This window comes from Oryctolagus cuniculus, chromosome 7 (genome assembly GCF_964237555.1).
Source record: "Oryctolagus cuniculus chromosome 7, mOryCun1.1, whole genome shotgun sequence".
NCBI classification, from domain to species: domain Eukaryota; kingdom Metazoa; phylum Chordata; class Mammalia; order Lagomorpha; family Leporidae; genus Oryctolagus; species Oryctolagus cuniculus.
In genome coordinates this window covers 14,126,724-14,197,269 of record NC_091438.1, presented here as the reverse complement: position 1 = coordinate 14,197,269, position 70,546 = coordinate 14,126,724, and the positions used below count along the sequence as shown (strand labels likewise).

Genomic DNA, 70,546 nt, shown 5'->3' with positions numbered 1-70,546 from the left:
CTGCCACATTCCCCACTTCCGTGGGGGAGCGGCACACCGCCGGCCGGCTCTCTCGGGGGCTGCTCAGATGTTCCCCTTAGATGTTCCTCGTGCATGTTGTCTCTCTCCTCCTTTATAGTCCTCTTCCACCAATCCCAACTCTGCTACCCACACGCCGAGTACGCTGCTCTCCTCCAATCAGGAACAGGTCCCACAGTTTATTGGTTGAACTGGAGGCAGCTGTGTAGAAGCTGTTTCCCTTCTCAGCGCCATATTGTGGGAAAGCAGATGCATAGAATAAGTCTTAATTGCAGTAACTTAGTCTAGTCCGAGATGCTCCCCACAGGGACACACTACTAAAGGAATGACAGAATATTCTGTATGTGTGGTAGGTGAAATGATGCCAACTTTGAAGGGACAGACAACGTGGTTGGGTTCAATGAAACAGGGGGAGTATCTTGACTGCAATGGAGACGAGCATGCTGCTGGCTCTGACAGGAAACAATGTCACATGACAGGGATGGGGGATGGCACATGTGATCAACACTGCAGGGGGCAGACGGGTCTGCTTCATTAGGAACGGATGGCAGAGACAAGCATGAGATGTGCTGCTTAGGTTGGTGTGCATCTGTGACATTCTTCTGGCAATGACTGAGCACTGGAATCTGAGTGACAAAGCCACACAAGGAATGGGAGGACAGCAAGGCTGGATGGGCCAACCACACCTGTGCAACAGACTGGTTGAAAAAGAACAGATGCTGAGAACGTCTCAGACCATCCCATGTCCAGGAGCCCTCTCAGTCAGGTGGGAGTGATGAGTGCAAGGATAGTGCGGGCTCCTTGGCAAGCAGAGGGGTTTGTATCACCTCACAGTGGGGGACTCACCATTTGCATCTGGAGCAGAGAGCATGTCCTGCTGCTCCAGGGAGCACCAGCTGCTCCACGTGGAATGGTCAAGCTCAGAAACGACTGGAGAAATCGAGGGAGTGAGGTAGCACTCGTCCAGTGAGTCATCTGGGTCTTCCTGCTCTTGCTCCTCTGGGAGCTCCCTGCTGAGATGGGAGGGCAGAGACACTGAAGACACGCATCACAGGTACAGAAGTGACTTTGTCATCAGACTACAGGTAAAAATATGTGAGGGATTTTCAAAGGGGGAATATAGAGGGAAACAATACAAAAGGGAACGTTAGGAACAGAGCCATTTCATCATTGGCTGAATGTTTCAACTGGCTGTAGTCACCAGTTTCTCCAGCATTTCGATTCCCTAGTAGTCCATGCTACAGTGTCTGCTCTGCCTCCGAGTTACCTGGAAGTGTATGTGACAACTTGCTCTTGTACCTCCACTTCATGATATTGATTTTCTGCAAACAAATTCAGAGAGAATGACCAGGTTAAGCAGGTTTTGGGTCAGATATTGGTATCCAATGGCCACTACTACCAAGAGGACAGATTGTGAGAACAGGAGACTGTGACAGAAATCCTCCAGGAGGACTAAGTCAACATCAGGAGATGGGCTTGGTGAGCCATCCTGGGCAAGGGGTCAAATCTCCCTGTTCACAGTTGGATCACCATCTCAATAGCCTCTGTCCAGAACCCTTAGAAACTGCCTGCAATGGTCCTCAGGGATTCTAAGCTCACAGCCCAAGAACTTCCTAGGAGGCAAACTGCAGTCATCAGGCTGCTCTCATTAAAGGACCCAGGTTGCTGACTGTGGAGAGGAGGTAGAACACTGGGAGAGAGCTATGCATGGAGTCTGCATTTCCTGGAATTGAAACCTGTTTGATGCCACACAGAATCTTGGCTATTCTAAGAGTTGCTCATGAATAATCTCCCTCTTGTCTATGGGAACAATACAAGCAATTCAAGAGCTCTCTCCCCAGGCCCTTTAGGATTTATGTATCTAAAATCTAGGAGTGTTGCTATAGTACTGACTCATCCTATCACACTGATCATGGTGAATAAGTGTAGAGGAGTTTCTATAGAAGGCTGAATGAACTCTATAACACCTCATATAAATAAATCTATGCAGTTATAGAGAAACATTGAACACTGATTTTGTAGGGAAATTGCTGGATTCAGCTATGTTTTTTGAACTGTACAGGAAGTACAGTATAAAAGACTTTGTGTCCTGGTTTTGAGATGATTGCATAGCTAAGATAAGCTGTCTTAAAGGAGATAGAGACTAGGGATGGAAGTAGGGAAACTAGGATCACAACTTGGCCCACACATGGGAAGTGTTACCCAAAGCCTGCATGGGGATAGAACTCCAGGGATACAGTAGCAGAACAGAATGATATCACGGCAGGTGACAGCAGGCATTATTTCTAAGTTAGAGTGTCTGAAAGGCACTTCCTACACAGGGCCTCTGTATGTTCCCTTAGGCTAGGGTGCAGTGAGACAAACTGCATCTGAGGGGAGGGAAGCTCCTTGACTCTCCTGATGTCTATGTTCAGTGCCACAACCTGGACCCTGACTGAAACCAACTTGCGTCTGCAGGGCCTGTGCTCAAAAGCAACCCTCCACCTGAGAGTCATTGTGTACAAAGAATGGAGAGGCTACCTGGGAGAACGGTGACAGGTTCTTCTTTCTTGTGTGAACAAGCGTGTTCCCCATCTACACCTAGCACATCGTGGGTGTCCTCAGCATCACGAGACAGTTGCACAGTGCCCTCAGGCAGGCAGGAGTCACTCGGCAGGTGGTCAACAGCACCAGTGATAGATGTTTCCTGCTGTGAACTTTGTGGGGTTTCCATTTCATCCACTTCCAAGAGCTCCCTGAGAAGCCAGGTGGGATAAGGATGACAGAGATTAAACCAAGAAGGAAGAGACACCAGGGAGTTGGCTGGTTTGGATGGGGTGCATAAGGGATCAGTCACAGACAGCATAGAGGTGGTTCCCTCCACTCTGGACACTGTGTGGCTGCCTAGGGGGAGAGGGCCTGGGAAGAGATCAGCCTCTGCTCATCACACTCAATACACAGCAGCTAATGAGGAAGCAGCCTCCACTGTCGCTGCATGGCACAGTCACAGCACAAGCACACATTGACAGCCACGCGGGCTGACACCCTGTGCTCAGGTTGGGTTGTTGCAGTGTCCTGCAGCCATGTGATCAAGGTCCCAGGGGCTTGGCAGATTCTAGAGATGTGCTACCTTCTGGGCCTTCTCTTAACCATGTCACAGGACAGCAAACATGGTTTTGTAGAGGTGCTTTTCTGCAGTTGAACCTGGCTGGATTCTTCCTAACTGCTCCCTTTGCCCATTGATTCTTTGCTAGTTTTCTCTGATGAGAACTTCAGCTAACTCTGTAGAAAGCAGATTCGCATCTTCCTCCCTTTTCCAGAAAGCAGAGAACAGAGGTTCCCTTTGTGTGCAGGCAACACCTAAGGCTGTGAGTTCATGATGGATCCTATCAGCAACTAGGACTAGGACAACAGACAACTACTTTAACAGGTGGATTTCCTAGTTGGCAAGGAAGGACTCAACACAATCTGCAGCTGTGTTTCTGCATGCATCTCAACTCCATGACTTCTCGGCCCCTTTTCTGTTCCTTAGGAGACCCTGCGCATCCTTCACCCATTTGTTGCCAGCTCCTAATCATTCACTATTACCTGTCAGCAACAGGTCCTTGTGCTGGTGTTTCCTCCTCTTCAATATTTTCTGTAAACAAATTCAGAAATGTCCAATCAGATATTATAACCCCCCACCCCACTACAATCAAGGTGGCCTCTGTGTGCATATGAATATCTACACATGTGCCAATAGCGTGTTTAGAGAAACACCTTGCCATTCTCTTGTGGTCCACCAGGCTTTGTGTCTCTGCACTTGGAGATCAGAACCATGGCAGATTCTGCCTGAAACTAGGCCAACATCCTTTGCTCCCATATCACTAGAAGTTTCTCAAGCTTCCCTGGGACTTCTGCCTGTTATCCCTCATCCTGCCACTAGTGGGAGTCCAAGGCATGGGTTCTATGTTCCCATGGGTCTCACAGAGAACCTCCATCTGTCATGAAGAAGCAAAGAACCCGACTTCCATCCCTCCCTCACAAGCCCTCCACGTTTTCTCTGCTGTATCATTAAAGGAAATTCTCTCTGTGTTATGAGTTCCCTTCTCAACAGCTTTCCTCACGGAAGTTCTACTAACTCTAGTGCCTGGTCTGGCACTCCCAGGGAGAGGAGGGCCTTTGTCCTATTGGGAAACATACAAAAAACAGCTCCCACCTTTGATGGTTACATCTGCTCTGCCCCAGATTTTTGGTCCATCTAGTGAATGAGGAGAGAGAAATCTTGGATGGAGAAAGCAATCAGCTGTCTACCATTTGAAAACCACACTGATCACAGAGCTGGAGGCTTCCATTCAACTTAGCTCAGTGACTTTGTTCAGCCTAACAGCGGCCTCACTTCACAAGGTCTTTCTGGTCTTGATATGAGGATGGACTCTGCCTCTTGCCCCAAAGGCCAACCACAATCAGGAAGGGAGGAGAGCTTTGGGATACTGCAAACTTGAAAGACTTCTCTGCCCCTATCTGTTTTTCCCAAGCAGAGCTGACCTTGTCATGGCACACATGTTCAGTACCAAGAAGAGCTGAGGCAAATGCCCATGGCAGAGGGATGAATGCATCTGAACCCCTGAGGCTTCTCACATGACAGCCTGTGCCCAGCTTACCTGCTCCAAGCAGGTCCTCAAGGCTCGCTGACAGCCGGACAGCCTCAGTGAGCAGTCGTCGGAAGCCCTGCCCCGTACAGGTCTCAGGGTCATGCACGGTGAGCACGTCCTTCAGGTACTGCTGCAGGATGTGGGCTAGATTTCTCCCCCTTTGGACCTTTGGACGTAACTGGGAAAGTTCTTGGTCCTGATCTTCAAGGATGCCACGGCAATGCCTAAGGTGCAAGCGTGGAGAAAGTTCTAGATGGGAAGGGATGAGTGTTAGATTCTCTGTGTTTCCACAGATTTTCATAACAATGCCTTATAGAGCCCTCCACCAGCATCACCACTCAGGTTTGGAGAAATACTTGTGCCAGGAAAAGCAAAGGGCAACACAAGGCCTTGCTCCCAGTTTTAGAGAAAGATCTTGTCACAATTCCTGAGATTCCATTCAGGTCATGTTCTATCAAGAGTGCAAGGATTCTTCCTTCCTCGCCTTCATAAAGGTGCTAATTCATTTCCTCCTTCCAGCCACAGGCATTTCCATGTAGGAAGACACACAGTGTACAGTGCAGTGACTGGGAATCATGGTGCACACAGGGGTTACATGGCAAGAAACAAGAATGAAGATCTGGCAGGGCCAAGCTGAGCATCAGTCTTCTATATCAGGAGGTGATGGTGACTAAGGGTAAATGAGGATTGATTGCAAGATGACCAAACAGAGGAGCCCAGCATCCCCTGCTCCTTCGAGAAGACCCAATGCAGCTCCATCTCGAGGTGAGTGCCCACAGAAAAACACCTCCACACTAAGGGAACCATGAGAATACGGGAGGAAGAGAGAACAGGCATAGTGCCACTGACAGAGGACCAAAGCTAACTGGTGACTGGATTCCCAGAAACACAGCCACAGGGATTTCCTGTTGCAGAAGAGAGAGTAAACAGGAGGGCCCCATGGGAGCCCATCCACCTGGACACCTTACTTACAGACTCTCCGCACTTGCAGCTCTGAATTCAGATTCCTCTGCTCCCTCCTTGTTTCATAACATCTGAGACATGGGGCTTTGCTGTAACTCTCTGCCCTTGTTTGGCACAGGCTGGCTCAGTTTTTGATTTGGGCTGCCCACTAGTGACACACATCCCCACCTGCCTGCCCTACACAGAGAGCCTTACCTGAACAGCTCAGCAGACCTGGGCTGCTTTGGCAGGGGCCTCCCCGTGTAGCTTCTTGGTCAACATGGACTCCATGATGTCTTTTTTTATTATTATTATCTATGCATACCATTTCATTTGGGAAATAAACAGTAATTGAAGAGGGAAAAATGTATTTTCATTTTAATTTCTCCTGAAGGGAGAATTTTTTCAAAGTCCCTATTCACTTTTACTTTCATTGTAAAATTGATTTTTAACATTTCTTTTAAAAAATTTATTCATTCATTTATTTTAAGGAATATACATTTCATGAGACAACTTTAGGAATATAGTTATTCTTCTCCCCATACCCAGGGTACCACCCACACTCCCAGCCCAGCTCCTCTTCCCTCTCTACTTCTCAATCTCATTCTCCTTTAAGATGCATTTTCAATGAACTTTGTACACAGAAGACCAACTCTATATTAAGTAACAATTTCAACAATGCGCACACACACCCACACAAGAATAAAAACTGTTTGAGAAATGTTTCACTGTAACTCTCTCTTAATACAACTCATTGAGAACAGAGGTCCTGCATGGGGAGTCAGTGCACAGTGACTCCTGCTGTTAATTGAACAATTAGCACTCCTCTGTATGTTGTCAGTGACCACACAAGGCTCATGACATGAGCTGACTAGGCTATGGAAGCATTTTGAAAACTCTGTCTGTATTTAGACAAGGCCATCAGCAAAGTGGAAGTTCTCTCCTCCCTTAGAGAAAAGTGCATCCTCCTTTGATGGCCACTTCTGTCTGGGGTCCCACAGTGATCCTACATGGAGAACATTGTTTGCCACAGTGCCTTGGTTTTCCATGCCTGAGATGCCTCAGTTCTCCCTTCTGAGCTGCCCCACCAGAGACACCCACACACCTTCCCACCTATCTGCCCCACACAGAGACCCTTACCTGAGCAGCTCTGGGACCGTGGGCTTCTCTGCCAGCGGCTCCTCCAAGTGGAGCTTTTTGGTCAGTATGGACTCAATGATGTTTTTAAACTTCTCACAATCTGGGGAAAGACAGACACGCAGAAATCAGGGAGGTGCTTTTGTAGTCAGTGCCTGCTGAAGACCAAAAGAACTCCAGGGCCAGGCTCCAGATTGAGAGTTTCACATCTGTATTTCATCACCTCACTACATAGCATCTGAAATTTCCTATTTTTAAAAGATTTATTTATTTATTTGAATGGCAGAGTTACAGAGAGACATAGGCAGAGAGAGAGAGAGAGAGAGAGAGAGACTCCATCAGCTGGTTCACTCCCCAAATGGCTGCAAGGTTGGAGCTGTGCCAGTCTGAAGCCAGGAGCCAAGAGCTGTTTCTAGGTCTCCCATGTGGATGCAGGGGCCTAGCCACATTGGTTATCTTCTACTGTTTTTTAGGCCATAGCAGAGAGCTGGATTGGTAGTGGACCAGCCAGAATTGAACTAGTACCCATATAGGATGCCAGTACTGCAGGCAGTGGCTTTACCTGCTGAACCACAGCACTGACCCTGCTATTTCCCAATAAAATGGGAAAAAAGGACTTCAAAGATACAGAAGATGACTTGACAATGTGATTCCACTGGTGTTTACAGAATCAGAGTTCCCAGCCCCTGAGCTCAGACTGAATCATGAGCCACTGGACTCAGCAAGTCTTGCAGCCTCTCAGGTCAAACAGGAACCTGGGGCATGAAGTCGTCACCTTTTGTATGTTTGGGAGCTTGATAAGGGTATAGGACTGTTTCCTTGCATTGGGAAAGATTTCAAGTGTTTGTTATTTCAGACTTAAGGGACCATCTTTCATGGAACTGTGTAGAGTACAATGTATAACAAAGTAAGGCCCTGAGGCAATATGGCCCAATAAAAAGTATAGTTCCTGCTAAATTAGAAACAGCACAATAAGGGCCTCATGGATTCTGTTGATCTTGAGCGATGAATCATACTTGGAGTTGTATAGGAAAGAAGGAGCACATTTTATTGTGACAATCTACAGAGGCACCCAGATAGAACCTATGAATGGGAGAGAAATCAAAGTTACAGAGAAGGTGGGCAATGGGGGCACCCAGGCGAGTGGCCCTGATTCCCCCCCTACACCCTGTGCTCCCACTCCCAGGTCTCAGGCAGCATCTTCCTCTTCTGGAAGAAGAACTTGTGCTCCAGGAGCAGGACTTTTCTCCCAGTGGGGAGGCTGTGTTGTGAGGGTGTTCCCATGGATACCAGAGTTCCAGTGCACAGGAGACTCTCTGTCTCTCTGGAAGCCCATCCTGCTCACTCTGAACACATGTCCACTTCTGGACCTAGGACAGTGCTTTGCCAATGGGAAGTCAACAGAAGCTTGAATTGAGTTAGCCCCAGAAATGAGGCCCACAGTGATGGTATAAGGCTGCAGGAGCTGACACAGACAGGATGATCATAAACATGCACTCAATATGGTGGAGCCTGACCCTGAGGACAACAGGCAGCTCTATGCCTCATCAGGACTCCATGACAGATTCAGCACTCCTGTCACCCTACACCTCACTGCTACCTTGGAAAACTTGCGAACCCTGTGTGTCAGCTTGGGAGTGTGGTCAGGAGGAAATTAAGGTCAGCAAATAGAAGACAAAAATCACGTAGTGAGGGAAACCATTTAGTTCCTCAGGAGAAGATACAGGACAATCAGCACTGTGGTGAAATGACCCGAGAGAACTTACTGTATTTTTTCAGCTCCATGGCCAGGGCAAAGTTTGTAGCCTCAGCTATGAGAAACTTCTCCTGGAGCTCCCAGCAGTCCTGTTGGCTCTTTGCCAGCTGGGATCGCAATTGCTGGCATTCGAGGTCATTCAGTTCTGCCTTGGGATCTGATGCAGAGCTGTGGGATCCTGCCATGCTGATGGTGTGTCACAGCAGGACAACAGGGACTGGGGAGAGGAAACCCAAACACAGGCGAGGGTCAAACAAATGACATCCAAGAGTTTCAGGTAGGCTTGAGGGGTGACAATAACTGTCCAGCTTCACTTACTGATGTGAAACTCCTGATCCACAGCCCGACAACACTGGGAAGTTCTTCACTGGACAAACAAGGATAAAACTGCCAAAGCCTAGATTGAAGGCACTGCCTGTAGCTCAGTCTCTGCTAGGACTGGCTGTTGTGTGGCAGCTAACGGTCTGCCGTTGCCATCGCAGAATTAGAAGGTGGAGCATGTCATGGAATCTTTGGAACTCTGCCTTCCAGGGGCCTAAGCTAGGTTGAGGCACAAGACCCCCACTGCTGGGGACAACCTACCCATCTGCCAGTCTCATAGTTATAGATCCTGCACTGATACCACAGACCGTGTCCCCAAATCACCTAAGCATGTATCGCTTGTATAGTCATGTATGTGTATGAAAATACCAAGACAGAAAATGTGTCCCAACAAGCCTTCCTTTCTCAGGGCTGTTAGGAAGTCACCCCACCTGCTGTTTAAAGAAATCTCAAGGCTTTTCTAACTGTTTGAAATGGTGAATTTTAAGCTTCCCTGATAAATGGGCCATTTTATTTTCTTAGAAAGGAATTTTGAGAGCTCTTTTGGTACTCTGAAAAGAATTGTTATATCAGGTATGCAATTTCAAAATGTTTTCTCCCTATGTTGGCCTGTGTATTCATTTTCTTATCAATGACTTTGAACAGGAAATTTGAACATATTGGGACATTTATGAATTTATTCTTTTATTACGTACAGTTTGGGTATCTTACCTAAAAGATGTAGTAAATTCAAGTTGAAAATACTTTGTACTATTTTTTCTTCTAAGAGGTTGAAATTGGCACAAGCATTTGGCACAGCAGTTAAGATGCCACCTGGGATGCCCACACCTGAATCAGAGTGCCTGGGTGTCGCTCCCCCTCTTCACGGAGGAACGACACTAGACCCTGTGCTGTTCTTTTGTCTGCTCGGCCCTTCCCAGGTTTGCTGCTGGTTCTTCCCGGGTTGGCTACCGACCCTCCACCTCCGTGGAGGGGTGGTTCCCCCTGCCACTTTCCCCACTTCCTCGGGGGAGCGGCACACTGCCGGCCGGCTCTCTCAGGGGCTGCTCAGATGTTATCCGGATGTTCCCTTTAGATGTTCCCTGGTGCATGTTGTCTCTCTCCTCCTTTATAGTCCTCTTCCACCAATCCCAACTCTGCTGCCCACACGCCAAGCACGCTGCTCTCCTCCAATCAGGAGCAGGATCAGCTCTTGCAGGATGTCAAACTGATGAGGCAGCTGCGTAGAGGTTGTTTGGTCTCTTTCTCTCAGCGCCATATTGTGGGAGAGCAGATGCATAGAATAAGTCTTAATTCCAGTAACTTAGTCTAGTCCGAGTTGCTCCCCACACCTGGGACCGAGTCCTTGCTTTGCTCTCCCCTCCAGCTTCCTGGAAGTACACACACGGTGAGGCAGCAGTGACGGCTCCAGTACTTGTGTCACTGCAGTCTATGTGGGAGATCCTGATGGATGCAGTCCAAGTTTCAGCCTGGCCAGGCCCAGGTTAGCTCAGGCCTCCTAGGTGCACACCAGTCAATAGGAGATCTCTTTTCTCTGTCCTTTTGCCCTTTGGATGAAACAAGTAATTTATAAGATGAAACATTTTATGAAAATGAAAATGTTTTTTGTTTAATTATAATTATTTGAGATGTAGAGATCCATATGTAGAGAGACATACACACATACACAACCAAGGCTATGTGTACCATCACTGTATCATTCCCCAAATGCATGCAACAGTCAGACTTGGCTAGGGTGACATTTTTTGTCCAGAACTCCAATTTATTCTGCCAATGTGTGGGAAGAACCTAATCCTTTTTATTTTTTTTATTTTTTTAACAGGCTGAGTTAGACAGAGAGAGAGAGAGAGAGGGAGGGAGAAAAGTCTTCCTTTTTCTGTTGGTTCACCCCCCCAGGTGGCTGCTATGGCCAGCACATTGAAGTCAGTGTGCTACGCTGATCCAAAGCCAGGAGCCAGGTGATTCTTCCTGGTCTCCCATGCGGGTGCAGGGCACAAGCATTTGAACCATCCTCCACTGCACTCCCGGGCCACAGCAGAGAGCTGGACTGGAAGAGGAGCAACCAGGACAGAAATGGTGCCCCAACCAGGACTAGAACCCTGGGTGCCGGTGCCGCAGGCAGAGGGTTAGCCTAGTGAGCCACAGCACTGGCCTGCCTTTTAATAATATATTTATATATAATTATTCAACTATTTATATAATGATGACATACTTATTTTGAGGAATATGTGTGTTACATATTTGAAGGAGTTTTTTTAAATTAACTTCTTTATTTAATGTTGTATGTATATCATAAATGCAACATTAAGAACATAGTCCTTCTTCCCACCTACCTACCCTCCCACCTATTCTCCCCCTCTTCCTCCTCCAACTCTCCTGTTTAGTCTGAGAAAGAAAAAAAGACAGAATGGAATAAGAAAACTAAGAGAACTGTTACTCAGCAGCCTAGCAAAGGGCTGTCCAAGGTTACTGCTTCTCAAAGGGGATTTCACTTTTTGCCCCCTTCTGCTATTCCCTTCCTTCTTCCTGCCTCTTTCCTTTTAGAAACTTAATTGTCTTCAAAGAAGAACCTATGGATGATACATCTGCTGTGAGCTCTTAGACAGAACTATAACCTATGAGACATAAGAATATCCTCCATTTAATGCACTAAAAGGAAGTGATTCTGGAGAACAGTTCTACTATTAGGTCCCTTGATGCAGCTTTGAGGACAGAGGGCAGTGCACAGTGGCTCTCACTGTGTCTTTAACAAATCACACTCTTATGTCTGACCTCAGTGCTCACCCAGGGCACTTGACATGAGCTGCCTCGGCTACAGAAGCCTTCTGGATCCACCTAGGTCGACAAGGCCATGAGCAAAGAGGAAGCTCTCTCCTCCCTTCAGGGAATGTGCATCCTTCATAGTGGCCACTTCTTTCCACTTCATTCTCACCCACAGGTGTCCTATGTGTAGGGCATTTTTTGCCAAAGGGTCTTAGATTTCCATGCCTGAAATGCTCTCTTGGGCTTTCCAGCCAGACTGGAATGACTTATGGGGATATTCTGAGTTCACAGTGCTACTCATTTGATGAGTCTGCTGCATGACCACTTTTCTTATTACAGCCTTCACTTTTGAATTCTATTATTGTTTCCATTTATTTATTTATTTTTTATTTACAAACACTTTGTCCTATTTATATGATCACTTTAACACTTGATCCTGTCGATATGTTCTCTTTACCACTGAATCCTATGCATTTACTCTATAACACTGAAGCCGCTCTTTTTATCAGGCAGCTTAAGGGATTTTAAGGTCCTATGGCAAGTTGTTAAACTGTACCCTTAGAACTAAGAGATCTAATACTTGTTCCATCATATGCTGCCTCCTAGGGTGCACATTAGCAGGAATCTGGACAGGAAACCCTTTGGTGACTCAAACCCCGCCACTCAAATATAGGATGTGAACATTGCAAAAGCCACTTAACTGCTGAATGAAATGCCAGTGCCAAAAGCTGCAAATTTTAAGGTTTCCATTTGAGTGGATGATCATAACTGGGATTTTTTTGAAATTTTAAAATCTGATGCCTAAATAGATGTAGGAGTCGCCACTGTGGCATAGTGGGTTAAGCCACCACTTGAGACACTGGCCTCCTCTATGAGTGTTGGTGGAGTCCCAGTGGCTCCACTTTCAGCTGATCCTGCTCCCTGTTGATGTGCCAGGGAAAACAGTGGAAGACGGCTCAAGTTCTTGGGCCCTTGAGCTCCTGTGAAGATGTGTATTCAGTTCCAGATTTGAGAGGAAACACAGAGGAGGGACTAGGTCAGCTCTCAGCCTCAGTTCCCAGGGCACGTGTGGTTCCCCAGGGACTCAGAGGAACCTAAGCAGCAGGACCTCAGAGAGGAACAATACACACTTTACCTCACTGATGAGGAACCTGGGGTCCATAGAGACTAAGAGGTTGTCTCAGCACCACAGCACCTGATGGTAGGAGGGCCGCCCCATGAGCTTTGACCTCCAACTTCCCTGTCCTGAGCATGGCTCTTGTCTTCCAAGAATGCATTGTTGGGTTTTGTGGACTTCGGATAAAGCACTGCTATTTCTGCTGCTAAAAACAAACAAAAGTATGAGGGTCATTCCTTGGACACAGCTTTTCCCACATTTCTATTGTCCCATTATGTATTCTCTGTCTGTTTTCAATCACTGGGTGATAGAATGGGAGCAGAGAACACACAAGGTGAGTGAGTATTTAACACAGCCCTGCCTGTCCTGTGTGGTCCCTTACCTCTGGGATTCTCCCTCAAGCTTTCTCCTCGGCTGCAATGCTGGAGAGTGTCAGACCTCATGGAGGTCATTTCTGTGTGGAGATCCATGTTCTTACTTTTATCTCCTGGAGCCAGACAGCATAGAGATTCATTCTGGACCTCTGTGGACCCAGCTTTTTTGCTAGGCAATGCTGCTAGTTGCAAAGATAAAAAATTAAAAACCACAATGACCAACAGAAATCAGGTCAATAAAGATTTTCCTGAGGTGCCTGAGATCGTGAGAACAGCCCCTGGTAGAAAGTGGTCAGAGCCAAGCATGGGGCATTGGCAGACTGACTCAGGTAAGGTGTATGTGCAAAACAACCAAGAGAAGGCTGCTGACACCAGGAAGAGGACACACATCAGAGGAGTGTGAGAAGAAAGGATGGTTACTGGATCAAATGACGATGGAAGTATCACAGGCTGAGACCCAGAGGCAAGGCCCCACGTCACAGAGGATTAGTCCTCGGCCTTGAAACCTATCCCAGGAAGTCCAGTTGGATTTGCCCATCTCAACTTGAAAACTTGGAATCATGACTTCCTTGTAGGCTCCATTTTTGCCCTTGCTGAATTAGAGTCACTGTCATTATCACCCTATGTCCCCTGCACACTGGGGACAGATAAGCAGTGTGTTTAATGTCAGAGTAGCACAGATGGAAGGGAATCATACAAAGCATCTACACTTAACAAATGCCTTCAACACCTCATTTACATCTCACTTTCCTGATCCAGGGAAAGTCCAAATTTCCAAATTTGAGGCATCTACCTGACATGTGAAGCTTTTTCCATTCCTTATATGTTCTGGATTATTAATTCTTTATTAGCTACACAGTTTGGAATTCCAAAATCAATGATCTTATTATATACTCACAACCATCTTGATGAGAATTGATAAGTGCTATCCAATTCTATACAGATACAAAAACTTAATTACCTTGTGATAAGTTCAACCAGGATGTGAAAGTCCTCCTCAATGAAAATTCAAACACCTTGAATCTAATGAAAGAAAATGAAGCAGACACAAAATTATGGAATTCCTGCATATGTTCTTGATTTAGAAGAATTAATATTATTAAAATATCAAAACTACCCAAAACAATTTAGAGATTCACTGTAGTCCCCATCAAAATACTGATGACATCCTCACAGAATTAGAAAAAAATCTTAAAATTCTTATGAAAACACAAAAGGCTCTGAATACTCAAAATAGTCTTAACACAATGAAGCCAAACCTGAAGGCACCACAGTTCAAAATTAAAGATATGCCACAAGGCTACTGAGACCAAAACAGTATGGTACCAACATAACAATAGACACATAGGACAATGGAACAAAAGGGAACCCCTAGAAATTCATGTAGCTACATCCCACTTACTTTTGACAAAGGTGTGAAAAACACTCCCTGGAGAAATACACATCTATTTTAATGGGACTGGGAAAATTGGATTTTAATTTACAAAAATCGACTGAAAATGGATCCAAGATCTAAATGTAAGATCTGAAACTATGAAACTAACAGGGGAAAACATGGCACAAGTGCTCTAAGAAATGGGCAGAGTCAACACAGTTTTTGGGCTAAGACCAAAAGAACATGGATAGCAAAATAAATTGGAAAAATCGGATGTTATCAAACCAAGAAGTTTCTGCACAGGTAGAAACACTTTTACTGGTTGGGTAAGCGTATCTGATGCTGTGACATCCAAGGAACTGAGGAATTCTCATTTGTTATTCAGGGACATCATTTGGCCATTTGGAGAATATGCTTCCCCCATGAGTCACTTTGGTACTAAGATCTATCATTTATATTCAGTCAGTTTGATCCCTGGGTGACACAGCAGGACTGAAGAACACTGAAAGGATCAAGTAGTGATCCCAGTCAGACACAGAATGAGTTTCTCTGATCACCTCTAGACCATCAGGCTCCTATGCCAGAAAAGGGTCTTCCTGAGACAGGAGCACTGTCTGCCTTGTGCAGTGCCTGTCCCAGAGCCTCTGCAAGTGACTCAGAGTAAGGAGTCACTGCCACCATCAAGACGCATGACAGAAAACCCACTGGAAAAAGAACATAGGGTACTCACAAGAAAATGATGAAATTTTTAAAAATAAAGCTCTAAGCCATCCCTTATCCATAATAACTGTGAATGTCAACAGACAACATTACCCAGTTACAAGATACAGACAGGATGACTGGATGAAAACCAAGACCCAACCACAAGTCGCCTACAAGAAACACACCAGTAAAGACAGAGACTGAAAGGGTAAGGATGGGAAAAGATGCTTCATGCTAATGGATATCAGATGTGAGCAAGAGTACCTATGGTTGGATCAGATAAAATAGGTTTGATGATAAAAACTGGAACAAGAGATGATGGTTGCTATATGAGTATCAAGGGTTTGATTCAACAAGAGTATGTGACAATGGTAAGTACATATGCACCTATTGCTGCAGCACCCTAATTTTAAAACAAAATTATTCCATCTAAAGGACACATGAATTCTAATGCAGTAATAGTGGGGGACTTCAACACTCACCTTTCATCAACAGAAAGAGATCACCTGGAAAAAAAAATTAACAAACATCAGAGAGAAGCTACTACAGACCAAATGGCCATAACAGATGACTACAGAATATTTCACTCCACAGCTGCAGAATATACATTCTTTTCATCTGCACATGGGACATTCATTAAGACAGATCCATAAAGCAAATCTTACAAATTCAAAAAAATTATAATGTATGCTATAATAGTAGAAATCAACAACAAAAGAACCTCCAAAGATATACAAATACATAAAGGCTGGATAAGAAATCAAGAGGGAAATTTAAAAATTCCCTGAAACCAATTAAAATGGAAGCACAACACACTGAATCTGATGGGAAATTCTAAAAGTAGTATGCAGAGGAAAGGTTATGGGATTAAGTTCCTACATCAAATAATTAGAAAGACTTCCAATAACCTATTGAAGTATCTCAAAATCCTAGTAAAACAGGAGCAGACCAATCCCGAGGTCAGTGGGAAGAAAGAATAAGGAAGCAAGCAGAGAGAAAGGAAAGAGCAACAGAGAAACGAGGGCCTCAGACACAAAATCCAGAACACTGCAGGAACCCAACATGCAGTGGCGTCCACCATGCAAGACTCGTGTGCTCGCATTGCTGTAGTCTGATTATCTCAGAGCAGAGCAGTCATCAAATACAAGAGAACACAGACCATCCCATTGATCGCAGCCTTTCCAGGCCTATTGAGTGTAATCTGAGTTGATAAAATCTCACAACAAAGAGTTAAGTGCTGATAAAAGTTAACAGAAGGTAACAGGGGCTGTCTAGTTTCTGCAAGGGGGTATAGAAAAGAACATTCCCATCAGTGGCTGTGAATGTGAATGGGAAAATCTTCTTGCCAGGAAATGGGGCCAGAACAGCACCATCAGGAATGTACCAGAACTTTGATCTTGCAAGTCCCTTTACAGGATACGACCTGGAGAAGTACCTTCACAATTAATAACGGACATACCAAATATATGTAGATGATGCCCCTTGAGACATTAATAATACTAAACATTTGAATCATTAGAAGAACATTAACATATGTGAGCAGAATAGTCCATTACACCATGAACAGCTATCCATGTTTCTAAGACAAGGAGGAAGATTCTGAAAGAGCAGATGGTGATGGACTGATAAGAACTAATGTGACTGAGTAGTTACTGTGTACTAGACACAGACAGGCCTTGATGCTTTGCTCCCACATCTCATTAAAACATGTGCCAAGCCATGTAGAAAGCACTCCTGCTTGTCCATTTCTTAATGTTTTCTCTACCATGACTATTACAAGACACCAATGAAAGACATTGAAGCAGAAACAAAAACTAGAAAGACATCCATGTTCGTGGATTACATGAATTAACATGATGAAAATTTCCACTCCATCCAAAGCAAATTACAAATTCAAGGCAATCCCCACCAAAATATTAGGCACATTGTTCACTGAACTAGAAAAACCACCTAAGAATTTATGTGGAAAAAGCACAAAGACACAGATTTTGTTTTCACCCCTATTGGAGGAAAGATTCTTTTCCACACATCCCTACAATCTCATTAATGTGAGCACGGGGTTCAGGCAGGATTTCTCCACATCTGATTTAAAGTAGAAGGAGATGCGGCCTGGCTGTGGCTTCATAGGGGAAGCCTCTGTCAGCAGGGCCAGGATCCCATGTGGGAGTCAGTTCATGTCCTGGCTGCTCCTCTTCCAATTCAGCTCTCTGCTCATTGTTTAGGAGAGCAGTGGGAGATGGCCCAAGGGCTTGGGCCCCTGCACCCATGTGGGAGGCCTGGATAAACTCCTGGTTTTAGATCAGCCCAGGTCTAGCCACTGTAGGCATTTGGTGGGTGAATCAACAGATGAAGACCTTTTTCTGTCTCTCACTCTCTCTGTAGTGCTAACTCTAAAATAAATAAATAAAAAATCACACACACACACAATGAGAAGAGAGGATAAGGATAGAGAGAAAAGGTGCAAAACAAACTGAATGACTCAAACCCCAGGGTTCTCAGCTGCCTTGGGCGCATCAACCTTTCAGGGAAGAGATGAGTGAACAAATGGAGGCCCCAGGGACACAGACACTGTACTTCTTTTATTTTTTTAATAATTATTTTATTTTATGTGAAAGAGTTACAGAGAGAGGTGGAGCCAGAGAGAGTCTTCTATTCCGTTAGTTCACTCACAAAATGGCCAATGGCCAGAGTTGTGCCGATCCAAAGCCAGGAGCCAGGAGCTTCTTCCAAGTCTCCCATGTGGGTGCAGGGGCCCAAGGACTTGGTCCATCCTCTACTGCTTTCCCAGGTCCCAGCAGAGAGCTGCATAGCCAGTGGAGCAGGCCCCATGGAGGCGGGCTCTGCAGGCTGGGGATCTAACCCGCTGTGCCACCGCGCTGCCCAACCCTGACCTTCTGTGCATGCCCTGTCACCCCCACGCTGCAGCTCCTGGGCTCCTCTCCTTAGTGTGACTGCACCAGCTCCAGAGCCTCTGAGCCCAAGACAGTGCGGGATGACCTGCAGCCACCTTAACCTCACTTCCTTAACTGCACTTTAACCCTCAGAGACTTCTGCCTGCAACAAAGTTATAAACTACAAGCCCGCACGCAGGAGGCAAGGCCTCCCCTCTCTAAGAGAAAAGACAGCAGGATTCTAGCTCCTGGAGTCTGCTAAGTTTCAAGTCAGTTTCTCTGCACAGCACCGGAAACGCCATGGACCAGGCCTGTGCTGTGTCCTGGTGGGCTAAGCCTCTGGCTGCAGGGCCGGCTTCCCCCATGGGCGCTGGTTCCTGTCCCGGCGGCTCCTCTTCCGTTCTGGCTCTCTCCTAATGGGCTGGGGAAGCCATGCAAGATGGCCCGAGGGCTTGGGGCCCTGCTCCTGCCTGGGAGACCCCTTGTAGTGGCCATCTGGAGAGCGAACCAGAGCATGGAAGACCTTTCTCTCTGCCTCTCCCCTCGCTGTAATTCTCTCTCTCCAATGAATAAACACCACAGTAAGAATGAAAGGCCTGGAGTTACAAACACCAGGAGGCTGTGGTCCCGGAGAGCGCCCCCTGCCGCCCGGGCTCCGCAGCCCCGCGGCCTCCTCCAGGGGGCCGGCCCTTCCCGCCCTCCCGGGAGCTGTGGGCGCGGCTCCCGCATCCTCCTCCCGAGGAGCGGCGTCCTGAGCCTGGGGCCGGCGCCCGTCCTCCTGGAACCCTGTCCCTCGGCGCGGGGTCCGCCCCGCGTCCATGGTTCCCTGTCTTCTCCTCTGACTCCGGTTCTGGAAGGCGGCCCTCAAGTGACCCCGCACCGCTGTCCCCGTTCCGGAGCCCTGGCGCGGTGTCCTCCATGTCCACAGCTCTGTTTTCTGAAGCGGGGTCCGCATCCGGGTTCCCCAGGGGGGCGGCAGCCCCCAGGGCCCTCGGCGGCCTGCAGGCCGGGCTGGGGGTCATGGATGGCGCCCTCGGGGCGCAGGGGCCTGGGCTGTGGGAGGGGCTGAGGGCAACGGGCGGGTGGGCGGGGCTTGCGGAGGGCGGGAAAGCGCCGGGCCGCGCGGCGGTGGGCGTGGCCTTGGGAGCGTGGCGGCTCCGGAGGCTGAGGGCCACAGTGAGGCCCTGGGGTGGGGCTCTGGGCGCTCTGGGGCCCTGGGAGGAGCGCGCGGTGCGGGCTGAATGCAGCACGGAGGGGTGCTTGGCGGAGGGCCTGTGACTCGGGGGAGGGTGCCGGGCGCCCTGGGTGTGGAAGGGGAGGAAGGCGGGGCTGTGCCGGGCACGCGGTGACTTCTGTGCTCATGCGCAAGGACGGACTCTGAGAAGTGCAGGCCGCTGCCCCAAGGTCCCGCTGCGGGGTTGTCCCGCGTGTCCGTGTCCCCGCCCTTCCCAGCTGTGTGGGAGCTGACGGAGGAGCGGGTGCGTGGCGCTGTGGCCTGTGGGGTTTCCCCTCTGTGGATTTAATGATCGCTCTGCCACCTCGAGCTCCGGCTTCCGTTCTCTCTGGGGATCCCGACCCTTCCTCCCTTGCCCGTGGACCGCTCTTCCCGGGGTCTCTCTGGCCCGGATCCTGAGGGAGCAGCAGAGTCCGGAGGAGAACCCAGCGCTGCCCTGGGGGAGCTCTTTGTGTCCCCTCTGCCCTGGCCCCTCGCTGAGCTGCTGTTGCTGTCAGGCTGTGGTGCCCTGAACTCCTCACAGAAATGTATTGATTAAGAAGTCATTAGTGAAAAAAAAAAAAAAAGAAAGAAAGGCCGACGCCGTGGCTCACTAGGCTAATCCTCCACCTGCGGCACTGGCACCCCGGGTTCTAGTCCTGCTTGGGCCTTGGGTTCTGTCCTGGTTGCTCCTCTTCCAGTCCAGCTCTCTGCTGTGGCCCAGGAGTGCAGTGGAGGATGGCCCAAGTGCTTGGGCCCTGCACCCCATGGGAGACCAGGAGAAGCTCCTGGCTTCGTATCGGCGCAGCACCAACCATAATGGCCACTTGGGGATGAACCAACGGAAGGAAGACCTTTCTCTCTGTCTCTCTCTAACTCTGCCTGTCCAAAAATAAATAAATAAATAAATCCGGTCCTAAATCACACCATGTGTCGCGTTACTTCATTGTTACAAGTATTAATTTGTTGAGCTGGGATCACGCCTGGGGGCTTAACCCACTGCACCGCCCTGCCGGCTCAGTAATAAATGTTGTTAAAGACGCAGGTACAGAACACAGTGCAGAGCCAGGGTGGAGCCATTAATGAGGAACCTGCTGGAGGTTGTATTTAAAAGCCTACTGCCTGGGTCGGGTGCTTTGAAAATGCAACATAGTGTGCTTTTCCTGTTGTTTTCCTGTGGCCTCCAGGACTGGGTTAGACCTGGAGGCTGGAGAGGGATGGGGGAGGGATAGCAGGCATGGAGTCAGTGTGCCTCTGTGGCTGTCCTGGAGTGCAGAGGGGGAGGAAGGGGATACTCATCAGAATAATGGAGGGGGTGCTAATGGAATCTGCACTTGTGGACCGGTGGCTCCCAAGGGCATCATGGGCTAAGGCACTGTGTCATGTGGTCTTGTAGGCTAGGAAGTCCCAAGACCTGCTGGCACATGGCTGGACTTCTAAGACAGACACTTTGATTCTGGCCTGGAGTCCAAAGTACAGGAAAGGAAAATATTCAGGGGCCGGTGCTGTGGCACAGCAGGTTAATATACCCTGGCCTACAGCACTGGCATCCCATATAGGTGTCAGTTCTAATCCCGGCTGCTCCTCTTCCAATCCAGCTTTCTACTATGGCCTGGGAAAGCAGTAGAAGATGGGCCAAGCCCTTGGACCGCTGCACCCATGTGGGAGACCTGGTAGAAGCTCCTGGCTCCTGGCTTTGAATCCCCGCAGCTCTGGCCAGTGCGGCCATCGGGGGAGTGCACCAGTGGATGGAAGTCCTTTCTCTGTCTCTACCTCTCTCTGTATCTCTGTCCTTCAAATAAGAACATAAAAATCATAAAAAATAAAATATTCAAGGCAGCCAGGAGGTTTTTTCCTGAATTTGCAGGCGTTAGGGGAGTGAACCAGTAGATGGAAGGTATTTCTCTCTCTCTCCACCCCAGCACCACCATCTCCCTCTCCCTTTTCTCCCACTGTTCATCCTCTGCCTCTTCTCTGTAATGCTGCTTTTCAATAAACTTTTTATGTTTTAAGAAGGCAGGTGCAGACATCGTGGGACCCTGGGTAAAGCCATCAATATGACATCAGCATCCATATCAGAGTGCCTGGTTCAAGACCCGGAGCTTCTAAGCCATATTTCCTGTAGTAATGGGAGGCAGCAGATGGCTCAAGTTGTTGGATTCTTTCCTTTAGCCTGGTCCAGCCATGGCTGCCACAGGCATTTGAGACATGAATCAGATGGAGCATCTCTGCATTGCATTTCATTCTATCTAGCTCTCCCCCTTTCTTCTGTTTGTCTTGCAGATAAATAAATAAATCTCTAAAAATTGGTAAACCCAGTTCTGGCACTGTGGTATAGTAGGCTAAGCACCCGCCTACAGTGCCTGCATCCCATTTGGATGCTGGTTCAAGTCCCGGCTGCTCCTCTTCTGATCCACCTCTCTGCTGCAGCTTGGAAAAGGAGAAGATGCCCCAAGTCCTTGGGCCTCTGCAGCAGCATGGGAGACCCAGGAGAAGCTCTTGGCTCCTGGCTTCGGATTGGCCCAGCTCCAGCTGCTTAATTGCCTTTAATAAGCACACGGAGATCAAGAGGATATAAATAGCCTCCAGGGTCAGCAGGTGAGCCTGTCCCCTTGATGCAGGGTTTGGAGGGCAGCGAGGAGAGAGCGCAAATGCACTCCTAGTGACTGCCTGCAGTAATCGCTTTAATTCGATAAACTAACCTTAGCCACCGGAGCTGGGCAGACATCTGGACACCAGTTGTCCACTGTTTATACAGGGAGGGCAGAAAGAGAATGACAATACATCTTCCGATTTCCAGTTATTTTCCTAAGGGCTGTGTTCTCAAAGAAAATGAGAAGTCTCTCCTCCCCTTCCTCCTCTTCCTCTTCTCTCCGCACCCCCATCTGTTTCTTCTCTCTCTCTCTGTGACTTCCCCACCCTTCCATGCATAGTATTTTTTTTTTTGTCTTAAAACAGAACCGATTGAGAGTCTTGTGTCTCTATGTGCTGGTGCCTTCTCCTCATTTTGAGGCATTTTCTTTGTTGCAATCCCTGTTCTTTAAAAACTGGCTTGAGATTCACCCCCTGAAGGAAAGTTTCCAGCATTAACACCAGACCTTGGGCTGAGTTTGTTAACATTCTTTTTAGCCCTTATGCAAGTGAGCCTGGGCTAAATTATGTTATTTTGTACTTAAGAATAAATCACTTTTTAAAAAATTTAACAGCCAGCACCGCAGCTCACTAGGCTAATCCTCCACCTACTGTGCCAGCACTCTGGGTTCTAGTCCCGGTTGGGGTGCCCGTCCTGTCCCAGTTGCTCCTCTTCCAGTCCAGCTCTCTGCTGTGGCCAGGGAAGACAGTGGAGGATGGCCCAAGTCCTGGGTGCCTGCACCCACATGGGAGACCAGGAGGAAGCACCTGGCTCCTGGTTTCGGATTGGTGCAGAGTGCCGGCTGTAGCAGCCATTTGGGGGTGAACTAACGGAAGGAAGACCATTCTCTCTGTCTTTCTCTCTGTCTGTCTCTCTCTCACTGTCTAACTCTGCCTGTCAAAAAAATATTTATTTGAAAGGCTGAGTTACAGAGCAGGAGATAGAAATATCTTCCATCTGCTGATTCACTCTCCAAATGATCTCAGTAACTGGGGCTGGGTCAGGCCAAAGCCAGGAGCCTGGAACTCCACCCGGGTCTTCCACATTGGGTGCAGGGGCCCAAGTACCTGGGCCATCTTCAGCTGCATTCCCAGGCACGTTAGCAGGGAACTGGATCAGAAGTGGAACAGCCAGCACTTGAGCCCGCACTCATATGGGGTGCTGGTGCCGCAACGTGGGCCTCATACATTTTTAAAAGTTTTGGTGAACCCGGCCAGGCACAGGCCCAAAGCTCCTTGATGTGACCTAGAATTGCCACTGTCCTGACTCCCAGGGCACATGGCTTGACCCCCTGAGACAGCAGACTAGGTGTGAGGCTGATGGGCTGCAGGAGGCACTGGAAGCTGAAGACAGCTGGGACAACCTCTAATTAGGTCCCACGGTGGGTCTTGCTTAAGGCATCCCAGTTTCTCCTTGAGGCACAGTTTTGTGGTAGCTGAGAGCCCACAGCCTGGCTCGAGGGGTTGCATTTCTCAAAATCGTTTATAACTAAGTTTTAGTGCTGTATATATGCATGTTTCCTCTTTCCAAATAGGTTGTGCATTGTGCCAGGCCTGAAATTATGTCTTCCATTTATTTTCCTTTTTCCCCAAACCAGGCTCAGATGAGGCTCAAACCTGGCTTCCTTAACAAGCAAGGCCCTCCTCTGCTGTGGCCTGGCGTCCATGTAGATTTGAGCACTGTTTGTTGTTGTTGTTGTTGTAAACAGTTCTTTATTTAAAAAACACAAGAGAGTCATATACAGAAACAAAATGTAACTGGACCGAGAGAGGAAGGGGCACCATAGGCATTCCAGATGGAGGACAGGGGGAAACTATTTATAAGAGTGTAGTACCAAGGTATAAATGCAAAATATAGTGGCACATGTTAACAGAAGGTGACGCCAGGACCTCTCACCCTGTGGCCTGTTCTGGGTCTGCAAGGCCACTGCGCCCCCAGGCGCTAAGACACAGGTTCAGGTGGTCACTGTGCAAATAGGGGCTGTGCAGGGCCGCCGGCCCCAGGGGCCCCACTCCCTGCACCAGCTGCTCTGGGTCAAGGTCAAGGAGGAGTCAGGGTCTCCACACCTTAGCTCGCACCTTAAGTAGCCCTGGGAAGACACCAAGGCCGGCTCTTTAAAGCATTCCCTGGGATTTGGTTTGTGGTTTTCCTAAGGCTCCCGGATGACTCCACAGAAACAACAGGCCAAGTGTGGCTCACAGTAATTAAGTAAGAGACACCTGCCCCGTTCAGGGGTGCACCCGCTCTGCTCAGACCCTCCTCCTGTGTGTGCTGGTGCCCAGCGGCAGCTCCTTTCCTGGAGAAGTCAGCACCTGTCGCCAAGGACTGGGCCCTACAAGGATCCACTTTGTCTCAGATGAGGAGGGGGAGGGTGTTGGTCAGGAATGCAGATCCTTCCACAGCATGGGGCCAGGCCTGCCCCAGCAAGTCACCCAGCTAGCCACTGCCTCAGGACAGCGACCCTACCACCCTCCAGACTCAAGCTTCCTACCCAGGATACGCAGTGCACGTCACATGAGAACAGGAACTGGGCCTGGGAACGTGGCGTGGACAGATGGCAGGAACACCCCCACCTTCACCCCCCCAGCCCCCGCCTGCCCGGGGCCTGCAAGCTGGCTGGCTCTGGCCCTGTGTGCCCCCTGTGCAGAGCAGGCCTGGCAGCAGCGCTCAGCCTGCCCAGCCTGGGGGTCCTCCGTCGCAGGCTTCCAGTGGCCATAAGGGAAACCGCAGCAAAGACGCCGAGTGGAGCGACCTCTCCAGCTGGCTGAGGGCTCGGCGCGGTCTGAAGCCGCCCAGCGTGCCAGCCGCGGTCCACGGAGGCCCTCCCCAAGGGCGGGGGCAGTGGGGCTGGCGCAGGACAGCTGGTGCACAACCCGGGCAGCCAGGGCCAGCAGCCGGCACAGGCGTGGGCACAGGCGTCGGCGCGGGCAAGCCCTCGCAGGCTGCAGGCCTGGCTCCTGCTACCTCTGCACCATGTCGCTGATATCCTTCACGGAGCTGAGCAGCTTGCTGAAGTCCTGCGTGGCCCTCCGGGCCGCCTGCTGTCGCCAGGTAGATCTGCAGCTCCCACAGGTTGTTCTCCAGTTTGTTGACGGCCGCTCAGAGGGCTAACGTGTTCCTCATCTGCTGGATGGAATCCATGTAGCGCACGCAGAACGTGTAGAGGTTTTTGCCGGCCTCCAGCACGGCGCTGTGGCTGGCCATCTGCTCCGAGTTCCTGGAGATGGCCAGGCACAGGGCCTCGGTGCTGTCCAGAACCACGCCCTGGGGGATGGTGCTGCTGGTGATGCGCTCTGGGGGCTGGCGGGTTTTCCTAAAAGACACGCGCGTGGATATGAGCAGGATAAAGGCGGTGGAAGAAGGCTGGTCGGCCGCCAACAGCAGCGAGGCGGGGGGTGGGGGCCGAGCTGGCAGGGGTCCCCGAGGGCTTGGGGGCGGACTGTGGCTTTGAGGCTGTCCCCTGGCTGTCCGGGCTCGGCAGCCTCACAGCTCGTTGTGTCCACAGCCCGGCTTGTGGATTTTGTCTTCGTACCAAGGGCTGCCTCCCCAGCCGCCTCCTGGCTCGGGCTCTGAGAGGGTTTCCTGGCTCTCCCCATGGGGGATGGGGGAGGCGGTGGGGCGGGTTTGAGCTTAGACAACTTCCCCTTGTCTCTCCCTGGTGACTCGGGGGCGTGCTTGTGCCTCCTCACTCGGGGCTCCTCGCCGGGGCCCTTGGGGGGGCCAGGTGCGCCTGACGCTGCCCTGCTGGGGAGGGGGCCTGGCTCAGCGGCAGCAGGGGTCCCCAGGGCACCACCCTTCCAGGCCTCGTCCTTGTGGGGGGCTGCAGAGGCAGCAGCCACCGAGACCTTCCGCCGCTGGAGCTCAGGGTCAGGCCGGGAGGGCTGGAGCCTGGGCGCCACCGAGAACGGACACCAGGCCGCCCCCGATGGGAGTCGCCGGCCGGCCGGGACCAGGGCAGGCAGCAGGGGCCGGAGGCGGGACCGCGGGGCCCAGAGCTGGAATCAGAATGGCGCGGAGGGGGACCAGATAAATGCCAGCAAGAACTAGGAGGACAAGGGGAAAATGTTCGTTGGTGGTCTGAGCTGGGATATCAACAACAAGATTTAAAGGACTATTTTACTAAGTTTGACGAGGTCGTTGACTGCACAATAAAAGTGTATCCCAACACTGGACGGTCAAGAGGATTTGGGTTTATCCTCTTCAAAGACGCAACCAGTGTGGAGAAGGTCCTAGACCAGAAGGTGCACAGGCTGGATGGCCATGTCATTGACCCTAAAAGGCCATGGCTATGAAGAAGGACCCAGTGAAGAAGATGTTTGTGGGGGGTCTGAATCCTGAAGCTACTGAGGAAAAGATCAGGGAGTGCTTTGGCAAGTTTGGGGAGATTGAGGCCATTGAGCTTCCAATGGATCCAAAGTCGAACAAAGGATGGAGTTTTGCTTTTATCACCTTCAAAGAAGACCCCGTGAAGAAGGTTCTGGAGAAAAAGTTCCATACCATCAGTGGAAGCAAGTGTGAAATCAAGGTGGCCCAGCCCAAGGAGGTCCATCAGCAGCAGCAGTATGGCTCTGGGGACCACAGGAACCACAGCCGGGGGATCCGAGGCAGTGGTGGCAGCGGTGGAGGTAGAGGTCAGGGGAGTGGCCACCAGAATAACTGCAAGCCATACTGAGGTGCAGCAGGAGGGTGATGCCTGCACACGCTGGGTTTGGATACAGAGTGAATGCTATTATGTACCAAATTTAACTTGACAAACTCTCTATGGCCTGTCCCATGTGTATCTTATTTAAAATTTCCCCCCTGGAATTCACTCTCCTGTTTACTATTTCCAGGGCGCTAGTTGATATAGGCAGTGTGGTGTCTCAGGCCAGGGCGGCGTTACAGGCTGATTTTATCACCAGGTTACCCAAAACCAGATTAGAGTGTCTGCTTCCTGCTGCCGCTCTGAAGCCTGGACCTCTGGACCCTGGTTGTAAAGAGTAAACTGTATCTTAGGAAAAAAAAAATTGATACCTGTCTGGTAGGCACCTTCTCCAAGGAGACCTTGTGATCAGGTGAGTGGTGTCATAATCAGAAGACCCAATTATCTGCCACTCAGCCTTTACTCTGTCCCGCCCTCCTGTGAAATGCCTTTCGTAAGCCAAACTGCCCAATCCCACATCAGGGACCTTCGACATGGACCGCTGCAATGCACCCCCAGCACCACACTTGGCTTACCACTGGCCTTGAGAAACACCTTTCTTTCTTTCCTTTTTTTTTTAAAGATTTATTTACTTATTTGAAAGTCAGAGTTACACAGAGAGAGAAGGAGAGGCAGAGAGAGAGAGAGAGAGAGAGAGAGAGAGAGAGAGGTCTTCCATCCACTGGTTCACTCCCCAATTGGCCACAATGGTTGGAGCAGCACTGATCTGAAGCTAGGAGCCAGGAGCTTCTTCTGGGTTTCCCACATGGGTACAGGGGCCCAAGGACTTGGGCCATCTTCCACTGCTCTCCCAGGCTGTAGCAGAGAGCTGGATTGGAAGTGGAGCTGCCGGGACTTGAACTGGCACCCACATGGGATGCCAGGACTGCAGGCAACAGCTTTACCCGCTATGCCACAGTGCTGGCCCTGAGAAACGCCTTTCAAATGGATGCCTCCCTGGTACAGCGAGTACAGCATCAGGTCCTGAAGAACCTCAGTGGAAAGCTTGCCCACAGCTTTAACAATGAGCGCCTGAAACCTGTTTGCCTTCCTCTGATGGTGCGCTGGGCAGCTTCACACATCACAGTGGATTTGTGAATCTTGGGACCAGCCCATTCACAACCTGGCCCTGGAGCCGCCCCACAGAAGGTGTTCTGGAGCCTGGTTGCCCTTCCTGGGGGACTTTGAGATTCCAACCCCCTTAAGAGCTCCTGATCACCTTCACTGTGTGAGCAGCAGCATGTGTGCCGGTGCCGTGGGGGAAGCAAGCCCCTGGCACTGTGCACGAGGCGTGAGTGTGGGCTGCAGAGGATCACCTATGCCCCACCCCCAGGGTTACTAGTTGACATTGTACACTCAACACTAAGACATCAGATGTGCTTGGAAGCAGGAAGAATGTACTTTCCAACCCATGTGAGAAATTCTGCCTGCAGGGGCAGTAGGGGCCACATCCCCTATACTCACTCTGCCAGGGTCCTCCTCACCCCTTCACTGCCAGGATTGCTCTCAGCAGCTCAGACTGGGTGTGGCCTCACCTGTGAGACTGCCTGTGCCCCCGTCACTCGCAGCCACGGACGGAGAAACTAAGGAGCTCTAGGCCTGCTCCTAGGAGAGCCTGCCTATGACGCAGCCCTGTAACTTATTCTACTTGTTCCCGTGTTTTCAAATGTCAAGAGGAGGGTTCTGCACTGTTCTCCAATGCCCCAGTTCAGACGGCCAGGAGCAGATGCACCAGCAGGCTTCAGGGCCCCTGGACCTCACCTGCATTGACTCCTTCCGGTCCCAGGAGCCACTCTCCCTACCCACCCTGCTTCCACGCCTCCCCCTGCTGGGTGAGTGTATTGGCCAAGGCCTGGAGAGGGGAGGGTACTGAGGTGGCTTGGTGGGATCCTTGTCCTGTGATTGGTGTCAGGGTTGGATTCTAAGGTCTCAGCTGGTGGGAAAGACCAGGCAGATGGCTGTACACTCAGCCCTTGGACAAGTCCGTGGATACTGAGAGACACACCCAAAGCAAAGCCATAGGCCGAGAGCAGGGACAGAGCCACAGCAGCAGGGCTCTGGGGCCACGGGCCTAGGCCTGAGTGGGTTGGGGGTGGCAGGGTGCTGTTTCATTGATCAGCAGAACCTTTGCCACATGATCGGGCATGAATGAAGGAGCCCTGGGTGTAGGGGTGAGCAGGGTGGCCAAAGGCCAGAGCCCAGCACCAGGACATGTGCCTGAGCTTCACTGCTTTGTTTCGTCAGCGCCCCTGTCTTTCCGAGTTGTTTGTTGTTTGATGAATACATACGTTGACTTGAATTCCTCATGACTCCCTAAAGCATGGTTTGAAAACACTGGGCTATGGGCTGGTATGTGTCCACAACAGAGTTTTTCTGGTTTTTGGCCAAGTAAGAGAAAAGAAACTATTTTATTTACTATTTGGCATCGTGTGGGGAGCAACTCGGACTAGACTAAGTTACTGGAATTAAGACTTATTCTATGCATCTGCTCTCCCACAATATGGCGCTGAGAAGGGAAACAGCTTCTACACAGCTGCCTCCAGTTCAACCAATAAACTGTAGGACCTGCTCCTGATTGGAGGAGAGCAGCGTACTCGGCGTTGTGGGTAGCAGAGTTGGGATTGGTGGAAGAGGACTATAAAGGAGGAGAGAGACAACATGCACCAGGAACATCTAAAGGGAACATCTATCTGAAGGAACACCTGTGCAGCCCCCGAGAGAGCCAGCCGGCGGTGTGCCACTCTCCTGCGGAAGTGGGGAAAGTGGCTAGGGGGAACCGCCCTTCCACGGAGGTGGAAGGGTCGGTAGCCAACCCGGGAAGAACTAGCAGCAAACCAGGGAAGGGCCGAGCAGACAAAAGAACAGCGCAGGGTCCTGTGTCGTTCCTCCACGAAGACGGGGAGCGACATAATGGTGCCGTGACTCGGATAGGAAACTTAGGAGGCATAATGGAGCCGTGACTCGGATAGGAAACCTAGGAGGGAAGAAGCGGGAAGAAGTGGGAAAATACCGGAGAGAGAGACTAGCAAAGAGCCTAGGGAAAAGCCGGACGGAAAAGGTGCCAGAAGAAGCTATCGAAAGCTTAGGCATAGACTCGGATACGGACTGTGGGAAAGAAGTTAGGATTTAAAGTGAAAGCAAGAAGAAACTTAGACTCAGATACAAATGAGGGAGGAATATTGTTGGAAGAAAAGTTAGGGAAACATACCGGGTAGAGAAAAATGTTAGGGAAATTGAAGCTGCGGGGGCAGGCCGAGGCGGAAACGTAAGCTATGTTGGAATTCTTCAAGTCAGCCCGGGGAACAAAAGGCGAAAAGCTAAAACTAGAGGTGGACGCGTAAGCCAGGTTGGAATCCGTCAGATTAGCCCGGGGAGCAAAAGACGGGAAGCCAAACCGTGAGGCGGAAGCGTGGGCTAGGTTGAATTCGCCAGGTTAGCCCGGGGAACTTGGATTGAATGCTAGTGGCAGAAACATGAGCTAGGCTGTGTGATTCACGGAAGCCGCCGCGTGCAGAGAGAGCACGGGGCGTGAATAGATAGGGAACATGGGGCTAGTGCGAGGCCGTGGTGCGGGCTCGAAGGGGCGCGGAGACCGCGGAGCGTGCGCACAGAGCTGGGAACCCGCCGCGGGGCAGGCGCCGGGAAGCTGCGCAGATGAGAGAAGCGCGGGCTGAAGCAGCACAGAGCAGAGAAGCCGCCGCGGGGGGAGGTGCAGAGAAGCAGCCTCGGGGCGGGCGCCGGGAAGCCGCAGGGATAAGAGAAACAGAAGTTTAGAAGTAAAATGAGAGAAATAGGAATGCTGGTAGATAGAAGTAAAATGGGAGAGATAGGAATGCCCGGAGATAGAGAAAAATAAGGCCTCCTCTCAAAATGGCAATGAGAGAGCTTGGATTCGGTCTGCCTGATTAGGGAGGTGGTGAGCACCTGCGGGCGGCTAGCAGCTTATGTGCCGCAGGTCACCGAAGACAGGCACGAATTAACATCAATAAGTCTCCCCACAATACCGCAATAAGAAGGCTTGGATTCGGTCTGCCTGATTAGTAAGGCGATAAGCACCAGCAGGCAGCTCGACCAGAGTATGAGCTGCAGGTCACCGAAGATAGGCACGAATCAACACCAATAAGTCTCCCCACAAGACGGCAATGAGAGGGCTCGGATTCGGTTTGCCTGATTGGTAGGGCTTGTAAGCACCTGCAGGCAGTTCTAGCAGAGCAGAGCATGCGCTGCAGGGCACCGAACACAGGCACGCATCAGCGCCTAAAAACCTCCTCACATCATGGCGAAGAGAGGGCCCGGACTCGGTTTGCCTGATTGGTAGGGCTTGTAAGCACCTGTGGGCAACTCTAGCAAGCAGAGCAGAGTGTGTGCCGCGGGGCACCGAAGACAGGCGCGTATCAATGCCAAAAATAAAAAGAAAGGAGGATCTGTGGGGAGCAACTCGGACTAGACTAAGTTACTGGAATTAAGACTTATTCTATGCATCTGCTCTCCCACAATATGGCGCTGAGAAGGGAAACAGCTTCTACACAGCTGCCTCCAGTTCAACCAATAAACTGTAGGACCTGCTCCTGATTGGAGGAGAGCAGCGTACTCGGCGTTGTGGGTAGCAGAGTTGGGATTGGTGGAAGAGGACTATAAAGGAGGAGAGAGACAACATGCACCAGGAACATCTAAGGGGAACATCTATCTGAAGGAACACCTGTGCAGCCCCCGAGAGAGCCAGCCGGCGGTGTGCCACTCTCCTGCGGAAGTGGGGAAAGTGGCTGGGGGAACCGCCCTTCCACGGAGGTGGAAGGGTCAGTAGCCAACCCGGGAAGAACTAGCAGCAAACCAGGGAAGGGCCGAGCAGACAATAGAACAGCGCAGGGTCCTTTGTCATTCCTCCACGAAGACGGGGAGCGACAGCATCGTACAAAAACCTCACTCACAGAGAAGTATATTCAGTGTAAATGTGAGGTTAACAAGTAATTAGGGTGCAGACATGCAGGGCATCACAGCCCAGGTGTCTTACTGTGGAACTCAGTCACATCACCAGGCCTCCTGCAGGAGCCAGCTGCCACTGGGCTTCTGGGACCCAGCTTGGTTTCCTCTTGGCCATTCAGCTTGCCTCCTGAGTTCTCCTGATGCCCACAGTAGCTGTCTTGTTTTCCCTGCTTTTTTGGCCTCCTCGACCATGACAGGTCACAGGTCAGCTCTGGCAGACAAACTGTGTAGGCTCCAGAGTTTCAGGCTACCTGCCCAGTGTCCCCTTGTCGCCTGAAGCCAAAACTCTCCTGCAACTGGGCAATCATGATACCTCCACCTTACCAAAAAATTCTCCCCAAATCTCAATGCATCTTCATGTTTTCCTGAAACACATTGCTCTTGTTGGAATTGCATGAAATTCCTAACTGGCCAAATTCAGGACAAGTGTTTGGCACAGTATCTTAGGTCACCACTAGGGATGCCCATATCCTACATCAGAGTGCCTGGTTCGAGTCCTGGCTCCTCCACTTCCAATCCAGTTTCCTGCTAATGTGCTTTCTTGGGGTCAGCAGGTGATGGCTCAAGAACCTGAGGCCCTGTCATCCATGGGAGAGACCTGGATTGAGTTCCAGGCTCCTGACTTTGACCTGGTCCAGCCCTGGCTGCTGCAGGTATTTGAGGAGTAATCCAGCAGGTGGAAGATCTCCCTCTCTGTGTCTCCCTGCCTTTCAAGAAAAGAAAAGAAAAGAAAAAAATGCCCAAATTGGAGGGTCCTAACCAGGGTGAGTAATTTGTGGGTACCAGTTAAGTGCAAATTCTGGGAGAGCAGAGGAAGAGTCCAGGGCCAGGCCTTCATCCCAGCCATTTCCTATGTGCAGGTGCCTCTGCTTAACCAACGGATCCAGAGAGGAGGCAGGTCTTTCATGCAACAGAAATGAGAGAGGGGAAGGAGGCTGGAAGAAGAAATGGATTCATCAGCAAGGAGATCTTCAGCTTTGCCCATTTCCCCAAGGAGGCGAAGGATGAAAGTGTTTAGCTCCAAGAAAAACCGTCTGATTAAGCTGGGGTTTAAAATGAAGTGAGAATTTCACAGGATCTCTCACATCAAGTGCCTTTAAAGTAAGTCCTGATACCTATTTTCAGCTAATGAAAGGAGGAAGAGATAGTGGCCCCAGGGAAGGGTCACATCTGGGAGGTGCTGAGTCGCCACTCTGTACCTGGCTGTGTACTGGAGACCAAGTCAGGAACAAGTGGGAGAGGGCCCTGGGCGGACAGTGGCTCCTGTGCCAGCAGATCTGCGTTACAGGGCATGGAACCATGCAGGGGAGAAGTGAACCGCATAGCCAGGTGGACGAGGGCCTGAGGGTGGGGACAGATGTCCACCTGTAGTTGTCCTGCTCCCTGGAGGGCTGGGTGAGGGGTGGCCATGGCCTTGGGAAGCTGGTATAATCCTGCAGAGAGACCAGGAGGCAGAGGAGTTGGCCTCAGTAAGAGCACATTCTACCACTGGCTGAGTTAAGATAAACTCCGAAAGGCACCCTTTGGGTGACCAGAAACCATGAAGACAAAGCACAGTCGCAGGGCCTGAGTTGCCCACTGCACGCACAGGGACTGCAGGGTGCACAGCTCAGCCTCCCTCTCCCTTGGCTGTCCACAATAGCCCAGAAGGAGTTTGGGTCCTGACCTGGGGTGACTCTAACCACTGCTAAGTGGTTAAGCGAGCTGCGGAGACGCCTTGTGAAGACGCGCCCCATCTGAGCTGTGCTGCTCCTGGAGGCATGCGCACTGAGATGCTTGTGCGGGAGTGTGTTCCAGTGTGCAAGGGAGAAGGGAGGGAGGGAGAGGAGGGGAAGGATGCAGAACACCTGCCAGGTGGAGTGAAGTTGGGGGAGAAGGCACAGTTCCCTCTTGTAGATCGCATGCAGCTCCAGGTGACAAGGCCGAGGGACTATTGTTCTTTCAACATAGCTTTTGTAGCAGCATCGGAAAGCAAGTTGGCCTGAAGTGTGGGCAGAGCTGAGGAAGGGTGGGAGAGAGTCCTGGGCACTCTCTGATTGGTGGGGCAGGGGTCCTTTTCCTGGGCTCAGGCAACTCGGATCCCCATCTTCCCAGCATCCCAAGCGCCCCCACACACACTCTGTGAAGTCTCCCATTGTGACCAGCAGGGCCCACTGTGCAGAAGCAGCCCAGCATCTCTTCTGTCTGTGCCCAGGGCTCTCCCAGCCAGCTGGGAACCAGCGGGCAAGTTCAGGTTAGCGGGCAGCCCTGGCTTCCAGGTCCGCCGCATCTTGGCTGTGAGCAGAGAGATTTCCCTTGAGAACACATGGTTGGAATCCACTAGCGCAGCCCCAGGAGGGGGTGAACAATGCGCCTGGTCCCACGGGGCTTGCAGCTCAAGTTCCCCAGGAGCGCGACTGGGGCCAGACGTGGAGGACTTTGTGGGACACAGGTGTTCTGTCCCCTGGCAGCCTCCCGCCCCCAAACCCCCCTGCCCTGAAGCACCCCCTGCCTCAGCCCTCCTCGGGCCACAGACTGAGACCCATGGTGGATCTGAAGAAACCTCTGCCCTCCATCTGCTCCTGACATCTGCACAGCTCTCATCACAGCGGGAGGGGAGCACCCAGCTGAGGAAGACTCTGAAAACCTAAGGAACCTGGATCTCCCCTCCCCCACCCCATCCCCACTTCCTGGACAAGATGCGTCATCAAGCAAATGGAACTCTCCACAATCTGCCCAAGTGTTAACACGCTGCACTTGTGGCAATAAAACACTTGAACCTGGCCCAGGTCTGTTTTCCTTGAACTTCAAACTCTTCCGGATTCCTTCTCTCACTGAGTGAGACACTGGGACAGGGGCCATCCCGTGTGAGGAGGCGGGGCCTGACGTTAGGACACGCCCCCTCTTCCCTCCCCTGGTGCAGCTGATGCTTTGTAAGGAGACTGAAGTGGCAGACGCTGAGTCGTGACTGCAGTATCAGTAACAGTGTCTTTATTAGAGAGTCACAGCGTTTCCCCGGGACAGTGAGGCAGCATCCTGGCAGGTTCCTCCTCCTTTGTTCCTTCCTCCCTCTTCTGCAAGGTTTGGGGTGAAGCACCCCACCTCTAACTCTTGAGATTGAGCCGGGCCGAGGAGAGGCCATGAGTTTTCATTTTAGATGCTGGTGCTCAGCCAGGGGTTGCAGGCCTGTGGGGCGTGTTGGACAGAAACAGCTAAGTGGATTAAGCTGTTCTCCTGGAGAGACAGGAGAAAGCTGAGCCGTCCCTCTGTGTCCCCTAGATGCTCGGGGAGGGTTGCAGATGGACGCTCATGTGATGGGCCTGCCCTTCAGACTGTCTCAGAAATGTCACCCCTAGCCTGCTGTGGCTGTGGCCACCATGCTCCCAGCTTCTCCTTTCCTGGGAACTTTCTCACAGGGAGTACAACTGGCATTTTTTAAAAAAGATTTATTTATTCATTTGAAAGGCAGATATGGGGGAGGGGTTCCATCTACTGGTTCACTCCCCAGTTGGCCACAATGGCCAGAGCTGCTTCGATCTGAATCCAGAAGCCAAGAGCTGCTTCCGGGTCTCCTACATGGGTGCAGGGGCCCAAGGACCTGGGTCATCTTCCACTGCTTTCCCAGGCCATAGCAGAGAGCTGGATTAGAAGTGGAGCAGCAGGGACTCAAATCGGCTCCCATATGGGATGCCGGCACTGCAGGTAGTGGCTTTACCCACTATGCCACAGTGCCGGCCCCATTATTAGTTCATTTAACAATAACAACATGTGGCTGGCATTGTGGCACAGCGGGTTAAGCCACCACCTGCAATGCTGGCATCCTTGTATAGGCACTGGTTCCAGTCCTGCCTGCCCCACTTTTGCTCCAGCTTCTTGCTAGTGCACCTGGGAAAGCAGTAGAAGACGGCCCAAGGACTTGGCCCCTGTATCCACATAGGAGACCCGGATGGAGTCCAGGCTCTTGGCTTTGGCCTGGCCCAGACCCAGCCTTTGAGGCCATTTGGGGAGTAAACCAGTGAATGGAAGGTCTCTCTTTCTCTCTGTGTCTCTTCCTTTATCTCTGTAACTCTGCCTTTCAAGTAAATAAAATAAATATTTTAAAAAAGAAGTGTAGCACATGCAATTATCTACCGTGGATAATACTTGTTACCGACAGTAAATGGCTATGTAACTTTACATCATTAACCTCACTATACTTTTTATCTCAGAGTGACTGTAAATATACACACGCCATGTGTGTGCTTATACAAACACACACGTACCGAGAGGGACGGAGAGAGGCTACAAGGGACCGCTCACATTTACTGGGGAGGTGAAGTCCAAAGATCTGCAGTCAGCAAACTGGAGACCCAGGAGAGCTGAGGGTGAGAGTTCCACTCTGAAGGAAGGAGAGGGCCAATGTCCCAGGCTGCAGACAAACAGGCAGAGCGGGACCACTCTCCTTTCTCGTGCCTCTCGGTCCACCCAGACCCCCAGCTGATTGGATGACTCCCACCCACGTTGGGGGGGTGTGGCTTACTTTAGTGGGAGGGGCGTGCCTTTCTTCAGGCCACAGATTCCAATGCTGGTCTCTTGCGGAAATGTCCTTGGGTCCCAGGCAGGTGCACGCCCCAGAATGAACTACTATGGCTGGTGACGGTTGTCTGGGTTGCTCCCTTCCTAGAACAGGGCAGAGCGCACGCGTCATCCAACCCAGTTTTATTGTTTGCATAGAGAGCTAAGGGGAGATACAGCCCTGGGAAGGCAGGAGGCCCCAGCTCCCGGCCTCACTTGGGAGCTGACTGGCTGTGCCCTTGCTGTAGGGGAAGCTTTGGGCCGGTCACCCTCACAGCTCTTGTAGCACAGTCGTTGACCCCTGAACAGCTCTGCAGAGCATGGCTGGGGTGAACGTTGGTGCTGGTCCCTTCTGCAGCTGCTGGCCAAGGCTTTGGATCAGAGAGAACTCAGGTTCTGGGCGGGGAGGCCTCGCAGGGGTCTCCAGCAGGCCCTACCACAGTGCCCACAGTCCTCTGACAGGGTCTGGCGTCCTGAGTCCCAGTTTGAAGGCCCTGTCAATGTTTGCATGGTGTTCTGCAGAAATCTGCTTCCAAGCAGGCACAGTTGAAGTCAGTGCAAACACTGTTCTTTAGTCTATCCAAATGGAAGACGATGTTTTCTCTTCCCGACTTGCCACCCGCAAAACTTGGGTGATTCACCTACCTGATCCTTCTAGATATTCAAGGATGGAGGCATCAGATGCCAGCGGTGAAGGGACCTCTGCAGCCACCCAGGACGCCGAGGCACAAGGGGGAAAAACGGAACTACAGCCCCATCCTACACCAGGGCGTCTAGGAACCATTCCCCCCAGCCAAACCCCATTCTCCTCCCCAGGCTGATAGAGCAAAAGCAGGAAGTGAGAAATAAACTCGAAGCAGATATCAGTGCCCTGACATAGACATCAAACTTCATCGACTGAAGAGGTAAATATTGACAGAACTTAAATACCAAATCAATAGTTACCCCGAGGGACAGCACGGCCTGAGTTGGAAGTTGAGATCTGCGTGTTCCAGCGCATCGCCGGTCCCCCAATGTCTTTATTAGGTGTGTCTGGCCCTTTCCACAGTGAACTAAAACTGGAAGATGTGCTCATAGATTTCTACAGGGCGCCAACACTGCGGGCTGGAAAGAGGTTCTTGATCACCAAGGGAGCTCATTCGCATTAACCGAGGACCCGCCCCCGAAAGCTGGGTAAGGATCCCAGAATAAGCCAGCAGTCCATTTGCTCACAGTGTTGGCTGAGAGGTCACCCAAACAGAAACTTCCAGCCAAAAGGCCACCAGGTCCCCGTTCGCTGGGCTTCGCCTTGTCCATAGCAACACGGCGCGTACGCTGCACCTTGCGGCAGGCAGGGCACCACCCCAGCCCCAAATGTGGAGGAGGCCAGAGACCACGGCCCCAGCAATGCACACTTCATCGCCAGCCTTTGCAGGCACCGAGGCAGGGTTGATTGTTTGCTTAGGAGGACTTGTAGTGGGTGAGAAGCCTTAAGAAAAGACGACCATAGAAAAGAACCCAGAAGGGAAGCCTGGGCGATTCTGCCCACCAATTTCCCCCTCTGTGATTGGGAAAGACATGGATACCCTTCAAGGTTGAAGGGGCGGACCCTGTGCATGGCCTCCAGTGGCCCTGGGTCCGTGCACGCTGCCTCATTCCAACTTCCCACTGGTGGGGGAGACCCTGAGGCTGTTGAAGCTGCCCTGCTGAAGGTCACGGTCGCTCTGCTTTCCTGCTTCTCAGTTAGTAAGTTTGTCACCAGAGTGGTGATTCCCAACCTGGTGATTTTCACACCTGGAGGTGTGAAACAGATGCTGGGGTGCCCCCACACCAGTCAATTCTACCCGAACATCAGCCAGGGAATTCCAGGCCTCGGCTTCTTTTGAAAGCTCCTGGTTTCTCCGTGCTAATTAGCTTTCCATGCAAAGTGTTTTGGTGAGGATCCTGACACTCACAGGGTCTGGGTCTAAGGGCCTGTGAGGCCTGAGTTGTCTGCACACCTGGGACTTGGTTACCCTCAGGTGCTTGGGAAGCGGGCTGTCCCCAAGGAGGGGTTACCTGTGCTGCAGGTGATGCCAAGCTCAGAACACGCAGTTAAAGCGGCCAGCGGGGCAGCTGCGTGAAGGCTGGGGCACTGCTCAAGATCCCTCAGCACTTAGGCCCGGGCCTCCTCCTGTGGGAGTGTGGCTGCTGCCTGCTCACCACGGGGCCCCTCTCTGGGATCGCCATGAGACGGAGGGAGCTGCCCTCTGTGTCCAGCCACTGATGGATGGGAGGTAGAGGCTTGGTTCCCTGTCCTCCGAGGGGCCGTCCCTGCTTCTGAGCTCCCCGTATGACCAGAGGCCTGGCGGAGGCTGCTCAGCTGCTCCTTCCACCTGTCCCATTTCCCTGCCGCCCCACGGGTGGGGTTCCCCAGAGTGCTTCCCGGGAAGCTCCCTTACATTTCGGCCCTGCTGGCCGGTCCCTGGTCCCTAGGAGCCTGACCCGGGACAGTGACCTTGGGAGGGGAAGGAGCTGCAGAGGGTGTCTGTGGTGACGTGGAGGGACCCGGGGGACACTGGGCACACCTCTGCCAGCATGCGTTCGGAGAACAGGGACCATGCTTGTCTGGCTCACTGATGCACCCAATATCCGTCTGAGTACCCTGCCTGTGTAAGGGCTCTCAGTCATGTTTCGGGGTTGGTGGCCTTTAGTGTTGTTGCTACTGTTGTTTGGGCTGAGTAAGTGAAGGATTCTTGAATTGGCTCGGATTCTGATTAGACATAAAGAGCAAGTGTTGAATGGACATTTGGTGCAATGGTCAATCCAGCTTCCTGTAATGCAAACCCTGAGGGGCAGCAGGTGGTGGCTCAAGTACTTGGCTCCTGCCTCTCATGTGGGAGACCCAGATGGTGGTTTCAGCCTGACCCAGTTCTAGCCATTGTGGGCATTTGGGGAGCAAACCAGCAGGTGGAAGATTTCTGTCTGTCTGTCTCTATGTCTCTGTTTTTCAAATAAAATGAAAATAATTTGTTTAAAAGGACAAATGTCGATGGGGAGGAAGGTTGTCACTTTTTCTAAGAGGAATTGTCGGTGGTGTGAAGCGAAGCTACACTGACAAGTCCTGGGACCCAGACAATGCTCTCAGGGGATGCTCTCACTCACAGGATGAGCCGCTTGGGAGGTGACCAAAAGACACAAAAAGCATGGGTCAAGAGATGGGGAAATGTCACAGGCTAATTTTCTGGGAGATTGCACCCAGTGGATCAGAGTTCTTCCCAGGGCTCAGCAAATTGGACCTTGTGTTCTCTGGCTCCTGTATCCCCAGTTCTGAAGAAGGGAGAAGATGTGGGTCCACCCCTCTGGGATCAGGAGTTATGTGGCGGGGGGGGGGGGGGTTGTGCATGTGCAGACATTCTAGCACAAGGAAGAAGGCACACATCAAGGACACAGCAGCCCGAGGGCGTGCGCCTCAGACATCCATCCACTCAGCACTCATATACTAGGTCAGGACTGGTGTGTATCAGGTGGGGTCTTAGGTGCTGGTTTATAAAAGTGAATGCAGCTGGTCGCAGCCCAGGCAGGAGCAGGAGAGTGCTGATCGTGGTCCAAGCAGTGCTACAAGGATGGTGCCAATTGAGGGGGGTGGATGACTGCTCAGTGTCTCCCAGCTGGGCCCAAGTTGCCCGGATCCTACTGGGCTCCAAGAACTCCTGGGACATGTGTGGGATACTCAGAGGGTCCTACTGTGCAGTGCAGAGACAAACAGGACGTGTGACTTCCTCTGTTCTGCTGGTGAGGTGGCTAAGGGCACTGGCTCTTAAATCCTGCGAGTGTGAGTTCAAGTTCTGCTCCCTCACGAACCAGTAGTTGGAGCTTGGGCAAGCCCGGACTTTTCTCATCCCGTTTTCTCACGTGCACAATGGGCGGTCCTGGAGCTGAGCTGCAATGCACAGCCCCTGTCCTAAAGCAGCTCTTTATATCACCGGAGTCAGCGTTGATGCTTACCATTGATGATGAATAAAACACCGTCCTCGGCTTCCATTTCCCTGTCTGTGAAGTGTTGAGTTGATACTGGATGATCTCAAGATCTCTTCTGTTCTCCTGCACCATAAGGATGGCTGATTGGATCAGTTTCCAGTTGCCATGGAGATGAGGTTGCTATGAGGACACTGCAATTCAAGCCGGCTTGGGCTGCAATTCTGGTGGTGGGCCTGGCTGGGCCTGGAGTGGTGCTGTACCCTCCCTCACATGCATGCCTGCCTGTGGTGTGTCTGGCACCCTGGAAACCAGAGTGGGGGACCCCTCTGAGGGAGAAGCATGAGAAGGTGGTTTGGGAAGTTCCACTCCTCTTCCAACATCTGCCTGAGCCTGTCTGCCCATCTGAGAGGGAGTTCTGCAGCTTCCTGTCTTCAGAAATCATTAGAGAGTAGCAAGGGCATGATGACCATGAGGCTGGGTCAGAAAGTGTGTCCCGGGAGCGTGGCTTTTATTGTCACTCCAAATCTCCTGATGCCTGACCATTGCCGCAAACTCCTGCCTTCTCCCTGAGAGACAACCCAGCTGGGTCAGGCATTTAACTTTCACTTCAGCCCCTCCCACTCCTTCTCTTCTTTTTAAAAAGATTTATTTAAAAGACAGAGTTACAAAGAGAAAGGAAGAGGCAGGGAGACAGACAGACAGACAACACGCGCACACACACACACACACACACGCAGATCCTCTGTCCACTGGTTCACTCCCAAAATGGCAGCAGACAGAAAGGGCTGGGCCAGGCTGAAGCCAGGAGCCAGGAGCTTCCTCCAGGTCTCCCACGTGGGTGCAGGTGCCCAAGGACTTTAGCCATCTTCCACTGCTTTCCCAGGTGCATTAGCAGGGAGCAAGATAGGAAGTGGAGCAGCTCAGACTCCAACTGGCACTCATATGGGATGCCAGCCCTGCAGGTGGCAGCTGAACCTACTACATCACAGCCTCGGCCCCATTCCATTCTTTTTTTTTTTTTTTTGACAGGCAGAGTGGACAGTGAGAGACAGAAACAGAGAGAAAGGTCTTCCTTTTGCCGTTGGTTCACCCTCCAATGGCCGCCGCGGCCGGCTCACCGCGCTGATCCGAAGGCAGGAGCCAGGTGCTTCTCCTGGTCTCCCATGGGGTGCAGGGCCCAAGCACTTGGGCCATCCTCCACTGCACTCCCTGGCCACAGCAGAGAGCTAGCCTGAAAGAGGGGCAACCCGGACAGAAGGACAGAATCCGGCATCCCGACCGGGACTCAACCCGGTGTGCTGGCGCCACTAGGTGGAGGATTAGCCTAGTGAGCCGCGGCGCCGGCGCCCCCATTCCATTCTTAAAGAAACAAAAAGTTCAGGAGGAAGCACCTGGCTCCTGGCTTCGGATAGGTGCAGCACCGACCATAGCAGCCATTTGCGGGGTGAAGCAATGGAAGGAAGACCTTTCTCTCTGTCTCTCACTGTCTAACTCTGCCTGTCAAAAAAAAGAAACAAACAAAAAGTTACATAATAAACAAGGGCCACTGTAAAAGCTTCCACCTGTACAGACAAGTGCAGGACAAAGTAAAAGTCCTTCTCCTCTAGCTGTCATCCTCTCTTCTCTCCTGAAAGTGCCACCATGAGCCGTGTGGTTTTTTCTCCTACCTGGTGTTTTGCAGAGAAGAGACACCATGGATCATTAAACTGAAGCAAAATGCAGTGCCACCTTTTTGATTTTTCACTGATGGGCTCCTGCTAACACAGACTGGTTGGTAGCTCGGCTTTTTCATGCAAGAGAAGGACTTGGAGATCTTTGCAAATAAGTTCACCGGATGGACTTACACACCAAGAAAGATCCTGTAAATATTTGTTAAAAGACTTATTTGTTTGAAAGCCAGAGTTATGGAGAGAGAGAGAGCGAGCGAGCTTCCACTCACTGGGTCATTCCCCAGATGACCACAAGAGCCACTGCTTGCCAGATCGAGCCAGGAGCCAAGAGCTTCTTCCGGGTCTCCCATGTGGGTGGCAGGGGCCCAAACACTAGGGCCGTCTTCCACTGCCTTTCTCAGGCCATAGCAGGAAGCTGGATTAGAAGTAAAGCAGCTGGGACACAAATTGGAACCTATGTGGGATGTTGGCTGTCACAGGTTTACCCTCTATGCCACAACTCCAGCCCTCCCCATAAATTTTTTATGCCAATGATTTTGAAATTTAAAAATATATATATTTAGGGGCTGGCGCTGTGTGGCTTAGCAGGTAAAGTTGCCACCTGCAGTGCTGGCATCCCATATGGGTGCCAGTTCGAGTCCCGGCTGCTACTCTACCAATTCAGCTCTCTGCTGTGGCCTTGGAAAGCAAAAGAAGATGGCCCAAGTGCTTGGGCCCCTGCACTGCATGGGAGACCGGGAAGAGGCTCCTGGTTCCTGGCCATGGATCCCATGTCCAGCCAGTGTGGCCATCTGGGGAGTGAACCAGCAGATGGAAGGCCTTTCTCTTTCTCCCTCTCACTGTCTGTAACTCTCTCAAATAAATAAATGAACAACATTTTTTAAAAAGTCACAGAAAGTGTATAGTATGAAAAAACTATGCTTGGCTTTCAAATTTTTTTTAAAGATTTATCTATGTGAAAGTCAAAGAGAGGAGCTGGTGCTGTGGCATAGTGGGTAAAGCCACTGCTGGCAGTGCAGGCATCCCATATGGGCACTGATTCAAGTCCTGGCTCCTCCACTTCCAATCCAGCTCTCTGCTATGGCCTGGGAAAGCAATAGAAGATGGCCTAAGTCCTTGGGCCTCTGCACACGTATGGGAGACCCAGAAGAAGCTCCTGGCTCCTGGCTTCCGATCAGCCCAGCTCTGGCTGTTGCGGCCAATTGGGGAGTGGATAGAAGACCTCTCTCTTTCTCTCTCTCTCTCTCTCTCTCTCTCTCTCTCCCTGCCTCTCCTTCTCTCTGTGTGTAATTCTGACTTCCAAATAAATAAAATAAATTAAAAAAATATCTTCCATCTGCTGGTTCATTCCCCAGATGGCCACAATAGCCAGAACTGGGCCAAGCCAAAACCAGGAGCCAGAAGCTTCATCTGGGTTTCCCAAGTGGGTGGCAGGGGCTTAAACGCTTGGCTCATCTTCTGCTGCTTTTCCCAGACCATTGTCAGGGAGCTGGATCAGAAGTGGAACAGCCGGGAAAGAGGTGGCTGCTTTACCCACTACACTGCACTACCAGCCAGTTAAAATTTTTTACACTTAACCAAACTTATCTTCTTTTTTAAAGAAAAGATTCATTTATTTTATTTGAAAGTCAGGATTACAGGGAGAGAGAGACAGAGGAATCTTCTATCTGCTGGGTTATTCCCCAAATGGCCACAAAGGTCGGGGCTGGACCGTGCTGAGGCAAGGAATCAGGAGCTTCATCTGGGTCTTGTATGTGGGTGCAGGGATCCAAGACTTGGGACATCTTCCACTCCTTTCCCAGCAGCATTAGCAGGGAGCTAGAACAGAAGTGGAGCAGACAGGACTCGAACCGGAGTCCATATGGTTTGGCAACACTGCAGACAGCGGCTTAACCTGCCATGCCACAGCACTGGCCCAGGTAGACTTATCTTTTAATTCCACTTTTCATGAACTTTTTGAAGTATATGGTTGCACTTAGGGTCTAGCCAGATTGTCCAGGATGAGCAATTCTCCACAAGGTCTTTACCTTAATCACATCTCTTGCCATAGAAGGTAGCACACTCCAGCCCCATTGTCACTACTTCCTTTGAGTTCTGAGCTATGACCGTCTGCACCACGCGAAGCTGTCCACCCGTTTCCTGAAAGCTGTGTCACAATGTTTAATCTGCGGCCCGGCTGGAGCTTACCCTCCCGGCACCAGGGGCTGTCTCTCACACAGCTCATTCTGTAAAGACTGCTGGGCACATGGAGACGATTGCTCAAGAAGCCTCGGTCAACGGGTCTCTGGTTCCTGATGTCGTTGCAAGGGAGACTTTCTCCTCTGCAGCCATTCCTGCCCACCAGCAAAACGCGCACCCTTCTTAGATTTGGGGAAAAGCTTCGCTGCTTCTTTTTGCTGCTTCCTGTGACCTTGTAAGTGTGACTGGTCTCTCACAGTCTTCATCTCTGCAGATGAAGAGGGTGGTCTTCCAGCTTTCTTCCGTCTGCATGTGTGTGCCCCCATCTCCCTGCTCACCCCTTCCACGTGCTGCTGGGCTTGTCATTTTCCCAGAGGTTACCTTAAGACATCTCAATCTTCTCTCCAGACTCCCTCACCTACTGAAGTAAGTCTTACAAGGCCAAGTGCATCCTTAGAATGTTAAAACCAAGCCTCTGGGGGCTGGCGCTGTGGAGTAGTGGGTAGAGGCACTGCCTGCATGTGGCCATATGGACGCAGGTTCAAGGCCCAGCTGCTCCACTTCTGATCCAGCTCTCTGCTGTGGCCTGGGAAAGCAGTACAAGATGGCCCAAGTCCTTGTGCCCCTGCGTCCGCATGGGAGACCCGGAAGAAGCTCCTGGCTCCTGGCTTTGGATCGGCACAGCTCTGGCCGTTGCGGCCATCTGGGGAGTGAACCAGTGGATGGAAGACCTTTCTCTCTGTCTCCTCTCTCTCTGCCTCTCTTCTCTCTCTGTGTAAATCTGACTTTCAAATAAATAAATACATCTTTAAAATAAAATAGAAAACCAAGCCTCTCATACAAATATGGAATCAATGCATGTCATAGATTTATCAACCGTGGAACTAGCAAAATAGTGGCGTTTGTTCAAACAGGGGGACTGGGGGACAGATTTTGTTTCATCAGCCAAGGCAGGCGTGGTAAAGGCAGCCTGCTAAGTGAGGGCAGACATGAACCACGCCCTGCAGGGAATAACACTGCAGGCTTTGGGGTTGTCTTCTGTTTCAGACAGAAAGCATTTGTGTCTCTGCTGACAAAGAGTCTGCAAACTAGCGTGTAACTTCAGAAAGTCCAATCAATAGTCAATAGCAAGTCAAAGTAAGGGATTTTTGATAATTAAGCAAGCTATGGCCTGTGTGCAGGCCAGTTTAGGTTCCAGGGTGCAACTGGGTACTGGGGCACAGACAACCATTTGCCTTACTGCTGCCGAGTATTGGGTTTTCCTTATGTAAATGTAGGACACGTGAGTCGAGCTTCCTGGGTGTGAACACCAGGGCCCAGAGCCCAGCCAGCCCCGTTCCTTCCCTGTGCCATGGGTCTCCCCAAGGCTCCCTGAAATTCCTTGCACAGAAACCAGAGTGCTTTCTCCCAGAGGGAGAGGTCGGAGTCAGGAAAAAGAATCCTTGCATCGCATAGCCATGGGACAGTTCAGTGAGAGCAGTCGGAATGCTGCAAGAGCAGGCTTGGATGTGCGGGGAATTTGGGGTTTAATGGGAAGCTCCCCAGAATGCCAAGGATGAGAGAGAGGCCAGAGGGAAGCACCTTTTCTGGAAGTTCCACAGGTGCTCCCTGAACAGCGACGTGAAGCCAGCCAGCGCCTCTCTGGCGTGACAGGTGTCGCTGCCTTCTCCCCTCAAACAGCCTCCAGCCTCACCTGCTCGTCTCTGGTCATTCCCAGAGCCCCATGATGGCAACTGGAGCACGAGGCTCTTCTCCTCGTCACTCCCCATGTGAGCCAAGAGCCCTCCAGCACTCATGACCTTTTGGGTAGGACGAAGGGAAGTAGCGTTCTTGGTCCCCAGCCGTGATCTGTAGCACGGAGACAACCTCCCCAGCCCAATCCGCATCTCAGGACTATTCAGAGCACGAAGAGATGCAGGAGATGTCAGAATACTTTGAAAAACCATGTGCTGGGACTGGCGCTGTGGTGCAGCATGTTAACACCCTGGCCTGAGGTGCCGGCATCCCATGTGTGTGCTGGTTCTACTCCTGGCTGCTCCACTTCTGATCCAGCTCTCTGCTGTGGCCTGGGAAAGCAGAAGAAGATGGCCCAAGTCCTTGGTCCCCTGCACCCACATGGGAGACCCGGAAGAAGCTCCTGTCTCCTGGCTTCGGATTGGCACAGCTCTGGCTATTTGGCCATCTGGGGAGTGAGCTGGTGGATGGAAGACCTCTCTCTCTCTCTCTCTCTCTCTCTCTCTCTCTCTCTCTCTCCCCCTCTCTCCCTCTCTCCCTCTATCCCTCTCTCCCTCTCTCCCTCTCCTCTCTGTGTAACTCTGACTTTCGAATAAATAAATAAATCTTAAAAATAGATTTGTTTATTTATTTGAAAATTGGAGTTACAGAGAGAGGGGGAAAGAGAGCTGGGGATGGGTGGGGGGGAGAGAATTTTCCATTTGTGGTTTCAGTCCCCAGATGGCTGCAACGGCCAGGGCTGGGCCAGGCTGAAGCCAGGAGACAGGAGCTTCATCCGGGTCTCCCACGTGGGTGCAGGGACCCAAGCATTTGGGCCACCCTCCAAGGTTTTCCCAGGTGCATTAGTAGGAGGCTGGATTGGGAGTGGAGGAGCCGATTCTCAAACCGGCACCCATATGTGAGACTGGCATTGCAGACAGTGGCTTTACCAGCTATGCGACAATGCCGACCACGCGACAGCTTTCTGATCACAATTGTGCTGCTTTGGGGACTTTGAGTGTTCCTTTGGGGACAGGTATTTCCCTCGTGAGAGAAGGAAGTTCTCCTAAGGCTGCCTTGCATGCTTGGCCATTGTGAGTCGTGTGTGAGATGCAGAGCCCCCGCCAGCACTGGCATTAGGACAGACTGAGCCAGGCTCGCGGGTGTCCCTTGAGGGTCTCGGCCTCTTGTTTTCCTCTAACTCACCCCATCCCCAAGTGCCGTGGTCTCAGCCTCACCTCTCCATTCCTCCACATCAGTCCCCTTCTCTCCTTTCAGGCCCAGGTTTCTGCTGCCACCAGGTGTACAGATCACCTGGTTCCCAAGCTCTGCTCCAATCGCCCTGAGTGGCTTTCTTTTTTCTTTTTCTCTTTTTTTTCTTTCTAAGATTTGTGGCACAGCAGGTTAACACCCTGGCCTGATGCGCCAGCATCACATAGGGGATGTGCCCCTGCACCTGTGTGGGAGACCCAGAAGAAGCTCCTGGCTCCTGGTTTTGGATCAGCTCAACTCTGGCCATTGCGGCTAATTGGGGAGTGAACCATTGGATGGAAGACCTCTCTCTCTCTCTCTTCTTATCCTAACACTGACTTTCAAATAAATAAATAAACCTTTTAAAGAAAAAAAAGCTCTGTTAAAAAAAAAACATGTGCTTTCCAAGAAATATTTTTTTAAGTTCGTTAAGAAATAATTATACCCTGAGTGCAGATCTCGGTTCAATGGTCTCGTAATGTGCATCCCAGTGCCTCCAGCTTGCCTGAGCCTCCCTTCCCTCATCTGTCAAGGGGAAGCATCAGCAGGAGCTAATGTTTCTGCTTCTCGGCTTGTGGGGTGGATTAACTGACGTCTTCCTACGACGTTGGAGGTGAACTCTGTTCACATCCTTCCTACAGGGGAAAAGTCTGGGCTCCAGGCACCGTCAGCAGATGACCACATCCCTGGCCAGCTCCCAGGGGCAGGGTTATCTCCAGAGCTCCCAGCCCAGCTGCAGACCCACCCCCAGGCCAGAGAGCAGTGGGGGCCATCACCAGCCTGTGCTCAGCGAGGGCTGCCTGCTGTGTTGTCACCAGCATGGTTGTGACCACCAGCCCAGGACGTCAGGGTCACCCAAAGCTGTACACTTCTCATAACAAACCATCCAGCCCTGCAATGGCTTAGAGCAACAGCACCTGCTTTTTTGAGATTCTGTGACTCAGGTGGGTGGTTCTTCTCTGGACAGTGTCCCATGGGACCGTGTCCCTTGTTAGACCACAAAATGTTCACCAAACGTGTCCTTGCCAAATCCCTCCTACCTGGGGGAGGCTGCTTGGGGCTGATCTCTAAGGAGCAGAAGCCAGAGAGGCAGCGTGGAGCAGGGACCCTACCAGGGCGATAATGAAGACAGCAGGCTGCACGGAGGGCGCACCCACAGCCCCGTGGCAACTGGGGCCAACTCTGGTTCCTGGATGCTGGGTGTGTGAGGGCTCATTTTATGTGTCAGCGTGGCTAGGCCACTGCACCCAGGGGAGCCGTGAAACACTCGTCTGGTTCTCACCATGCAGAGAGATGAGCTTGACATTTCCATCAGCGGATATGTAGTAGAGCAGATGACTGTTCCTAACGTGGCTGGGCCTCAATCAGACAATGACCTTAAGAGACAGTGTATGTATGTGTGTGTGTGTGTGTGTGTGTGTGTATACAGCCTGAGAAAGGAATTCAGCCAGCAAAGGGGCTTCAGGTGCAAACTGCTACAACCACGCCTCCCTGGGTCTCCAGCATAAGCACACGAGCCAATTCCCCACTCGCTCTTCTCTGCATGCGTGCACACACACACATGCACACACACACACACATGCACACATGCACACACACACACGTGCACACATGCACACACACACATGCACACATGCACACACCTACGGGTTCCCTTTCCAGGGAGGCCCTGACTCACACAGGTGTTCTGGGGCCTCAGGAAGGGAGGGTATGCAGGCAGCAGGGGACCCTGGGAAATGTGTCCCATATCAGCAAATGTCAGTCCTGCTCGTTCTAAAGGCCCTCACAGGCTAGCAGGGTAGGGGCAGAGCGAGGTGAAGATAAGCTCGGCTGACACACACTGGGATGTCTGGGGAGGCCCCACGTCTCCCTGGAGCCTGCTGGGGGCTCCTCCCCACTCCCCCTGTGGGTTCAGTGTCTCCACCCTGCTGGCTGAAGATCAGTCCACCCCACATTCCCAGAGCTGAGCATGGTGGGGCTCAGGGTGCCATGCAGGGGTCCTGAGTCCCTCGCAGAGCTCAGACTCATTGCCATGAAAATGCCTCGGTATCATTTTTGTCCTCTCTGTCACACATGTCCATCCGGTGGAGTTTCCTGAGGCTGAAAGATTCAGGATCTGACAACAGACCAACCTGCTAAACGATAAAGGATTTGCAAAAAAGGAGAAGCAGCTCCATTCTTTCCTGTTGTGGACAATGTGCTTACTTTGCATAAATGTTATGTATGATAAGCAATGGGTGTTATTTAGCAAGGGTTTAGCTGTGGATATTTTTGGTGTCTCAATTTTCCTTCCTGATGTGGCCCATACTGAGAGGTACAATCAAACTCTTCAGGCCCTCTCTTTTCAAAAGCATCCCCAAGTGAGAAAGTTTGAGAACACAACTTGCACATTCTCCCCTCTTTCTGCAAGTAAATCTGAGGCCTGAGCAGCCACAGCAGCTGGCAGGGCCAGGTGCCTCCTGAGCTCTGCCAGCCTGCACTAAGGGGCAGGTGTCCTTGCCCCTACGGGGGTGGGCCTGGCTCAGAGCCCCCGACCCCACGAGGAGGGGCCTCCCCAGTGCCCACAGCCCCCATGTACCGCTCCCTGTCCCCCTGAGCTCTGTCAGTCTGTCTCCTGCCCTTCATGTCCCTGCCTCTCCAGCCCACCCAGGGCCTGTGCAGTCACTGCTCCGTAGGTGTTGGTTGAGTTGATAAAGGACCCGCCCTATAAACAGAGGCCAAGGATGTAGGTTTGAGAGACTGGCAGGAGGGCCACCCTGAGCCTGGGCCCTCAGTGTTCTCCCTCAGCACCAGGAGGTCTATGTTGACCCCCACCCCCCCTGAGGCCCTGGGCAGCCCTGACTTGTGAGCTCCAGGCTGGGCCTGGCTGGCCCTGCACCCTTGCTCAGCAAACCCCAGCCCCCTGGGCTGAGGCCCCAGATCAGCCCCACCCCTTAGGAAGCCTATATCAGCCAATGGTCTGGTTTGCCAAATGCAAAAAGTAAAAAGAAAATAGGTGGTACTCGCTTCAACGACACAGCTGATTGCACTGTTGCCAGCACATGACCCTTCCCACAGGTAATTCATGCAAAATGTGCCAGGGACCAGTGCACTTTTGGGGGCACTGATTCTTTAAGATCCAGTGTGTCCCTGCGATGTATAGCCATAGCACCTGCCAGTTCCGAGGCCCCATTATCAAGCACCAACCTGAAACATAGTCCCAAAGATCAATACAAACGCGTTTAAAGGGAAAATGATTTTCACCGCTTCCGTCTGTCAGTTTAAATTTGCCAGAATTAAAAATTTGGTTTCCAGCCAAAGCAGTGTACCCTTTCCAGGCGGGTCTGGTGGGAGCAGGCTCTGCCTGGTGTGACTGCCACTCAGTGGCCGTGTCTGGTACTGCAGGGTCCCGCTGGGATTTGAGAACATTCCGGCACTGTCATGTGTGCTCTTGCTTGAGTTTTCCAACATTTTTTTTTTTTTTTGGTGGGGAGCAGGCATGTAAGAAGAGACTACATAGATGAAAACAGTGGGCAGAAGTCTGGGGTTGTGTGTGTTCCATTCTGTAACCAAGACTGGAGGATTGAGCAAACAAGGGACAGGAACAGCTGCAGAGAATCCCAACTCTGGAGCCTGCTTTTCCAAGCATGCTGCAGGAGAGCTTGTCTTGCAACATTGCACTCACAGGGGTCAGACCACCACCCCCGGGAGCAGTTAGAGCACCAGGAAGCCCACTGGAGTGAGATCTCCGTGACCTAAATTGAACTGTCTTCCTTACAGTACATTATCTGCCCGGGAGGAGACAGCCACCATTTTCTGAACAGACAGTGTAGGGAGATGCGTGTGGCTGGTGTGCATGGGCAGGAGGGGCGGCCCCCGGTGCTTTTGCTGTATCCCAGACACTCCTCTTACCTGGCATAGCCCTGTCACCTTTACCTGTCCCAGGTACATGGAGCTTTCCTCCTCCGAGCAATGCCCACTTGAGGCTGATTCATCTGCGACACCCCAGCAGATGGAGCCCTGTGTCCGGTAACATTTCCAGGTCACCAAGTCAGGGCAGGCAATCTTTGCAAGAAAACCTTGTCTTCCTGAGACACGAGCTTAGATAGTAATAATTGGGATCCATCGAACGCCTGGAAGGCAAGAGACTCGCAGACAATAACTGGAAGAGAGTTTCCACTAGGGTTGCCACAACGACACATCCCAGGCTGGGCACTTTCCACAGCAGGCCTTTATTTCCTCGCAGTTCTAGAGTCAGGGTGTCCAGGAGCCAGGGGCCATCAGCACTGGTGTCCCCTGATGCCTGGCTTTCTAGCTTGCACCTGCTTGTGTTGGAAAGAGAAATCACTTCCCCTCTTCCTATGTGGCTACAGTCGGGCCCCGCCCTTATGACCCCACTTAACTCCTCCTCCTTAGAAGTCTTGTCACCAAGTAAAGTCACGTGGGGATTAGGGCTGCAACCTGTGATTTTTGGAGGACACAGTTCTGTCCTTACAGTAGTCGTTGGCCCATTTTATAGCTAAGCAACTGAGGCTCCGGGAAACTCTGGCTTGCTGAAGTTCACACAGAGGCAGCGTCAGATCATGGATGCACTGGGGCCTGAGACAGGAGTCTCATCACCCCACAGATTGCTAAAGGGCCTTGCTCGTCTCTCTCCAGCTGCCCCGGCTTCCGCACAGAAGGACGCGTGATGAGAAGACTCCCAGGGTGCATGAGGGCTGCAGGAGCCAGGAGTGCTGTCTGGGCAAGCTGTTCTGAAACTTGAACGTGCACCAGACCCTGCCAGGCTCATTACAACACGCAGGGCTGGGCCTGCCCCGCGGCTCTGACTCGGGCCGTCTGGGGTGGGGTCTGGACTTTCCACTGCTAACCAGCTCTGCTGTAACTGTTCTAGGCATATTCCAGAGGGCACACTGCATCGTCAGGAGACGTAGGCCATGACAACACAAGTCATTATCACCATTTGTAGCAACTGTCACTCTCTTTCTTTTTTTAAGATTTATTTATTTTATTTGAAAGACAGAGTTACACAAAGAGACAGAGAGAGAGGTCTTCCATCCACTGGTTCACTCCCTAAATGGCCTCAATGACCAGAGCCGAGCCGATCTGAAGCCAGGAGTAGGAGCTTCTTCCTGGGTATCTCATAAAGCTACATGGGCTCAAGCACTTGGGCCACCTTCTGCTGCTTTCCCAGGCCACCAGCAGGGAGCCGGGTCATTGGCAGAGCAGCCAGAATTAGAACCGGTGGCCGTATTCGGGATGCTGGCGTCACAGGTGACGGCTTAACCCCGCTACACCACGGCGCCGGCCCCCACTGTCACTTTCTATGTCCTGGGGGATTAGCCTCCAAATGCGAGTGGGGATGGGTGTCCCTGCCCTAAGCTGAACAAGAGTGGGTTCCACTTCTAGCTCGACAAAGGCCGACTGCTTCCTTCATGAGATTTTGCTCAGTCCTCATTAAACTTGATGAAGCTCACGTAGTTGCATGAGTGAGTGGATGTTTGCAGTAGAACCAACTTTATGCTTGAAGATCAGATTTAGCAGGCCTCACTGATTGGGGTGTTCCCCGTCCCCAGCTCTGACAGCCCTTCCTCCTTGGACCTTGGCCCCACACCTCACAGTTCACTGCACAGAAGCGCTGTGAGCTTGGCCGTGACACATCTGTAATCAACACTGCCCACTTTCCCAGGTGCCTCCGTGTGTCTAGGAAAGGACCCAGGGGAGACCCAGGACTAGGAAAAGGCAGGGAGAGACCTCGACCCCTAGGAGGGAGAAGAAACCCAGGCCTGAAAGGAGAGAAGGGGACTGATGTGGGGGAATGGAGAGGTGAGGCTGAGACCACGGCACTTGGGGATGGGGTGAGTTAGAGGAAAACAAGAGGCCGAGACCCTCAAGGGACACCCGCGAGCCTGGCTCAGTCTGTCCTAATGCCAGTGCTGGTGGGGGCTCTGCATCTCACACATGGCTCACAATGGCCAAGCATGCAAGGCAGCCTTAGGAGAACTTCCTTCTCTCACGAGGGAAATACCTGTCCCCAAAGGAACACTCAAAGCCCCCAGACAAAGCAGCACAATCATGATCAGAAAGCTGTCGCGTGGTCAGCATTGTCACATAGCTGGTAAAGCCACTGTCTGCAATGCCAATCTCACATATGGGTGCCGGTTTGAGAACCGGCTCCTCTACTCCCAATCCTGCTCCTTACTAACGCACCTTGGAAAGCCTTAGAGGGTGGCCCAAATGCTTGGGCCCCTGCACCCATGTGGGAGACCTGGATGAAGCTCCTGTCTCCTGGCTTCAGCCTGGCCCAGCCCTGGCCATTTCAGCCATCTGGGGAGTGAAACCACAAATGGAAAGCTCTCCCCTTCGCCCATCCCCAGCTCTCTTTCCCCCTCTCTCTGTAACTCTGATATTCAAATACATAAATAAACCTTTTTTTAAAAAAGATTTATTTACTTATGCAAAATTCAGAGTTACAGAGAGAGAGGAGAGGCAGAGAAAGAGAGAGAGAGAGAGAGAGAGAGAGATCTTCCATCTGCTGGTTCACTCCCCAGATAGCCACAATGGCTGGAGCTTCACCAATCCGAAGCCAGGAGCCAAGAGCTTCTTCCAGGTCTCCCACATGGGTGCAGGGGCCCAAGGACTTGGGCCATCTTCTACTGCTTTCCCAGGCCACAGCAGAGAGCTGGATCAGAAGTGGAGCAGTCGGGACTAGAACCGGCGCCCATATGGGATGCAGGCACTTCAGGCCAGGGCGTTAACCTGCTGTGCCACAAATCTTAAAAGGAAAAACAAAAAGAGAAAAAGAGAAAATAAATCCACGCAGGGCGATTGGAAGCAGAACTTGGGAGCCAGGTGATCTGTACACCTGGTGGCAGCAGGTCTGTGTCCGCAGGATCAGGGAAAGGCCCGAGAGAAGAGGGTGGGGTTTTGTTTTGTTTTGCTGGGGGGCGGGCTGCTGGTTTTCTGCATGTGTGACCCCCTAATCCTTTGCAGAGACAGGAGTTGCAAAGCCCGGGTCACACTTCTCTTGGTTCTAGAAAAGCGTGTAGGTCACTGATTTTCCATCAAGCAAGGGAACAAAAGGTCACCTGACCACATCCCGTCACTTGGGGCATCCCAGCATTGCCATAAATGTCTGTTAGGGATTGCAGTGAAGACCCGGACAGCACCCCTGGCACAAACCCACCCCTCCAAAGACTGTGAAGAAGTCGGCTGATTGTATGCCTGGCAGAGAATGGCCACAAGATAACGAGAGAAAGTGTGGGGGGTTGAGGGGGAGCAAGACTCGGGGGGCTCAGGACGAGAGAGAGGGAGAGGCTCCTGGGTTCCACCAATGGGGAGCATGCAGGAACCAGGCCCCAGCCAACCTTTTAAAAGCAAAACGAGGTCCTCTGATGGCTGCACACGTGCTGAGTGGTTTTGCACAGAGCAATCTGGGAATATGTCAGGTGCCCCCTCCTTTGGGCCCCTCATGCTTTCTCGGTTCCAGAATACTTAGCACCCCAAAGTCAGAGGGGACAGCGGAGGGCCGTAGAACAGTCCTCTATCACCCTCGGGCTCCCTGGCATGTTGGGAAGTCGAAGCCTCTGTCAGCTCAGAGGCCCTGGAACCCTCCCCAGCTGCAGTGCCCTTGCCACATCTGGCCCAATGTGGTGCAGATGCCTGAGGTCCGGGGCTCTGTGCCAGACCACCTGGATGCGCACTGCTGGTGTTGTCTGTCGCAACCTCCCACCCTGTGCTCCAGACCTGAGCAGTACCCTCTCCAGCTGGGCCCTGGGCCAGGGGCCCGTGTGGAAGATGGACTCTCAGGGTGAGTGGTCAGGGTGGCTCTCACCTGCCTGGAGGCACAGCTGAAGACCCCTTCCCCTAAAGGCTGCAGCTGGTGCGCTGGGTACTGTGGCTCACAGGGGAGTTTGAGGAGGGAGGAGGCTTCCCGGGAGGGGTTGGGGTGAATATCCTGGAGACCACTTTAACCATGGCACCTTAAGACATGTGCCTTCATTCCCTGTCCCTGCTGGGCCTGCAACAGAGCCACCCATGGAGGAGCGTGTGTGGATCACAGCCGTCAAACATCTAAGCAGAGACAGGAAGTGGCGGGCAGTGGCAGGAAGACATGGACCCCCGGCCCTCTCTCCCTGGCTCATTTCCCACATCTCTTCTAAGAGCTTTCTTTCCTCTGCATCCAATGTAAGGAGGGGGTGCTCAGGAGGAGGCCTCTCCATTGTTTACGGAGGACAGTCTGCTCTGACAGTGCCAAGCATTTGGAAATGGGCTGCTTCTTGGTGGAAAACCAGAGCGCTTGCCTCACCAGCTGGAAAGGGCTTTGCTGTGAGCTCAGGGGCCCCCGGCTGGGCTGGGGCTGCTGTCTGGGAAGCTCCAGCCAGGCCCTCCTACCCAGACACGGAGAGACTGTCCCTGCTGGCTTGGAGATCTCTGCCTCCACGTCAGGCTGTGGCCTCTGTGGCCTCTGGTTTTGTGGAAGGGCTGGACTCACCTCCCACACCCACAGCAGGTGTAGCCTTGCAAGAGGAGACGATGCCAAAGAAAACACAAGAAAACACGGCTCAGTTTTCAAGGCAGCTGATATCTGTTGAGAACTTGGCACCCGCCCATCCCCAGTCTGCCAGGTGCATCAGGGACAAAGAGGAAGTATGTGGCCCCCAGTGGCCTGGGTCTGAAGGTATGGACTCCTAGTGAGCCCAAGCACGAGTCAGGGAGCTGGAGCCTCTGGGGCAGTCAGGTGATAACTGTGTGCAGGTGATTCCGACAGACTGGCTGCTGCTCTGTCTCATCTGACACAGGGCAGGGGACAGGGAGGGACCATCAGGGCAGGTGTCCCGCTGTGTCATGCACTAGAGTGAACCTTCAGGGCTGAGTAGAATTTGCCTAGACCAAGCAGGGACAACAGGGATGAGTAGGATTTGCCTAGACCAAGCAGGGACAACAGGGATGAGTAGGATTTGCCTAGACCAAGCAGGGACAAAGGTTTGGGAGTGACCCCAGGCCGTCAAGAGGCCAGCTGCCAGTCAGTGGCCCTCTTGGTGAGTGTGGGGAGGGGACATGCATCTCCATGACTGGCTCCACAGACCCACTTCCCCTTGAGACGGCCTCCTTGTACTTCCAGGCCTGGCTGGGGGCGCCTACCTCACACTCTTGTTAACAGGAATTAGACAAGTGACAATAATTAAGACAGAGAATTCAGAAAAGCAGAATGAAAATAGGTGCTCTCACTGGTCTCCAGTTCTCATACGGGGGGAATGGAGACCATGTGGGGCAGAGTTAACCTGACCTAAAGAGAAGTCTGGACACAGTAGTTGTTGCCGGTAGCGGGTGTAGGGGCGCTAGCAACGCCGGGCGGCCTCTCCCCCACCCCTCAGGCCAGGCCCCAGGCTCGATCCCTCCCCCCCCCCCCCCGCTTCCTCCTCTCCCCGCCCGGGTCAGGCACGGGAAGGTCCAAGCCGCTGCCGGGTGCCTGAGGGCCTTCATGGCCGCCCCCACAGATCCCAGTGGAGCCGCCGAATCTCTATCTGGTGAAGCTCTACATGTATGACCTGTCCAAGGGCCTGGCCTGGCGACTCAGCCCCATCATGCTGGGAAAACAACTGGAAGGCATCTGGCATACCTCCATAGTTGTGTACAAGGATGAGTCCTTCTTTGGCAGTGGTGGGATCTCCAGCTGCCTGCTGGGAGGGACATTGCTTGGGCCCCCAGACTCTGTGGTTGATGTGGGCATCACAGAAGTCACAGAAGAAATCTTTCTGGAGTACCTGTCCTCCCTGGGGGAGTCTCTGTTTCGAGGTGAGGCCTACAACCTCTTTGAACACAACTGTGACACCTTCAGCAACGAAGTGGCACAGTTCCTGACGGGGCGGAAGATCCCTTCTTATATCACTGACCTGCCCTCTGAAGTTCTCTCCATGCCCTTCAGACAGGTGCTTCAGCCCCTCCTGGACTCCATCCAGATCCAGCCTCCTGGGGGGAGCACCGTGGGCAGACCCAATGGCCAGAGCTAACAAGACCACATGGGACCACCCTGCCTCACCAGGGCTTTTCCTCTTTAAACAAAACAAACCCTACCAGATTTCTATTTTATAATTTTACATCAGAGCTAACAACCAGGGGACGGCTTTTTAAATATCCCAGGGAATGAGATCACCAGGCTGCACATGGGACAATGCTGCTAAGGAACAGAGCAAAATGCCACCCCTTCCAATAGTATTACACTAATTTATTAAGGCTGTCTTGTCTGTGAGTTCACTTTTGACGCTGTTTCCTAAGCGTCCTCCACACTGGAGAAGGGGGGGGTTGGTTAAGCAGCAAGCAAGAAGCACAATGTGGGGGAGCCCCAGCCTGGAAGTTCTTTGCAGAGAACACCCACGCTGCACTCAGCTTGCTGGCACCTGTGGGAGCCAGGTGAGCCCAGCCACATCTGTTACCTCCTAGAGTTAAATGAACCAAAGGATTTGGCGCACGGTGACTAGCCCAGCCTAAGTGAACTCAGCTACGACCTCTCTCCCTTCCCTCCCCAACCCCAGCAAAGCTGTGGGGCCAGAGCTGGAGCAACCAGCACCTCAGGACTGAGGGAGAGTGACAGCAAGGACCAGAGCAAACAGGACAAAGCCATTCCTCCCTGCACCGAACTGATGGCTGCCCTCAGGCCACTCCCTCAGCACGGCCATCCTGGCACAGCTGGCGAAAGTCTGGGATGCAGGGCGGAAACCAAGCCTTGTGCCTGCAAATCTTGGTGCAGGTCATTTGCAGCCCCTGTAACCACCCGTCCAGACCAACAAACAGGCTGCAGCTAGGTACCAAGAGGGCTGACACCTGGCTCTAGAAAAATATCTCTGACGTATAAAGAAATAACAGTGCAGAATCAAGGTGGCAAGAAGGCTTAGAGTTGTTTCCGCTGGAAACTTGACCCTGTCCTGACTGTGTCCGAAGCACCCATTATTGCGTTGTCATTCTGACTCAGGAAGCATGAATGGGCGTTCTCCCGAGGACTTGCTACTGGGAGTCTCTGACCTGAAGAGACCTTCGTGTTCCCTCCTGTCTCGTGAGCCTCTCTCCCATCAGTTGGGCTTGGAGGAGGACGTGAGGGGACGGGACCCAGGCAGCCCAAGTCAGCCCCGGTGTACTCACGCCCCTCCTGCTCAGCTCCTGCCTCTTCGCAGACTTGAGCTGTGCTGCTCCTCCCCGGAAAGCTGCTGCCAGCTCTGGCCCGTCCCCCGCCACCTTTTCCATGAGCCATAGCAGTTGGCCTCATCGGGAGCTCAGCTAAAGGAAGGGGTGCCTTCTGCCTTAGTGTTGCTGGGACCTCACTGGGGGCACATCCAGCCGGGACGTCAAGTGACGCTTTAGAACTGTAAGATTGGAGCATCTTTAGTTTTTCTCAAGATGCAGTCACTGATTCACAGTGTGCATGGGAGAGATCAACTGGAGCAAACACTGCCAGGGGCCGTTGTTTGTTGGTCCTCATAGCAGGCTCGGGTCCCCAGAAGGTGAGTTTTAGAGGCTGGGTTTCCTCTGGGAGGGGCAGGGTGTTGGTCAAGGCCATCGCTCTGCTTCCCACCAGTGTCTTCCTTTTCCAGCGTTCCTTGTCCGGCCCCTCGCCCCCAGCCTCCTGCTCCAGACCTCTCCCCTGTCTCCAGAAGGTACTGGGCTTTCTTCTCCTCTCCCATATCCAGGAGCCAGTTGGCTCCTTCCTGCAGTCTCCCTCAGACCCAGTGCTGTTCTGAAAAGTTAGCCCAAGTGATGCCCCTAGAGAGTTGGAGTCACCCCCGTTCATGCCCAGCAGCATTCGTTCCAATGCCTGTGCCCTGGGGCTTGTGGGAAGATGGAGGGACCATGAGCAGTCTTTCCAGGGCTTTGCAGGAAGGCAGGCCCCACCATCACTGACTGGAAGCCCAGGCTCAGGCTCAGACCTCCCCCACCCCGTCCTTACCTTTCGCTGTCTCACCCAGAACCACAGGAGCGTGCTCATTGTGACCAGCTAACTCCGCATGGACGTGGACAGGCAGAGTGGAATGGGGTCACGTATTTGTGTCAGAGTGGACACCTCCATAGAGGTCCATTGGTTAAAAGGGACAGGGAAGGAGGAGGGATGAGGCCGCCACCCCTTCTCTGAAAAAAAGCTTGTACCTGAGATTTGTTCATGCCCTCCAAGTCAAACTAATCACTGTGTCTAGTATGGAGGTGTTTGCTTGTTTCCTTTGATGTTTTTTCTAATGCAATAAACTCATGTCTGCCTGCTGTGGGAAAAAAAAAAAGAGAAGTCTGGCTTTGGCCTTGCCTGGGTGGTCCCCCAGCCCCCTGTGGTGTCCTGCTGCAAACGAGTGTCTTTGCCTGGGAACTTTGGCCACTGGACCATCTCACTGTAAGTGCGACTTACAGTGGGGCTTTGGGACTTGCCCTCAGCTCTGACCTCTGGAAGGAAGGGAGACTCGAGGTCAGTCACACAGGTAGCACGCAGTCTCACCCCAACAGCAACTCAGCAGTGGAGGTTCAGAGGAGCGGAGGTTGATGATAACCCATCACGTTGTCGTACGTCATTGCTGGGACAGGTAACACCCCCGACTCCCAAGGAGAGTGTGGCCAGGAGCTCCTCATCAGATCCTCCCAGATTCTGCCTCCTGATTTTTTCTAGGCTGGTTCCAATTTGAATCCTTTTTTTCTAATGACCCTGTCTTAGTGTCTTAGTTAAGGAGAGTGCTTGCCTAAGTTCTGTGGGTCATTCTATGAGGTCATCAAACCTGGAGGAGGTAGTGGGACCCTTGAACTCAGGGCTGGTGTCCCAGTAAGGATTCCTGTGGGTATCCTGCCTTTCGGATCTGTGCACTCCACCTACATTTCTTTACAGAAACTGAGCTGCACAGATGCAGTTGCCAGGGCTGAGCCTAAGGCCTGATCCTGAGCTGGGGTGTCTCAGGTTTTCCAGCATTCAGTTGGGTGAGCATTTTGTTGGAAAGGGGGTGAAGAGTTAAAATTGTATATGTGCGGGTGTAAAAAGTTAAGCTTAAGCTTAACTTTTAAACCTTCCTGGTGCAGCTGTAAAAATAAGACAGAGTGAAGTAGCACCTTGACAGTAGGGACTCCATTTTGGAGCACTTGAGACTCCATTCTGGGAAAGCACACCCCCCCCGCCCCGGCCCCCGTGAGACTCTGGTCTGAAACTATGATCTCAAATAGTCGGACAATAGCAGTGCACTACATCACCCTTGGCAATGCACAAAAACCCCCCTAGCATGATTGCTCAAGCTTAAAAGTAGAAAGGTTGCACCTGGGTTACCTGGGCTAATAATAAAGATGTGATTTGTCTGTGTCTTACATTAATGTCAAGTCCTAATTGCTAATTGTAATATTGTAACTGGTATTGTCAAGATTATGATAAATATTAATTTCACTTAGGTTTTAGGTTATGTTGACCCCAGTAACCATATACTCTCTTTTGATTTTATACTCTCTTTTGATTTTAGCAACTGTGTATAGCAACCGTGCATAGCAACCATGTATTCCCCCCTTCCCGGTTTTGTGGTTTTTGCCTTTATAAACCCTAACCTTTGGTTATTCGGGGCTGCTCTGTTCATGTATGATCAGACAGCCCCAGCATGCTGGATAATCAATAAATCTTTAACCCTTTGCTGGTTGCATGAGAGAAAAGTCTCTTGGAGTCGTTCCTCAGGCGGTGGGCTTTTTCAGACTCTAACAGGGGCAAGTTAAAGTTATTTTTCTGGAATCATGGAGAATCTTGCCAGGGGTCAGAAGGGATGGGAATATTTGACTTCAGCAACAGTATTTAGATAGATCTTCCTATAACAAGTGAGGATGGAATGGGACCATTTTAACAACCGTATACTTTCTGACTCATTGAATAGACCTTAGTGCCTGTTTCAGGATAGATCCTGCTGCTAATCAGACGTAGTTTATCACTTGGCAAAAGCAAGCCTGGACCGGAGCAGGTTGCCAAGGGCACCTGGAAAGTCCCCACTGTTCCCTTTAGTCTCAAAACAAATATACCCACAAGGTTTTCCAATCTGCTTACCTTCAGGAAAGGTTGCAGAGGAGCTAGTGTGTGAGAAGGAAGGGAGTGGTGCTCCGTAGGGGGAGGGTGTTCCTGGCAGCAGGGACAGGTGTGGGGAACACAGTGAGCTTCGTGTTCTGGAAGCTGCTGAAGTGTAGGAGGGAGAAGTTACACCTAACTGACAATGCTGGCTCAACTTTCCATTGACCCTCAAGTCCACCCGTGAATCCTTTCTCCTAATTTTCTGAGTCCTAGAACCATCAAAGGACCACTGACTTCTCATCAGCAACCACAGCAGCCAGAGGATGAGACAATGTCTTCAAAGAAATGAAAAAGGAAAACAAAGCTACCAGGAATTTAGTTTCTGTACAAATATTCTTTAATAATAAAAGTGAATAAGGAGATTTTCAGGTTAAAAACAATGAGACAGTTAACTTTGAGCAGAAATGTTCAAAGAAGTTTTCCAAACTGCAGTGAAAGATTCCATACAGAAACTCAGAACTTCAGGAAGAAGGAAAGATGGTCAGAAATGCTAAATATATGGATACATTCATGTGTTACCCAAGACAGTTATGTTCAAGGATGGGGACGGGTTGCAAGGTTGTCTAAGCAAAGTGTGAAAAATCAGGAGTGTATGTTGCAAATGCTGGCAAAAGAACAGAAAAATTTAGTTTAAAATATATGGTTTTTATGCCTTAATGGGAGAGTAGAGATTTCCTTTCAAAGAATTACTGATTCTTGAGGAAGCATGGGAAGATGGGACTCTGTGGGAAAGATGTGGAACCTTTTCTGACACTCAGTGCTCCCCTATAACCCAAAACATCGGAGCAGAGTACTGCCTGCAGGTCAGCCATGGACACAGGGCAGACTCATCCCAGGCCTGGACCCTGCCAGGCAGTGCCAAGAGCAGGAGAGTGAGTTGTGAGAAGCCTCCCCTCCTTTGCACTGTTGGTCCCTTAGGGAGGCGCCCTCCTGGGAACCCAGGATGGACTCTGCAGAGTGTGGGATGAGGATGCTGGCATCCTGGAGACAGAACAGCCTTATCCAGCAGCGTATGCTGTTCTCAAGCCAACGTTGATCCTTCCTCACTTGTTTAAGGGGAATGCACACGGATATTTCAAAAGGTTCGTGCAAAGTGCATTTTATGAGAAACCTGTGCATGGATTTTCAAAATTTCTTTTTGAAAACAAACTTATCTTTTAATTTCATTTTCCATGAATTTTTAAAGTACTCTCATTTTTGTTGGAGTACAGGGTTTAGGGGCTCAAGGACTTGGGCCATCTTTTAATTTGTCTTTTTTTTTTTTCATTCCTAGATCATAGCAGAGAACTGGATCAGAAGTGGAGCAACCAAGATTCAAACCGGTGCCCATATGGGATGCTGGCACTACAGGCAGCAGTTTTACCTGCTACACCACAGCTCCAGCTCCTAGGTTTGTTTCTTTTTAGGGGAAGAGTCCAGGCCTGTATATCTTCTTCTCTTCTTCTTTTATAAGGATATCGACCTCTGGCTTTAAGGTCCACCCTCATTCAGGATGATCTCATCTTGAGTTTCTTAACTGTGTACAAAGAGCTTTTCCCAAATATGGTCACCTGCAGATTCTGGGTAGACAAATCTTTTGGGACCTCCCTTCACCCTACATGAGCTGATCAGCCCAAATGAGGCTGCATCAAATTCCATTCTACATATCCCCCTGGGGATCAGCTAATGCTGCCATAGTCCCATGGGACAGGCCACCCTTAATGCAGTGCTTGCAATGACAAGCTCTTTATTTTGTGTTTCACCAGTCTGCCATAAGTGGGGGATCTGCCAGGTTTGGCTGGGGTGGGGTGGTGCCATGGTCTGAATGTGCCCCACCCCAAACTTCTTGTGTTGGAAACTTAATCCCCAAATTCATGTGCTGACTGTGTTTGGAGGTGGGGCCTTTGGGAGGTCACTGGGATTAGACAAGGTTATGAGGGTGGGAGGCCTGTAATGGAAGCAGTGGCTGTGTAAGAGGAGGAGGAGAGAGCTGAGCCGGCATGGTGCTTTGTCTCGTCCTGCACCATGCCATGATGCAACACGAGGCCCTCACCAGAAGCTAAGTACATGCTGACACGATGCTCTTGGATTCCAGAACTGCAACCAAATAAACTCTTATTCTTCATAAAGTCCCCAGTCTCAGGTACTCAGTCGTAGCAAACAGAGGAGCACAGACTAAGACAGGTGGGCTTGCTACAGGCTGTGGGTTGGATTCAGGGCTGCTCCACACTCCTCATTTTCCTTGGACCAGGGGACACCCAGGGCATGTGCTTTTCATGATGAATGATTAGAGCACAAGACATGAGGACAAAATACAAAGCTCACATAGGACCTCTGCGTTATCCTGTTCTTCAGAGTCCTGTGGCCAAAATTCATCACCCAGACAACCCAGCCTCAGTGGCGTGGGGAAGAATACTCCACCCTCAATGAACAGGAGCAGAAAGGTTACGTGGTAAAGGGTGTGGGTGTATTGTCCTCTTACAGGTGGGGAGAGTGGGAGTATCACAGGTGCATACTAAGGGGTGTCACTGCAGGTCGTAAGGTATGCACCAATCTCTTTTCACCAACAACGACTGCCCTGGCCACCCTTCCTCTGGGGCTGCCTGGGATTCTCCAGATCCTGGTCCCCCACACAGGTGCAGGGGGCTCAAGCACTTGGGCCATCCTCCACTGCTTTCCCAGGCCATCAGCAGGGAGCTGGATGAGAAGTGGAGCCACCGGCACTCAAACCAATGCTCATATGGGATGCCGGTGTCACAGGCAGATTCTTAACCTAATACAAAAAACCACAGTGCCAACCCCTACAGCTTTTGACCTGTAACACACATACCCCAAAATATAAAAACCCTACATGTATAGCTCAAGAATTTCACAGTGCAATCATGTGACCAGCTCCAGGTCAAAAACACAAAAATTTCTGAAGCCATTTCTACCCCATTCAGCAACGATCCCACTCAAGGGACCCTTGTCCTATCTTTCATTAGCATAAATTTGTGTTGCCTGATCTTGACCTTTATCTAAGTAGACTCATAGAAGGTATACCTTTCTGTATTGGGCTACTTTTGCTAATACATTTGTGGAATTTGTCCATGTTGTCTTGTGTATCAGTATTTCACTCATTTGCCTTGCTGTATAGTAGTCTACTGCATGAATATCAATATAAAATATTAATATGTTTAATATTTATTACTAAATATTAATATAAACAGATTTATTTATCTGTCCTCTTACTATACATGTTGGCTTCTCTTCTGTTTTGGGGTATCATGGATGGTACTGATGTAAGTTTCATTTTTTTAAATTTTTACTATTTTTTAGAGATTTATTTATTTATTTTAAGGGCAGAGTTATAGAGGGGCAGAGGCAGAGAGAGAGTCTTCCATCCACTGATTCACTCCCCAAATGGCCGCATGGCTGGAGCTGCACCAATCCAAAGCCAGGAGCCAGGGGCTTCTTCCAGGCCTCCCATGCACATGCAGGGGCCCAAGCACTTGGGCCATCTTCCACTGCTTTCCCAGGCCATAGCAGAGAGCTGGGTTGGAAGTGGAGCAGCTGGGAACTAAACCAGCACCCATATGGGATGCCAGCACTACAGGCAGAGGCTTTACCCAATACACCACAGTGCTAGCTTCATCCTTTTTTATTTTAATTTTATTTATTTGAGAGGCAGAGAGGCAGATGAGAGAGAAGGAGAGACAGAGTGAAAGAGCAAGCAAGCATTCCCATTCACTGGTCCATTCCTCAACTACCCACAACAGCTCCCGGCCTTGCTGAGCCAAACCTGGCAGCCAGTACTCAATACAAGGCTTCTTCATGGGTGGCATGAACCCATTTACTTGAATCATCACCTGCTGTCTTCCAGGGTCTGCATAAGCAGAAAGCTGGAGTCAGTAGCCAGAGCCAGCTATTGAACCCTGGCATTCTGACACAGTTCCATGAATGTCTTGAAGACTTCCAGATGCATGTATTTCAATTTTTTGCACCCAAATAAACATGTCTCTTAATTCATTTTCTAGAAGCTTTTTTGAGTATCCTCTTGTACTTGTTTTGTCTATCTTTTTCATTTTATGGTGCTGCAGGCTGTGAAATATCTCATTATGGTTTTTATTTGCATTTTCTGGTGACTAATGAAGTTGAATTTTTTTCATTTGTATATTAGCCACTTGGATATGTTCTTGTGACATTCCTATTTTCCCACTTTTTATTGGTCTCCTCTCATTTCCTTATTGATTTATAGATTGGGAAAAAGTATATACCAGCATGCCCTGGAGATATTATGGATTTAGGACAGTGAGTCATGTGAAATGTTTTGGTCTCCCAGTGCATATAAAAGTTATGTTTATGTTATACTGTGGTCTAGTACATGCAATAGCATTATGTCTTTAAAAAGTATGTACCTAAATTTAAAAACAGTTTATTGCTAAAAAATGCTAAGGATCACCAGAGCTTTTTGTAGGGTGGAAAGCTAATGCCCTCAGGGCCTAACGTATCCTTCATAGTTGAAAATTTCAATGAATGTTTTAGTGGGAGGTGACGGGGGATGACTTTTCCTATCAATAGGAGTCTTCCTTTTCAACAGCACAAGTATATATCAAGTGCTTCCTGTGTAGCCTGGACACTCTTTCTAGATGAGTTCCCAGTGGGAAGATCCATGACTTTAACCTCTCCATATGCCATGAAAGGGTCCAACAGATCATGTCAGATTTGCATCATTCATGGAAAAGTAGTGGGAAGCAGGCCAGGAAGATCAGAGGTTCCCAAGGTCAGGGCTTTGGTGGATGGATCAGTAAAGACTCAAAAAAGAGTGTGGTAAGCAGTGCAGGTGGCACTTACATGTGTAAATGCAGGTAAGAGGGCTCTGAAAATGGCTGAATTTTCTGATCCCAGGCTGAGGATGGTGCCACTTAACTAATTTTTCAATTTTAGGACAGCAAAAGCCTACCCATACACCCACTCTGTTTTCACCTTCTGTGCGGTAGTCAGTAAATTACATGGAATATTCAAGCTTTTATTATAAAACAGGCTTTTGTGTTAGATGATATTTTTCCAACTACATACTTTTTAAAAAAGAATCTTATTTATTTATTTAAGAGGTAGAGTAACAGACAGTGAGAGGGACAGACAGAGAGAAAGGTCTTCCATCTATTGGTTCACTCCTCAAATGGCCACAACAGCCAGAGCTGCACTGATCTGAAGCCAAGAGCCAGGTGCCTCTTCCTGGTCTCCCACAGGGGTGCAGGGGTCCAAGGACTTGGGCCACCTTCTACTGCTTTCCCAGGCCATAGCAGAGAGATGGATTGAAAGAGGAGCAGCTGGGACTAGAACTGGCACCCTTATGGGATGCTGGTGCCACAAGCGGAGGATTAACCTGCTCCACCAGGGCACCAGCTCCATCAACTACAGACTTCTGTCCATAGCACAGGTGCTAAGAGAGAAAAATTGCCAGCCCAGAATATTATATCCTGCCAAGCTTTCATTTGTGAATGAAGGTGAAATAAAGACCTTTCATAGCAAACAGAAATTGAAAGACTTTGTGGCCACTCGTCCAGCACTGCAAAAGATACTTAAAGATGTGCTACACTCAGAAACACAGAAACACGGCCATCAATAAGAAAGAAGGTAAAGGAAGAACACCTACCAGTAAAAGAGCATGGGAAGCTCAAAGCATATACTAGAAAATATCTCCGGGAAAATGGCAGGGCAAAGTCACTACATATCAATAGTCACATTAAACATTAATGGTCTGAATTCTTCACTTAAAAGACACCGTTTGGCTGATTGGCTCAAAGAACACAACCCAACTATTTGTTGCCTACAAGAAACACATCTCTCTAATAAAGATGCATGCAGACTGAAAGTGAAAGGTTGGAAAAAGATATTCCATGCCAACAGAAACCAAAAAAAAGCAGGTGTAGCCATATTAATATCAGACAAAATAAACTTTAATACAAAAACTGTTAAGAGAGACAAAGAGGGACACTATATAATGATTAAGGGATCAATTCAACAGGAAGATGTAACTATTATAAATGTATATGCACCTAATTACAGGGCACCGGTCTATTTAAAAGATATGTTAAGGGACTTAAAGGAAGATTTAGATTCCAATACAATAGTACCAGGGGACTTCAATACTCCACTCTCAGAAATAGACAGATCATCCAGACAGAAGATCAACAAGGAAACAGCAGATTTAATTGACACTATTGCCCAAATGGATCTAACAGATATCTACAGAACTTTCAATCCTACATCTACAGACTTCACATTCTTCTCAGCAGTGCATGGAACCTTCTCTAGGATTGATCACATACTAGGTCATAAAGCAAGTCTCAGCAAATTTAAAAGAATTAGAATCATACCATGCAGCTTCTCAGACCACAGCGGAATGAAGCTGGAAATTAGCAACTCAGGAAACCCCAGAAAGTATGCAAACACGTGGAGACTGAACAACATGCTCCTGAATGAACAATGGGTCATTCAAGAAATCAAAAGAGAAATCAAAAACTTTCTGGAAGTAAATGAAGATAACAACACAACATATCAAAACTTATGGGATACAGCAAAAGCAGTATTGAGAGGCAAATTTATAGCAATAGGTGCCTATATCAAGAAATTGGAAAGGTACCAAATAAATGAGCTTTCAGCGCATCTCAAGGACCTAGAAAAACTGCAGCAAACCAAACCCAAATGTAGTAGGAGAAGAGAAATAATTAAAATCAGAGAAGAAATTAACAGGATTGAGTCCAAAAAAACACTACAAAAAATCAGCCAAACGAGGAGCTGGTTTGTTGAAAAAATCAACAAAATTGACACCCCATTGGCCCAACTAACTAAAAAAAGAAGAGAAAAGACCCAAATCAATAAAATCAGAGATGAAAAAGGAAAAGTAACAACAGACACCACAGAAATAAAAAGAATCATCAGAAATTACTACAAGGACCTGTATGCCAGCAAACAGGAAAATCTATCAGAAATGGATAGATTCCTGGACACATGCAATCTACCAAAATTGAACCATGAAGACATAGAAAACCTAAATAGACCCATAACTGAAACAGAAATTGAAACAGTAATAAAGGCCCTCCCAACAAAGAAAAGCCCAGGACCAGATGGATTCACTGCTGAATTCTACCAGACATTTAAAGAAGAACTAATCCCATTTCTTCTCAAACTATTCAGAATAATCGAAAAAGAGGGAATCTGCAGGCGTACACCTTCTGGATAGGTTAACGCCGGTGAGACGGAGACACCAGACGCGTTTATCAGCTTTTCAGCTTCCACTTTATTTTTCAGTAGACTCGCGTTACATGTCGCGAACGCCCGCCATCTTCGCCTCCTCCAACCCTCTTATATATCCCGCCCACCATCCACCTGTTTATATATGATTCACGGAAAACATGTTACCAACTCAGCAAGAGTAAGTGTGGGAAACATGCAATAACAGGATGCTTAAAGTCAAAACAGGATCTTGCAATTAGCAATGGGCAGGGTGGAAAAAACCCAGCACTAAACTTCTTGTCGGGAGGGGCACAGCTGGCCAGGCTGTCCCGTTCCCCGACAGGAATCCTCCCAAATTCTTTCTATGAAGCCAGCATCACCTTAATCCCTAAGCCAGAGAAAGATGCAGCACTGAAAGAAAATTATAGACCAATATCCCTGATGAACATAGATGCAAAAATCCTCAATAAAATTCTGGCCAATAGAATACAACAACACATCAGGAAAATCATCCACCCAGACCAAGTGGGATTCATCCCTGGTATGCAGGGATGGTTCAACATTCGCAAATCAATCAATGTGATTCACCACATTAACAGACTGCAAAAGAAAAACCATGATTATCTCAATTGATGCAGAGAAAGCATTTGATAAAATTCAACACCCTTTCATGATGAAAACTCTAAGCAAATTGGGTATAGAAGGAACATTCCTCAATATAATCAAAGCAATTTATAAAAAACCCATGGCCAGCATTCTATTGAATGGGGAAAAGTTGGAAGCATTTCCACTGAGATCTGGCACCAGGCAGGGATGCTCACTCTCACCACTGCTATTTAACATAGTTCTGGAAGTTTTAACCAGAGCCATCAGACAAGAAAAAGAAATCAAAGGAATACAAATTGAGAAGGAAGAAGTCAAACTATCCCTCTTTGCAGACGATATGATTCTTTACTTAGAGGATCCAAAGAAGTCTACTAAGAGACTATTGGAACTCATAGAGGAGTTTGGCAAAGTGGCAGGATATAAAATCAATGCACAAAAATCAACAGCCTTTGTATATACAAGCAATACCACGGCTGAGAAAGAACTGCTAAGATCAATCCCATTCATAATAGCTACAAAAACAATCAAATACCTTGGAATAAACTTAACCAAGGACGTTAAAGATCTCTACGATGAGAATTACAAAATCTTAAAGAAAGAAATAGAAGAGGATACCAAAAAATGGAAAAATCTTCCATGCTCATGGATTGGAAGAATCAACATCATCAAAATGTCCATTCTCCCAAAAGCAATTTATAGATTCAATGCAATTCCAATCAGGATACCAAAGACATTCTTCTCAGATCTAGAAAAAATGATGCTGAAATTCATATGGAGGCAAAAGAGACCTCGAATAGCTAAAGCAATCTTGTACAACAACAACAACAACAAAAAAACCGGAGGCATCTCAATACCAGATTTCAGGACATACTACAGGGCAGTTGTAATCAAAACAGCATGGTACTGGTATAGAAACAGATGGATAGACCAATGGAACAGAATTGAAACACCAGAAATCAATCCAAACATCTACAGCCAACTTATATTTGATCAAGGATCTAAAACCAATTCCTGGAGCAAGGACAGTCTATTCAATAAATGGTGCTGGGAAAACTGGATTTCCACGTGCAGAAGCATGAAGCAAGACCCCTACCTTACACCTTACACAAAAATCCATTCAACATGGATTAAAGACCTAAATCTACGACCTGACACCATCAAGTTATTAGAGAACATTGGAGAAACCCTTCAAGATATTGGCACAGGCAAAGAGTTTCTGGAAAAGACCCGGGAGGCACAGGCAGTCAAAGCCAAAATCAACTATTGGGATTGCATCAAATTGAGAAGTTTCTGTACTGCAAAAGAGACAGTCAGGAGAGTGAAGAGACAACCGACAGAATGGGAAAAAATATTTGCAAACTATGCAACAGATAAAGGGTTAATAACCAGAATCTACAAAGAGATCAAGAAACTCCACAAAAACAAAACAAACAACCCACTTAAGAGATGGGCCAAGGACCTCAATAGACATTTTTCAAAAGAGGAAATCCAAATGGCCAACAGGCACATGAAAAAATGTTCAAGATCACTAGCAATCAGGGAAATGCAAATCAAAACCACAATGAGGTTTCACCTCACCCCGGTTAGAATGGCTCACATACAGAAATCTACCAACAACAGATGCTGGAGAGGATGTGGGGAAAAAGGGACACTAACCCACTGTTGGTGGGAATGCAAACTGGTGAAGCCACTATGGAAGTCAGTCTGGAGATTCCTCAGAAACCTGAATATAACCCTGCCATTCGACCCAGCCATCCCACTCCTTGGAATTTACCCAAAGGAATTTAAATTGGCAAACAAAAAAGTGGTCTGCACCCTAATGTTTATCGCAACACAATTCACAATAGCCAAGACCTGAAACCAACCTACATGCCCATCAATGGTAGACTGGATAAAGAAA

At 50.4% G+C, this 70,546-nt stretch overlaps 1 protein-coding gene, 1 long non-coding RNA gene and 3 pseudogenes across 5 annotated transcripts in view; 2 read left to right on the top strand and 3 right to left on the bottom strand.

Annotated features, from left to right (window-relative positions):
• The window catches only part of LOC138843091 (neuroblastoma breakpoint family member 6-like), an 11,959-nt gene extending 2,315 nt beyond the window's left edge, over window positions 1-9,644 (bottom strand). Inside the window, exons 1-8 of one of the 4 annotated variants that reach the window (XM_070077245.1) lie at window positions 9,499-9,644; window positions 8,477-8,683; window positions 6,714-6,813; window positions 4,641-4,855; window positions 3,586-3,634; window positions 2,539-2,753; window positions 1,286-1,340; window positions 865-1,031 (exon numbers count right to left, since the gene is read on the bottom strand). In XM_070077245.1, coding sequence (XP_069933346.1) covers window positions 865-1,031; window positions 1,286-1,340; window positions 2,539-2,753; window positions 3,586-3,634; window positions 4,641-4,855; window positions 6,714-6,813; window positions 8,477-8,651 — 976 coding nt within the window. In that variant the 5' untranslated portion in view covers window positions 8,652-8,683; window positions 9,499-9,644. Of the gene's footprint in view, window positions 1-864; window positions 1,032-1,285; window positions 1,341-2,538; window positions 2,754-3,585; window positions 3,635-4,640; window positions 4,856-6,713; window positions 6,814-8,476; window positions 9,119-9,498 lie in introns of those variants that run through there. The other 3 variants (XM_070077244.1, XM_070077246.1, XM_070077243.1) reach the window with 3 other exon arrangements.
• Window positions 9,645-9,717: 73 nt separating this feature from the next.
• Window positions 9,718-14,122, bottom strand: LOC138850477 (uncharacterized). Its single transcript, XR_011390283.1, has 3 exons — window positions 13,050-14,122; window positions 12,686-12,872; window positions 9,718-10,334 (listed from the first exon to the last, which is right to left on the bottom strand). It is a non-coding gene; the product is annotated as an uncharacterized lncRNA (long non-coding RNA).
• A 10,692-nt stretch (window positions 14,123-24,814) lies between these two features.
• LOC138850282 (tyrosine-protein kinase ABL1-like) lies at window positions 24,815-25,734 on the bottom strand (annotated as a pseudogene).
• Window positions 25,735-25,916: 182 nt separating this feature from the next.
• LOC138850334 (heterogeneous nuclear ribonucleoprotein A/B pseudogene) lies at window positions 25,917-26,526 on the top strand (annotated as a pseudogene).
• A 954-nt stretch (window positions 26,527-27,480) lies between these two features.
• Window positions 27,481-57,084, top strand: LOC138850333 (desumoylating isopeptidase 1 pseudogene; annotated as a pseudogene).
• Window positions 57,085-70,546: the final 13,462 nt, after the last annotated feature.